The following is a 67,813-nucleotide window of genomic DNA, read 5'->3' on the forward strand; positions in this document are numbered from 1 at the left end:
TGCTCATATAATACTGTCATGAAATGAATCCTGTTTGGCACTTGTATTTTATTGACACCAGTTTATATCTTGCATTCTTGCAATGAGATGGACAACAAGACACTGTTTTATCTTGTCGGTGTCAGACACACAGATGGATGGAAATATCGTTATTAAATAACCTGAACATGTCCTATTCATATATTATTTATTTATGTTTGTGTCGGTAATGTGATCGTTAAGATTCGCGCATGTATACATATGATATTCATAAGTCATCCACACACATTTTTCTAGTAGTTATGTATGCTCTCGATATTCACATATACATATAAATTGATTTATAATAAATTAGTTATCTTCAGATTGAGTAAATATAAAGGAAGATACATATCATGCGTATATTAAATTAAGTACCTTTATAAATTATATTTCAAGTAGTTTATGTTTTATATATACATATTTCATTTTTAAAAGAAAAAAAACTTATTTTCTTAAATAACAAGAATGATTTCTATACTTTTTAACTATGTTAAACTTAAAACAAACGTATCAATTGTACAAGATTGCTTGACCCCACTTGTCCCCTTCTTTTTTTTACATTTTTTTTAACCCTAGTATCCTAATATCCAAGTGAGTCTTTCTGAGACGGGATTTCAATGCTGATTTTGATGCTTCAGGCTTGACTGACTTAGCAAGGACGAAACTTGTACTGTGGGAAAACTCTATTGAGTCAGGTTTCGAAAGTAAAACTTCAAGAATCTCAGGCATTAACTACCATCCCATGTTATTGAACCCGAAAGCCAATTGCTCACTTCTCCCATTCTAAATGTTACGAAGGCCTTTTCTTTTCCTACTTTTGTGAAACTCTCTGTTTTGGAACTTTACAACATTTCAAATTTATCGGTAATAGAGAAACACTTTATAGAAAACTAAAATACTTCTTTATAAAACTAAAATACTTATCTTTATTTAAAGATCATAATCAATCTTATATATTTTGTTGTGGGTGTGTAAAAAAAGAAAATATAATAAAATAAGTGTTTATAACTAAGATAAAGGGTTGATAAAAGAGTTATGAAAAGTAAACAAAATTTAAATAAAATGTGTTTTTTTTTTTTAATTAATTATGTAGCTAGAAATGGAAGTTCCAATGTGAATGCTATAACGCTTATTATTATTTTTCATTTTTTATACCAAAATTCGTGAAACCGAAATAAAAATTTACTTTTATAAACTAGGTATTTTAGAAAAAGAGTAAAAACTAGACTAGTTCAGTTGGTTATGATAAGGAAGATAAGAACTAGACTTTTTTGGGAAGTTGTCAGTTCGAATCCGAGTCAAAACGGGGGTTTTATTATGCACGCGTTACGCCAGAGAGTTTCAACTCTTGTGCCGGCATGCTGGTGTCAAGTGGTATCAGGGGAGAGGTTCCTCTGAGGACGCGGAAGGACACGGAAACCAAAGGCTATGTCCTTTGAGAGAAACTCTCTATGGGTTCTAGACCGATGTCGGGACGGCCTGCAACCGCCCAGTCATGCCGAAAATTTTCGCCGTTTTAAAATAATAATAATAATATAATTAATAATAATAGCCTCCTCTCCTCGTTGGCAAGTGCCTTTTAGTACACGGGTGTGAATAATGTGGTGAGGTCATATCACAGTACAATCATGAATGCATAAGGTACTACCCTCGTGTCATATCCTATATACTATACCTATTCATTCAACCTGTCACTTGCCTCCTTCACTTGACAGTTGACACTCTCACAGTCCAGCATTCATCCATCTGCTATCAAACCCTTCATTCTTTATCGGTAATCATTCAAGCCCATTTCATTTTCCCCTTATTTCATCCATTCAACTGGTTAAAAATGCAATCTTTATGTTTAATTATCACTGCACGAATCGAGGTTGAACGAATTTGCAGACTGTTACGCCAATTTTGCGTTGTTGGTTTTTAATTTGGAATAAAAAGGTTGCTTTTTTTAATTTGATTGTTATACAATGGTTAATGATGATTATAGTGTGTGCATTTCCACTAATGACTGCTTAATATTTTGTATTTCATTATCAGTTACACTCCTAGGGTTTTATATTATTATTATTATATCAACCTTTTGTTTTCTTTTAGGGCTTTTAAGTTTTTGTCTTATAATGATTTCAAAAATCTTTTTAAAAGTTTATGTGGTTGGGTTCTTTTGTGTAATCATATTTACTTGATTAAAGTATGTTTGAACATTTTCAATTTTTAGGTTCTTGAGCTTGCTACATTATCGTTAACGGTTTATTTGACTAACCGAAGATTCTTCCTAATTAATCAGGTAAGATTTTCTGATTAAAAATGTTGATTTATCAACAATTTGTTCTGAAATTATGGTGTTCATGATTGTGCTTTTTTTTTTTTTTTTTTCATATTTGGCTTGAAAAACACAAATTGTTGATAATTTACAGTTTCTGTTTTGTATTAATGAGAGGAATGAATGTATTCAAGTTACAACTTACAAGGCAAAACTGATGTCGATATTCAGCTATGTTTTATTAAAATAAGACTAGCATAAACCTCCTAGTAGTGTTTACTTTGTGCGGGTCCATTGATGAAACGTTAGTTCTTTGGCTGTCTATTCTTGCTTAGATCTTTGCTAAGACGTATAAAAACCACGGGTGTTCATGGTTGTTTTATCGAAAATTATGGGCTAAAATGCTAACTAAGGTTTCGAAAACGGTTCGATTTGGCGGTTTTAAATTTCAAGTTTGATAGTTTGCATTATCCTTCTAAAAATGTTAGATATGGATCTTGAAAATTATGTATACGCATAAATGCATATTCCGAAAAAGAAAAATAATAAATAATAAAGATATGGCTATTTCAAGATGATTGTTGGAAGATTTGCAACTACTGCATATGTTTCTGCTTTTTATTTTATTTTATTTAATGTACTGCTGCCCTCATTCCAAATTTCCAATTGATCAACAGTATGCCTGCGGAAGACCGTGAAAACAAAACCGGGTCTCCAAAAGTGGAGGTTGGAGAGATTGATACTAGGTCACCATTCCAATCTGTCAAGGATGCTGTAAATCTTTTTGGTGAAGGTGCTTTTTCAGGTGAAAAAAGTCCCATCAAGAAAATAAAGCCTCATTTTGCTGAGGTAAGTATATTTATATAGTTATTATTTTTGTTATCTTTTTTTGGTGATAAGACGTGTTGATTTTTGTAACAAATTTTGTTTATGAATGTAGAGGGCGTTGGTGAAGGAAACGAAGCTCCATTTGGCAGAAAGAGAGCTTTATAAATTAAAGGAACAGTTAAAAGTGCTGAAATTACAAAAACCGGTGCACTAACCGAGCTCGAACAGGCTAAAACTTCAGTGGATGATCTGACCAAAAAGCTCACGATTGCTAACGAGGCAAAAGAGGTGGGAATCAAGATGACAAAGAATCAAGCAAATCAATTTGAAAGTAAAGAAACAAACCCTGATGGAAAACGAGTTCAAAAATTGGCACATAAAGCAGCACTAGAAGAATCTGCCAAGAAACTACTTGCTTTACGGGAACAGGTTGATGCGGAAAAGTCAAAAGATCTTGAAATTCAGTTTGCAGAAACGACATCCGAGGTTACAAGGTTACAAATGGAATGGAAAATGCTCGGATTTCGGATCTTGATTCTGTAAAGACTGTGACTTTAGAGCTTGACGGTGCTAAAGATTCATTACTGAAGTTTGTTGAAGAAGAAAGATCATTAAAGAAGTTGTTGGAATCTTTAAAGATTGAGCTCGAGAACATAAAGAAAGAACACAAAGAATTGAAACAGAAAGAAACGGAAACAGAATTTATTGATTTCGCGGTTGTTTCTGATGACATGATGTTGACTTTTCAACAGTTGGTTTTAGAGAATGAAAATGCAAAACGGATTCAGAAGAAATGAAGAAGAAAGCTGAAGAAATGAAGAAAGAAGCGGAAGCCATGCAAGTTGCTTTAAAAGAAGCTGAAAGCAAACTTAATATTGTTTGAAAGGAAGCCGACGAAGCAAAAAAAAGCCGAATCAGGATTAAAAATCACAATATCCCGTGAAGAGTTTGAGGCGCTGCGTAGGAAAGTGGTGGAATCCGAGAAACTAGAAGCAGCACAAAAGGAGATTGATGATTTGAGGGCGGCAGCAGAGGCGGCATTAAAGCACGCAGAGGTGGCAGAGACGGGCAAGAAGGCGGCGGAGGGCGAGCTGAGAAAGTGGAGAGAGAGGGAACAGAAGAAGTTGGCATTGATACTTCAAGAAACACAAATGCAGCAATCACCATCCCCAAATCACAAGCAGAGTCCACCACACAAACAAAAGACAAAGAAGGTGTTCACTACAGTCTTAGTGGCATGTTTCATAGGAAGAAATCGCAGGTTGACGCCGGCTTGTCCCCTTCATATTTGCCTGGCGAGAAGCCTATGTAAATCATAGTATTCGCATTTCTTTCATTCGCGTTATATTGGTTGCTGTGTATATGTTCAACCAATTTTGAAGCTAAAAGCTCTTGTTTTTGTTAATAACCAGAAAACGACACCCGAGTCAGTAAAACGTTTGTAACTCGGGTAGTCAGGATCATTAGATTATGCATTACATTATTACAATAAGTTTATTCGACAAGTATTATGATATCAAATCTTTTAGTTTTGTTTCGTTTTTAAGAATCTTTATCGTGTATAAACGGACACAAACGAATAACGACAATTGTCAACGCAATCGTGTAACTAAATTCGTGTAGATATCATTCAAAAAAAGCTTTAGGGTAACAATTCATTGAAGTTTTTTTTATCTTTTTTTAAACTGCCACCCAACACTTTATTATCTTTATTTTATTAGCAAACTATTGTTACAAGTAAGACACTAGCAACGACAACAAAACATTAAACCACCAAGAATTATACAGCGGGTATGCCAAAACTAAAAGAACATACACCACCCCATCACCCAATTACAACATAAAGTTAAACCTCCACTACATTTCCCATATTAGGCTCACATTTCCTCCCTGGTTTTTTACTCACAAGAAGCTTGGCGCGTTAATATCTCCAACCACGTTGTTACAATTTTATCGGCTTCCCCTCAAATACTAGTGCATTTTGTGCTTGCCAAAGACACCCGATCGTGGTCAAACAAACCGCATTAAATGTTTTCGCTTTCCGCTTTGGCAAAGAGGAGAACCCAATGCAATTCCAATAGATCTTTAACCGTGAAGGCGCAAATAGACGGAACCATACACCACAAAGAGACGGCACTCCAAACTGTTTGATCGAATTGACACGATATCATCTTTATGTTCCGCCGACTCCACCTCTTCTTCACAAATCGAGCACACCACCACCAACACCGAAATGCGTTCCATCTCAACTCTCCAAACACGAATACCAAATCGTCTGGAACAAAAATATATTTATATTTTACATAAAACCTAGTAAAAAATATGTGTGACAGCGAAGTAGCATATATGATATAACTATTAAGTGTACACAGACAATAAGTAGAAGTCATTTTCTTTGGGGCATTTGGTCGAACATATTGATGGCAAGTAACAGAGACGAGCCACTGACATTCCTCACGCCTCAACGTCATCTTCCTTAGGCGTCTCAGACGGCGGCGACAGTTCTCAGTTCGGCAGCGCTTCCGGCAGCTTCCAAAACGATGCGTTTCTCAGCAGCTTCTACGGCGGCGACGAGGACTTACGGATTCTCTCGATCGGACTTCAAGCAGTCTCCTCTCGTAGGCACCGTCAAGTACTACGAACGCCACGTGTTCTTGTGCTACAAGAAGCCGCAGGTGTGGCCGCCGCGTATCGAAGCCGCGGAGTTTGATCGGCTGCCGCGGCTGTTATCGGCTGTGCTGTCGTCCAGGAAGAGTGAGTTGAGGAAGCAGGTAGGGTTTTTGTGTTGCTGTATTTGTGTGTGTTAGGGTTTGTGTGTGAGTTTGACTGATTGTTTGGTCAATGGTGTTTGACTAGACTCGGTTGACTATTTGTGAGGGATATGATGGCACTGAGACTTCAAATGGAGATGTCTTAATATTTCCGGACATGATCAGATACAGGTAATCAATCATGTAAATTATGTAATTCTGTTGGGGTGTTCAGCGTTCCGTTCGGTTCGGTTATTAGCCTCAACCGAAACTGAAGTCATCGGTTAATCTATTTTATTAACCAGTCGGTTTTCGCTTAATCGGTTAGTTTGTCGGTTTTCTGTTCAGTTCGGTCAATCTAACAGAACCTAATTTAATTTTGCTTTGAATTACATGAAATGGAGGTATAAAAAGATTAAATGGAGTTAAAAACTGTAAATATATGAAAGTATGAATGCTTCGGTTTGGTTCGGTTAACTGAAGGTACAAATAAACAGCTACCGATTTTTAGTTAATGCAGTTTTTGGTTAATCGCTTTTGGTTAACAGTTCGGTTATTGCTCACCACTAACCTATGCAGTTTAAGCGGTCCAAAATCAAATAGCGGTCAAGGGCCGCTATTTGAGATATAGTTTATCGCGGTGGGATAGCAGTCTTTAATATCATGCACAATTTATATATAAATATATTATATTCTGTATAAAACGTAAAACGTATATAATATTAATAGTAATATCAAAAGTCAAAAAACGAAAGTGTCAATGTTTGAAACATGATCTTAAATCATTAGCAATGAAATCTTCCTCCGAGGCCACATCAATCAAGGAATCCAATTGTTCATCAAGGTAGTGGTCAGTAGCGCCGATATAGCGGTTCTGCTGTTCCAGACCACTATTTGACACCGCTATTTTGCAAGAGACCACTATCCCACCGCTATTGACTGCATAGCCCCAAACTGTCATTATGCATGATTAATGATTGATTTCAACAATGGAATGGTATACAGGAGATTGACTCATTTTGATGTTGACACATTTGTGGAAGAAGTTCTTGTAAAAGATGGTGAATGGCTGCCTGGAAGTCCCGAACCGCTTAGAGGATCGTACATTTTTGTGTGTTCTCCACGGTGCAACGGGACAAACGATGTGGCGTTTGTGGGCCCGCGCTCGTTACAAGATTTAAAGATGAGATAGAATCGCGTGGTTATGATAGTAAAGTATCTGTTCGTTCTTGCTCGCATATTGGAGGCCATAAGTATGCTGAAATGTGATAATATTCGGGTCAAACAACCATCGGAAAGTCACGGGTCATTGGTAATAAGAACGCCTATTTGTTTATACATCTTTACTCAGTTTTAAATGTATAATCTTTTACAGGTATGGATATGTTATGCCTGATGATGTGCCCGTGTTGCTTGACCAGCACATTGAGAAAGGTGAAATTGTAGACCGGCTTTGGAGGTAATTATGTTTTGTTTACTATTATATTATTACTTATTGTACAATAAAAAATGAAAAGAAAATTGATGACATGTGAAGCTTGACATATCTGGCTTGCTGTTTATATACTTTCTATAGTTATGCTAACAAAAGTGTTAAAAGTGACAGATTGATAGTTATCAATCGTTTCAATGATTAAAATATAATTATCTCACTATCTCACCTAAACTACCAATTTTGCTAATTTCAAAAGGTGGAAAATTGATGAAATAATTGTCAAAAGATAGTTTTTTTTTCAGGGGACAAATGGGGTTATCAGAAGACGACCAAATGAAAGCTCAAGAACAAAGGCTTATAGCAAATGGTGATGAAACAAAGAAAGAAGCATGGAAGACGGATCACAGGCGGCGGATGCTAGTTGTTGTCAGGCAAATGGTGGGTTCAGCCTGTTGTCCGGGTTTCAAATCCATCTGAAAATGCAGTGAACTTCAACCTTGAAACGAAGGTTAACGGTGAGAAGAAAAAAGGTGTCAAGAATCAAATTTCTATCAATATTGGTAACAAAGATACGCCGACACCACACAAGGTTTGCACCATGCCAACATGGCTCGAGACATGGGAGAAGGAAGACGTGTATGCAGCCCTGGCTCTTATTGGTGCTGCTGTTCAGTTGCAGTTGCCTATAACTGCTACAGACAGTTGGGCTAGTTGATTTTGTATTTCATTTTTAAGAGTGCTATCAGGGATCACGTGTTATGCTCATGATTTCTTTGCTTGTTTGTGCCATTTGCAATTTGAATACCACTGTTTGATTTCAAGTGTAATTTGAGCTTCAGTTTGAATCATAAACGAGAAAAGCATATAAACATGTGAATAACTATATATATTCCAAAAGTAGCAATAGAGATGGTAAAAGTTGATGCTTATTGCTTCATTATTCAAACTTTTGAGGTCAAAACGTCTATTCTCCTGTCCAGACGGGACAAGGTTTATAAAATTCGAATCGATATTACAATATATATGATTAATAATGGTATATGTAACGTCCACAACTGCTTCTATGCATTCACTTCCTTTTGGTGTCCCTTTGTTCCTCAGTAAGCTGATTCTGGATCTCAAGTTTATGGAACTCGGTTTTCTATGGTTTGTGCAATTTTACAGCCGGTAAGTTGGGTTCAGGGAAACGACATGAAATGATGCTTGTTTGATCGGGGCTCGAGGGTTTACACTGCAGCTTGCTGGTTATGTAATTATAGAGCCTGCTGGTGAAACGCGTGGTCGAATGAGAAACAACAATCTTCACCCGTTGAGCCTTTTAGAATATTTTGATGATCCAGACCCTTGTCTTCTACAAAAATGGGGTAGAGATTCATAATCCATTATCTGTACAGCACAAGTAAATGTAGATCTTGTTAGGACTCTATACCCTCAAATCGAAATTACACAAAACGCCTTTATTATTACCTTCAACAAGTCATCTTTTCCACAACCTGAAGCACCTGAATCTTTTTCTTGTTCTTTCTTGCAGTAGAGGTTTCACAACCTGCAAAGATTTGAAATTTAAAGATGTATAACAAAGACTCTAAATCTTGTATCAATGGTGAAGGGAAAATCGGTAACCTTCCAACATGCTGAAAAAACATACGGTGCGTTGACGATATAGTAAGTATCTGTTTTCTCTGGGTAGTTCAAATCATCAATACCAGATATAACTGTCAATAACTGCAAACTATTTTACAGCAAAATATGCATCACTTCATAACAGTTGCTTCACTTAGCGGTTCAGTAGACTACAAATATCTAACCTTAATTGATTGAGATGTGTGAGTTTGAGGCCGGTCATATCAAGAACTTTGACACATGTGCTTATGTCCCGCTCGTACTTTTTTGTTGCAGATGGCTAGATTTAAACTTGAGAGTTTAGCTACCATAGATTTATGCAGTCGAAACAATTATCATTATTTGGACTTACCAATATTACACGGTCTCGGTATTCATTTATCTGAATGTGGGATTGAACATAGTAATGAATCTAAAATAGGAAAAACACCAAGAAGTACCATGATCAATTTAATAAACACACACCAAGTAATTATTTTGAAGTTTTCTTTATGTTAACTTGTTAATGACTTACCCAAATTTAACTATTTTGACCCCATATAATCAAAATAGTAATCACTTTATCAAAAAAAAAAATCAAGAATCTAGCACACATCTTTTTGTGAACTTTGAACTAAAACCAAGTATAAACAGCATAATTGAGAGAAAAGAAGGGCATGATATCCTTACAGATGCTTTATCATACGTGCTGAGCCCTACACCGACAGCAATAACAGGTCGCCCCTAAATAGTTTCAAAACAAACCAAATGAAATCAGTTGTGAATTGAGATCATAATGAACTCTTTAAATCTAGCAAATCACAAAATGGATCCAAACACACAGTAATAGTTGCAGGCATACATCTTTTGTGTAACCTGACATCCCTATAAGTTGTGAGTCCCTCACGGATCTATAAAACTCTGCAGGAATTATCGGTTTCTGCACATAAAAGCATAAAGTTAGCCATGCTAATACCATCAAAACAAGTAAAATCATGTGAACATAACTCACCGATAATATTTTGTCGATCCCGTTTTCAGTTCTCCAATTAAGACAATCAACAAGCTGAAAAGGCAAGATTCATCAGAACATCTAATGTGATAATGGTTTCAAGTTTCAACTTGAATGAGTTTGGTATAACCATGCTATGAGCTTTGGAGATGTTCCCGTCTCGTGCTTTAAGAAACCGGATCATCGTCTCGGACGGACATCCTTGATGCAAATTCTGCACATCAATTCAATTTAAAATCAAAATCAAATCAAGCTGCAATTAGCAGACAGCAATCATGTGTATTAACGGTATAAAGCATCAAGTCGAACACCTGGTGTGCGAATGACACCCGAAACAATTTGACTTTAATTTAATGAAAATTAAATAAATTTAAAAGCGGATCGAACCTCGAATGTGATCTTGAGTTGCTCATCACCTGCAACAATAAAATTGAACATAAATTATTAAAAAAAGTATTAAATCAAATACAAAAATTAGGGTTTTTTCGGAAAAAGAAACACCAACATGGTTCCATTAGATTGTGGAGTTGCTGGATCATATCCTGTGTTATGATCACCATTGTTCTGATCTTAAAAATCTAAATTTGGTTACTAAAACTATAAAAATTTAATTAATTCATTAAGCATTGAAGCAGCCTGCAAGAGAGAGATGAAGATGTGGGTTTGACAATGAAGAGTTGAGTAGTTGACATGCATTTGCACTTATACTTAATGGCGGAAAATTGAACCTTTTTAAAAAAAATAATAAATAAATTATTATAGTATGTGTATAAGATATATTCTAATTCTAACTTCGAAGATAAGATATATATGTAAATAAAAACGGAATGATTATAAATTATGGTAATCGAATTTTTGACTTTTAATTATCCATCAAAATTTAAAATTTACCAAATATGTTATACCGAGTGTATGTAACATTCTAGAAAGATTTTATGTTCATAAGGGACATGGGATATGTATTTAAATCGAGAATATTCTATATTAATAGAGAATCGTATTAGTTATTTATTTTCAAAAATATATAACATATTTATTCCATAAATATTTGGTGATTTGGTGTAAGATATTTTTCAATTTGAAAATAAAATGTGTCATATTTTAGGACCGTTGTCAAGCATTTGTTAATTCAAGTTGGTTATTTAGATGAGTTTAAGATCGTGTTTTGGATTATGAGTATCTCAACAACTAACTTTTAACCATCAGTAGGTATATCCGACACTCGTAGGTATACTTGTAAACCCGATAGATAACAAGTAATAGGTGCGTGATAGATACGACTATATGAGACCGAAAATGACACTCACACATAATTAATGTATGTTTCATACTCTGCCCATTCTCATCCATGATACCAACAAAAGAGTAAAGAACAATGCATTAATATATGCATTGATTGGTGGGGGTGGAAAGGATTATTCCTTACGTTGACGCAATACATGCCGGTCTCATTGTATTCGAAAGATGGTGATGGCCCATTAAAATATCACTAATAGTACATTGAAAAATATTATTTGTCCATTTGAAAATATAATATTTTTAATAATTAAACAAGGATGTTTGCACTTATGAATTGTATATTGCAAAATAATAACATGATTTAGATCTAAAGATCAACTTATTAGGTGGATAAAGCATTAGAACCTAGATACATCCAAAGATCTATACACTTGGACCCAAACATGGTTACACCTATTTACCCAACTAAAAAGTATTAAAGGTAAGATTAGCTTATCACATACATTTTCGTCAAAGAATATTAATAGTGTACAAGCGGGTTGTGTAACTGGTCAAATTAAAACAAAAATTATATTCTCACCTCATCATCTTCCTTTCTTAATATCGAATCCACTAATGTTATAATGCATAAATTCCTAGATGCCTAACTATACATATAAGATTTTAAGAGATTCCTAATATTTTGAAAATCATTTTGATTGTAATTTAAGAATTGATTTTTTCGAAAAGAAAGTTGATTGACTTGATAAGATCTTTATTCTTGTTCGATGGACACTTGATCCGTACGAATTCAATGCCACGAGTTTTAATCTTGATTTGTGTCATTCTCAATTGACGTTTTATGGGTTTTTAACTTTAAACAGAAAAGAAAACGAGGGAATATGACTTAATCAAAAATCGCATATCATTATGATATCATGGAAATTGGAGAATCTTGTGCAACCACTTAAAAATTTCGGGAACACATGCTTCATGTCGGACTCAAGCACAAATGCTTTTTTTCCACTATAAGTATGTTTTCAAGTTAGCATCTTAGAAAAGTATTGAACTTTCATTGTCCTTAAATATCAATGTGTGTGAACCTCAAATATGTAATTCATGCAGCACATGGGGAAAACTAGAGTCGGGTTGAGGGGTCCCATCGACCCTCCAGCCAGTTAAATTTTCTATTAGAAGAGGTATCCAAACATTTCAACGACGTTATTTTAAAAACCGAGTATGATGCACCTTCAGACAATCATTTGAAGATTGAAACAGAACATGTTCCTTTTTTGGTGGGAAATTATCACCACAAATTGCGTTTATGAATGCAGAAAAGGACCACAAATTATGAATTATTGACCACAGGAAGTTGTTGTATGTATTATGGGTGGTGCCACTAAAACCACAAACGTTGCAACTTTCGAACATTATAATTTATATGCAACAATTTGGACCATTTGGTTTCTTATCCCAAGTCCCCAACCAATCCTTTCTTTTTACTCTTATTTTACTTTTCTTTTTTTGCAAAACTTTCAATTTCACCCCTTATACTTTAAGCAATATACACCTTTAACCTATTCAATTTTTAATAATATTTCATTTATGATTTATATTTTTTTTTCTGCTAACTTTCTAACTTTTTCATGAAACTATCAACACACAAACATATTTCCAATATAAATTTATTGAAAACGGGGTTGTAAAGACAGGGTTGTATTTAAAATAAAGCAGTTTTGGTATCGTAATTGACTTTCACACATCTATAATAGATCAGATTATAGATATACATGTACAAAATTCTCGCCATATCGCACAAGACAACTCTAACTAGTTTTCAAAAATTTGTCTTATAAAACGTATAAACGAACACAATGAAAAATTACAAATCATTCCCAAAATCGATCAAATTCAAGATCATACCAAGAACCCAGAAATTCCTTGGATTGAAACAGTCTACTCATTTCGGGTGGGCTCGAACAACATTATATAGCAAGTTATCACCTTTAAAGAACCGATGTTTGGTCTAAGTGGCTCTGATTATGCACCTCCAATCTGTGGTTCTTTTGCTAGCAGGTCTATCATCAGATCCTGGCTCGCGCGCAACCAAAAACAGAGGTTTAAAACTTTAAATGACCAGAAATTATGATCTTAGAAAAAAAAACAGAACAAGAAGCATACCTCATGAGCAGAATTCCAATACCAAACAACACAATTTTGTCCCAAATAAGCAGGCAACCCAAGAGCACACCCACTTCAAGAATCTGATAAAACTTGTAATAAATGCTACATTGATGTTACTCGGCCCTGATCAAGGTCAGAAGTGCCAATTGCGTGCCCTTTTGATGCAGGTAACACGGTTTGCAGCTTCTTAATCATCAAGTTAAGCTTCCTTAATTTATCGTCATCATTACTTTCTATTAAATACTTTTCTAAAACACAAAAACTATTGTTACTTAAATGCCTCCCTTTTTGAAGTATTTGTACACAGCACCCGTAAGCTTGTTCTACCCGTCCATCGGAGCACAAACTTCTTAATAAAATATCCATAGCATGACTATGCGGACAATATCCATTCTCGATTAAATAATTCCAAAAACCAAACGCCTTGTCTAACTTACGCTTCTTACAAAAGAAACTCATTAGCATTCCTACCGTTGGTGTTTTGGGGACAAACTTTCTATCAGTCATCTTGTGATAAAGCTCAAGAACACCATCGGTTCCACTTGATTTCATCAAACCCGAGAACATTGTATAATATGTAACATTATCATGAACAAGATTATTACCTTCCATTTCATCCATTCGTCTGGCTGCAGACTTCACGTCCCCTGATCTGATGTAAGCAGTTATTAACGCGTTGTATGCACCAGAATCTGCGATTAATTTTCTCTTCGGAATTTCATCGAACAGTTGGCGTGCTTTGTTCGTGTTGTGAGCAATGCCGGCTCCATGGATCAAAGTGGTTATTGTCTTTAATGTCGGAAAGCAGTTAACTTGTTCCATTTCTTCTAGAAGCCTTAACCCGTCTAAAAAACGACCTCGCTTGCAGTAAGAGTCAATTCTAATGTTATAAGTTACAATGTCGGGCTTAAAATCTCTTCGAATCATTTCATGGTAAAACAGTTCTACAGAAGTAACATCACCGGATTCTTTAAATCCCAGAAGCAAAATATTCATTGTTTTGGTAGTCGGTGAGAATCGAGAATATAATTTATTGAAAACTGATTTAGCTTCCTTCATTTGCCTCTGTGTGCAGTACGCTCGAAGCAGAAGATTAAACTCATCAGTACCGAATTGCTTGCCATCAGATAACTTATCCTCCAACTTTTCAAACGCTTCAAGGGTTTCGTCAAAAGACTGAAACTTTGCAATTCTTGACAGCATTATGCTCAATGATTTGAGGCTGATCAAAGACGGGTGTGTGTTATGAATTTCATTTATTAAATCCCACGCCTTGTTAAAATGGCGCATTCGTGTTAATATATGAAGTGTCTTTTCGAATGCGTCCGGAGTGGGGGTAAATTGGGGAAACTGGAGGGAGAATTTGAAGAACTCGTATGCTTTAAGGCCGTTAGAGTGAGTTGCAAAAAGACGACCGAGAATGTTTTCTACAAAAGTAGTTGAAATGCTACTCGAAGGGATAATTTGGGAAAGTGTAGGGTGAATCGTTGGTCAGGAAAAGGATGGTCATTGATGATCTTGGTGATTTTCTTGACTTCAAACTCCAAATCCGATGAATAAAACCGGAAACGGCGTTGACTAATAATGTAAGTTGTTGAGGAGGAGCTTGAAGAAGTTGATTACATCTTCCTAAGAAGAGCATAATCTTAAAATGAAAAAAATAAAATATTATAAGTTACAAGTTGAAAACCAGCTAAATTAAGACAAACTAGGCAAAATGATAGGTGAAAACACTAACCTGCAATCCGGTAAAACCCTAACAGAATGATAAATAAGCTAAAAAAAGACGAATTAGGACAAAATTAAAAGCCCAATCGCTACACTGATATTGGGGTTAGGGTTTACAAATAAACATGCAGAATGTACGAACTTACCACAGGAAAGGAAACCGAGAAGATAGTGAAGTTGAAGCTGGTGCATTGACGAGTGAATGGAAGATAGGATGGTGAGTTTGGCAAATTGAGGAGGTAGTGAGCCGAACTGAAATGTGGGTTGCTTTGCTCATACTGGTTTGATTTGAAAGCACCCAGAATCGAGCGAGTTGAATTTAAAAAACGAGCAATATTTTTGTGCTTGAACCTAGTTTGCTTTGAACCGAGCGGTTTGGTTTTGCTTGTTTTCGTACAAGTTTTCAATTTTAAAATTTTAGAACTTCAAAATAACATTAATTCAAGACTTTCGACTCTAAAAAGTCTAAACTTCCAGCTTTAAAACGTCTAAAACTCAAAGTTAAAAAGAAAACATATATAAAACGAGTGGCTCGGGTTTAAATTTAAACTTTGCAGTTAACGTAAAAGATGGAAATTTAAAAACCTTTAAAAAAATAGAAAACTTCTATAAATATACATAAAATTTATATATAGAACTAATAAATAAAAAATAATTTGAGCAAAACGAACTGAACCTAGCAAGGCTTTGCTCGTGCTTGGCTTGTTTTTAAAACGAACCAAGTCGAACGGCTCATTCCAAATCGAGCCGAAATCGAACGAGAACTTTTCAACCAATTTCGAACGAGTGGCGAGCAACCCTAATTTTGAGTGTCAAGTGAAGCGCCAAATAACTACGGAAGGGTGAAATCTTGTCACGAGTAAACTCGAAAAATAGTTGTTGAAAAATAGTTTTGATAAGTATGCTCTTGTTTTATTTAAAACTAGTGTTTTACCCGGCGCGTTGCGCTGGGGCATGTTGGTAAAACTCAGACGGTGGTGAACCAAGCGTCGTTGGTCCTAAGCGTTGAGGCGATAAGTTGACGCAAATTCAGTCGGTTTTGTTACGTGCGTTATGATACCAGAACTAAAACCAAATATAAAACAAAAAAATTCTAAAATTTTAGGTGGACTAATGAGGTGGAGTCGGTTGGTAAAACTTGAGCGTTGAGGCAGTGAGTCTACTCAAATTCGATCAGTTTCCTTCAGGTTCGTTACGGCACTAGAGCAAAACGGCATTCGGTCGGTTTTGGTTACGATCATTACAGCATTTGAGCTAAAACAAAACGCGGTGACTCTACACGAATTTGATCGGTTTCGTCACATTCGTTAAGGACCTGAACAAAATCATAACAAAAAAATGTCTTTGGCCAAGTGGCCCAATGAGGTACTATGACACAAAAACTCTTATTTATATTAACATATTTAAATAAAAAACACAAATAAAATATAAAAAATAAAATAATAAGAAGAGTCCAAAGGAAAAAAAATATATTTAGAAATCGAGAGGAGGGATGGTATTTACCGATTTACATGGTTGCGGTACGAATGGTATTTTCATTCATTACATTACATGTTCTTTTGGAATTTGATAAAGCGAAGGAGTTTAGAAATCGAACAAAAAGAGAAGGAATCGTTTGGTTTGTGTAAAAAAGAAACAGAGGAGTCCGCAAACATGAAATTTCCCGAGCAGAGAGGAGGCCCAATGCCAATTGTCAAGCGAATTTGATGGTTGTGGATACAATTGAATTTGGAACCTTGATTGGGGCGGAGGTAGGAAATCACAAAGAGATTGTCAGTGAGGTAATAATTGAACAAGATATTGAAATTGTTTCCAAATGAATTTTCTTTCTATTAATATTAAGGGAATGGGGGCTATTGAGAAAGCAAGATGGATCAGAAAAATTAAAAAAGAAGAAAGTATTTCTTTTTAGTTATACAAGAATCATTGAAGGAAGAAGTCAAGGTTGAGGAGGTGGGCAAATTTTGTTGGGATTTTGTAGGTTCTTCAGGCAGGTCAGGGGGGATTGTAAGTATTTAAGACCCTAGTATATTTGCGGTATCTACGGTCACTAAGAGCAAATCTTTCTTATTGACCAAAGGGTACATAAAAGGCGTTGGCACTTCGATTTGCATTGTCAACATTTACACCCCTCAAGGGGCTGGCGATAAAAGGGGTTAAAGGACTCGTCAGAAGGGTTGTGGATTTTTCTAGGAGACTTTAACGTTGTCAGGAGTCGAGAGGAAAGACGAAACTCGGGTTTCAATGTGGTGACCGCAAGGGAATTTAATTCCTTTATTTTTGAAGCTGGTCTGGATGACCATGAAAAGAGGAAAGTTTACTTTCTCTATAGGTAATAAATTGAGTAAAATTGATAGAATGTTGGTATGCTCTGATTTTCTTGGTAAATGGCCAGAAGCTTATTGTAAGGTCCTACCAAAATTTCTTTCGGATCACCATCCTATTAGTCTTTTGTGTAAAGATTCCAACTTTGGTTACAAGCCTTTTCGTTTCTTTAATTCATGGCTAGAAAGGAAAGGTTTAGAGGAGGTGGTTAGGGCTACTTGTTCCAGCTATTCTTTTAATGGGCCACCTGATATGGTACTTTCAAACAAATTTAAAAAACTCAGGGAAGAGATTAGGAAGTGGTGGAGAGAAACGAAAAACAAGGAGGAAGAAGAAATGAATATTTTAAAAGAGGACCTAGGTAATCTTAATGAAAAGCTGGAATTTAGAGATCTAAATGAAGAAGAAGAGTGGGTTAGAGCTGAATGCACCAAAATGATTTCCGATTTGGAATATTGGAAAAGCATGGATCTTAAACAGAGATCTAGAGTAAAATGGGCCTCCTTTGGTGATGACAATTCGGCATACTTCCACGCGGTAATCAACAGTAATAAGTCATCAAATGCAATCCCGGGGCTGATGATTAATGATAGTTGGTGTGAAAATCCAAAGAAAGTAAAGGAAGAAATTTTTGGCTTCTATAGAGACAAATTCAGGGAAGAGGCTCAAACCCGCCCTAAACTTTGTTGCCCAGGGGTTAAAAAACTGTCCAACTCAGACGCGGAATCCTTAGTATTACCTTTTTCTAAAGAAGAGATTAGAGAAGCAGTTTTTGGATGTGGTAGCGACAAGGCACCGGGACCGGATGGTTTTAATTTCCGTTTCATAAAAAGGTTTTGGGATTTATTTGAGGGTGATTTCTACAACATTTTGTCACAGTTCTATTTTAAAGGGAAATAAGTGTGGGTTGTAGTTCATCCTTCATAACCTTGGTTCTGAAAGTAAAAGACCCAGCTTCACTGAACGAGTATCGTCCAATAAACCTGATTGGGGCAGTTAGCAAGGTGATCTCAAAGGTTCTGGCAAATAGAATAAAGAAGGTGATTTCAACGATAATTTCGGACACCCAACCAAAGGCAAAGTAATTCTGGATGGTCGTTTAATGGTTAATGAAATCTTGGCTTGGTCGAGAAAGAAAGATCTCAAGTCGTTCTTTTAAAACTCGATTTTGAGAAGGCTTATGATAACGTCCATTGGGAGTTTTTAAATTCTACGCTCACTCAAATGGGTTTCCCGGATAGGTGGTGTTTGTGGATCAAAGGAGTTCTTATCTCGGCGAGATCTTCAGTTCTGGTGAATGGGTCTCCCGCCTTTGAATTCCAATGTTCAAAAAGCATTAGACAATGTGACCCGCTATCCCCTTTTCTTTTTCTTGTAGTTACGGAGGCTCTCTCTTGTATGATGAAAAAGGCTGGAGAGTTAGGCACTATAGATGGGATTAGAATCCCTCATGGGGAAGTGGTTATTACTAACCTCCTTTATGCCGATGATGCGATGGTTATGGGTGAGTGGTCCCAAAGAAACATAAATAATGTGGCTAGAATTTTAAGATGTTTCCGATTATGCTCCGGATTGAAGATCAATTTCCACAAATCCAAGCTTTATGGGTGTGAAGTGAGTAACCTGGAAATATCCCGCATGGCAGAAGTTCTTGGGTGTAAAGCATTCGTTTTTCTTGGAATTAAGGTGGGGAGCCAACATGAATAGGAAAATGTGATTAGAATGTTTGAGGAAAGACTCTCTCTTTGCCTTATCCATTGGAGAAAGGGTTATCCTAATTAAATCTGTTTTAGAAAGCCTTCCGGTTTACTATTTCTCCCTTTTTAAAGTCCCAACAAAGGTGATCGAGAATCTAGAAGGTATCATGAAGAAATTCTTATGGGGTGGTTCAAATCATATAAAAAAATCCATTGGGTGGCGTGGGATAGGGTGGCACTTCCTAAGAAGTTAGGGGGTCTTGGTCTTTGTAAACTTGAGACAACAAATAAAGCCCTCCTAACCAAATGGGTGTGGAGATACAAGACGGAAAAGGAGGGCTTATGGAAAAAAGTAATTGACGATATTCACTGGTCTAGAGGAGGTAGTGGTGTAGTTCCAATAAATAATAACTTGACGGGTACTTGGAAGGCGAGTGTTAGGAGTTTGTTAAAGATGAAGATGGATGGGGTGGAGCTTTCTTATTGTTTCAAAGGTACAGTGGGGAATGGCAAGTGTATTAAATTCTGGTCGGATTTTTGGGTGGGCGATACGGTGCTTAAAGATCGGTTCCCTAACCTTTTTCGATCGGAAAAAATAAAAAACTGCAAGATAAAGGATAGAGTTTGGTGGTATAACAACCAAATTGGGTGGCAATGGAACTGGTGGAGTGAACCGACTAGTTCTATCGAAAGATTGGAATGGGAGAACTTATTCAAAGTGATATCTTCTATTAGTTGGAACAAAGGGGAGGATGATTGGAGATGGATGGGTGATTCTTCTGGTGAATTCTCGATGCATTCGGTCAAAAAGGCAATGATCGCTAATTCGACAGACATGGAAACTTATGTTTTTAATTGGTGCAAATGGGTTCCACTCAAATGTAACATATTTGCATGACGAGCTGCTCTGAACAGGTTACCTACTTTCGAAGCGTTACTGAAAAGAAATATAGAAGTATCAACTTTGAACTGCATACTTTGCAACTATGGAGCTGATTCTGTTGAGCACATTCTTACCGGATGTTTAGTGTCAGCGGCGGTTTGGCAGCACATCGGAGTGTGGTGTAAGATTCCCCCGATTTTCCCTTTCTCTCCGAAGGATGTTTTCAACTTACATGAATCAGTGAAGCTAGGGGAAAAGGAGAAGTCGATTTTACATGGTATTTTGATAATAGCAAGTTGGAGGATATGGAAAGCTAGAAACGAGAAGTTATACGAGGAAAAGGAGGTTAAGATAGAGTCTATTATTGGAGACATTAAGTCATTGAGTTTCCTATGGATTAAAAATAGGTCAAAGTTATTTGAGAGGAGTTGGAAGGATTGGTGTAAATTTGCCTTTATGTAATTTTTTGTGTTTGGCTGTGACGCCGCTGAGCTCTGTGGAGGTGCCCTGCTGCTTTGATGCTTTCTATTGTATGGCTGGTTTTTTTAATGAAGTTCACATTTCAAAAAAAAAAAATCTATTTGAAGGAGTCTCCATCCACTTAATAAAAATGAAATATTAAAAGTTGCTCTGTATGGGTCTTGAATTTGAGTAGTTTATCATTGCCAAGCACTAAAACACTTAATATCAACAAACACACCAAGATGTTACAATTGATTAATCATCAAATGATTTACATAAAAACAAAACATAACTAATAAAATATTCTAAAAAAACTTTTGTATCACCAAACTTCTAAATTATACTAGATATATAATAAGAGTTAATTACTAGAATGGTGTTCACTAATGCTTAAATTTTGGTCTTGTTTCTAGGTTTGAAATAATAGAGGTTTGAATCAATAGTTTGTAGGTGTGCAAATGTAACATTTTAATTCCTAATATGATCAAATTCGGTAATTTTGGGTTGGCATGGTGTACTAAGTCGGGACACCATAGGTCAAACATCACAAGTTTCGAGCGGCATGCACCTCATGGATTGGCGGCACAATTGGATGCTTTGCAGGGAAGTATATACATCTAATCACGAGGGTGGTTGGTGGTGGTCTTCGATGGTGGCTGACGGTTGGGGGAGTCAGCATGAAGGAGATAGGAGGTCGCCATGTTGGGTAGCTGGCCAATGAAGAATGACAAGGAGAAGAGGTTATGATCCTCGTGGTAACGTGACCAGCCTATGATGTCATAGATTGTAAAAGATATATGAATGAATGTATGTTATGGTAACTTGTATGAGTGACCCACGCCCATACGAGCTCACATGTCAAAAAATAATATGTAGTAGTTGTATGAAAATGGTATGTTTGTTTCATTTGATGCTAAAATGGGTAATTCTTTTTTTTTTTTTAATGTTCTATACTTCATCATCTAGACATTATGATATTTGATTCAATACACATATATTATGAATTATAATATAATTATAATTAGTGCTAAAAGTTGGTGTTTGTATTTTTAATTGTTGAGTAATTTTAGTATTAAGCTCGCACTATATTAATTAATCACCATTAGCTAACGGTAATGGTTGTTAAACTAAATCAACTAACATGAGAAGTACGTCGAAGACTTAAAATATTTTAATGAAATAAGTTTAGTTTCAAAATCTATCAATTATACTTCATAACAAATGTATTTGGCAGGAAGATTATTGTTTTCATTTTTAATTGGTGTGAGCATAAGTTGTGCATTTTACGTCTTCACTAACCTTGTACATTACCTTTGATTTGTTGTCAAATTTCGTTATCATTATTCGTATTTTAGTATTGATTTATTTTATGGGAAAATCCTTGAAATAGTCATGCTAACCTTCTCATTTTATAACTTTAGCTATCAATTAGTCAAAATCCTCAAAATAGCCAGAATGTTTTTTAACGAGTTCTATTGGATCCGACGATTCTTTTAACGAGTTCCATCAAATCCTCAAAATAGCCATAAAAATGTTCTTTAACGAGTTACGTTGGATCCGACGGTTCTATAACGAGTTCTGTCGGATCCGACAGTTCTTAATGGCTATTTTAAGAATTTTGACTAATGGCTAAAATTAAAAGTGAGAAAGTTAACATGGCTATTTTGTAGATCTTTTCTATATTTATTGTCTAATTTCATTATTTTAATTAGATATTATCATATTGTCTATTTACTAATTATTATGTTCTTTGTGTATAATAGATTTTGAGGTTTTTCTAATGGGCAGTGAAAAGAACAAAGTATAGATTTATGCATTCGAGTTCTTATAATTTATTCATGGATGTACTTATAAATCTACCGTCTCGGTCTCATGAGTTTTATTCGTGTTTTTTAGGAGTTTTCTTGCTAAAAGAACAACGTTCTTTGTGTGCTCAATTACCTTTGTATTTATGTTTTGGCCTTTGACATGTCGGAGTAGTGGAAATAGCTTGTTACATAAATGTAGGGTAAAGATGTGTGCATAAGGTCTAGAGCATTCTCATCCCACCCCCTATTTCTAAATCAAAAATTACATTAAAACTCACTACATTTTTTCTATATATTTCAATTAAATAATACTTTTTATACCTTTTATCATTACCTTTTCTCTTTCCTTCCCTCACAACCAATTTCAATTTCAAATATACAGAAAAATCACTATTTTTTCTAAAATATAAAAACTCTTCACTTACAACACCTTGAATCACTCTCTAAATTTTAAAAACACCCCTCATATTAAATGAGGGGTTGGATGAGAATGCTCTAAGGTCCAGGTCAACCAGACACTCATTGAACCTGCACACGCGAGAGTGCACGAGTTTGTCCTTTTGTTCACATCCCAATCGGTTCACACTTCACACACTAAGCAAAATTTTTACCAAACGAATTTTAGTTCCATCAATGAAAGAAGAATGCGGTTGTTAGCAATCAATCATCCCTAAAACATAATGCTTTAGACATTTTACAACGTTATATGAATCATCCAATTAAATTACAAACCGAATCAAATTGCAATTCAGATTTTAGCAAGCTTCCACCTTTTAATCATGGGCCTGAGCAAGTTTGGCAAATTGTTAAATGATTTGCCAGCATTACTCATATTGTGGTTTGCATTGCTATTAGTTCTATGAAAGCTGTGACATCTGCCCCGATCCGACCCGACCCAGGTACCCGTTTCTCTGACCCGATCTCTTTCTTTTATGATTTAATATTTATTTATTCTTATACTTTATTTTTAATAATAATAATATATTTTCCTTCCCGCCTCTATCTCTCTCTTTCTTTCCGCCGTCCCGTCCCTCTCCTTCTCTCTTTCCGCCTTCTTTTCCCTCTTGTCGCCGTCCCGCCCTTACGCCTTGTTTCCCTCTTTTTCTTCTCTTTGCTTGTCCTTTGTTCCTTCCCGCCTAAGGTTGTCTGCGCAGCTCCACGCGCCAGACCCCTTACAAGGAATCCTGCGTGAAGACCACCTGTTTCAGCGATACGCGAGACGAACTCTTCTCGCAGCGCGCTAAGAATTGTAATTCTTCTCGCAGCGCGCTAAGAACGGTAGTTCTTCCCGCGACGCGCTAAGGATTGTAGTTCTTCTCGCAGCGCGCTAAGAATCGTAGTTCATCCCTCGACGCGCGAAGAATTATAGTTCTTCCCGCGGCGCGCTAGGAATTTTAGTTCCTCCCGCGGCGCGCTAAGAAATGTGATTCTTCCCGCGGCGCGCTTAGAAATGTAGTTCTTTCCGCGACGCGTTAAGGTTGTTTCTGTCTGCCTTCGCGCTCGCGCTCTCTTGACCTTCTGTGTCTGCCTTCGCGCTCGAGCCTTCTCGCGCTAAACCCTTTGAGTTTTCTTCTGTTTAAATCTAGCCGTTTGCTTTTGTGTTGTCTTATCTTTTGAGCTGTTGACCTAATCTGCTTTATGTCTGAAAAGTTACTTTCGGCGCAGCATGCGCACCAACCACATTGGTTGACAGATAAAGTGACTGACATTATCTTTTGAGATCTGCTTTTGCCATGCTTGACCTGTACCTTTATCTGACCCGCCCATGCTTTTTACTGTTCCCTGTCAGCTTTATCTTGCCCCCTGCAGCTGCCATATCTTTTGATATCTTTTACTTGCTTTTTGATATCTTTTGCTTGATCCTGTTAAAGATCCTTTCCCCTTTTCTAGGGATTATGTCTCCTAAGGTTTCTCTATAAATAATAGTATTATTTTTCCTAACACTACACACACAAAACACTTAATCTCTCCTGTTCTCTTGCCCCTTGCTCTCTCTGCCGTCTTCCTCTCTGCCTCCGTCTTCCTCCCTGTTCTGCCCTGCTTTTTCGGTAATATATATATATTATATATAATAATTTACTTATTAATTATGCTAACTCATAATCAAGACTTAAAACCAATCATTAAAACAATAATCTTATTTATAGGTTAACTTGTGCTTGTTTAAAGTTGGTTCTTGCTTTATCTTACACCGCATCGTTTATCAAGTGAGTAATCTCGTACCTAATCCCTTTTTGCTTTTAAATGTTTTGGGATGTTCATGTGTTCATACAAACTTAGAGTCTTAAACTTGTTTATGAACTTTAGTCGCGCAGTATCCCATGTGTTGAGGACGTTTACTTGGCTGTTTATTTGTATGTGTGTATCATTAACCGCTTTGTTCGGCCTATTCCGAAGTTTTCATGGATCCATTAGATGAACACGGGAGACCTATCGTTTACGGTTTTCTTTGTTTACACTTGCACAGATGTTTTCTCGTTTTTGTGCTCAATTGGGAGCACGGATTGAACTATGAACTATGAGCTATGATCTATCTAGGCTTGATCACAATCTGATTGCACCCTTGTTAAACACCAGACATACACGTGTTGCGCGCAGATTTATTGTTATCTATGTACTGTATTAAACTTGATTTCTCACCAACACGCAAGTGTTTGACGTTTATTTTAACACATGTTCAGGTTTGCAGTAGCTGTTTTGGAGCTTGTGGACACATAGGAAGTTTCTTTATTTTGGACCTAGATTAAAATGTATCAAGACAAGTTTTTGCTGTTCGAATATTATAATTTATAATATATTGATTTATGATGTTTTATGTTATCTTGTGTTTACCCTGCGCGTGCGCGAATGAATGTATTTATTAAATATTGACACCCAATAGTGTCACGAGTAATGAAACAATATGTGGCGCCCCGATGTATAATCCGCCTTTGGTCGGGGTGTTACAGATTGGTATCAGAGCCCGTTGACTTTAGGATAGGTGGTTAGACGTAACGGCCTAGAATACCTAAGAGTCCCTTCTCGCGCATGAGAGAAATCTCATGTTTGCGCGCTTATTGTTAATTACTCGTTATTTATGAGTATGCTCGCGCTTGCGCAGTATATGATTTTATGTTTTATTTTGCGATATTTCGATTTTTGCTAAATTTCGATTTTTATTGATTTTTCTTACATATTCGTTTGTTGGATTTGAAAGTCCGAAAAGTCATGGTGATGCATGAATAGCTGATTTTCAATTTCCATTTACGATTATGTTCTGAGGTTGGAGACTTGAAAAGTCATGGTGATACATGAATTGTCAACCTCCAATACTCATTTTCTTGTATGTTTTATATTGAAGATTGAAAAGTCATGGTGATACATGAATCGTCAATCTCCAATACTCGTTTGCTCGTATATTTTAAATTGGGAATTCGGAAAGTCATGGTGATACATGAATTGTCGATTCTTGATTCGAATTTGTTACCTTTATTAAGTCTGCATTTTGGGTCGTTTATTTTACTTTAACTTTTGACAGTAACTGACTCCGTGAAACCAAGCTTTATAAGATTAAAACTTTGCGCTAAAACCAAGATATTAACTAAAATTAAAATTTTTATAGAATGCCTCCGCTATCTCGCCGATTTCAGAGAAGAGAAGCCTCGCGCATGCGTAGACAGCAACGTTCCCAGGAAATGGCCGCCGTGATAGCCCAAGCCTTGAGCCAAAACAATACCTCCAGTTACAACATTAAGTCCTTTAACGCGGGTAACCCTCCAAAGTTCACAGGTCTTGAAGGAGCCACCGTGATGCTCCAGTGGCTTGAGAAAATAGAAAACACTTTCCTCCACACCCAATGCCCCTCAGACAGACGAACCCTATATGCTTTCAGTGTCCTGGAATCCAGAGCGCTTACATAGTGGAATGGAGTAGCTCATGCGCGTGGCGCAGAGGCTGCTTCTAGCATGACATGGGAGGAATTCAAGGAAATTCTTACGCGAGAATTCTGCCCTCCCAACGAAGTTAAGCGCCTGGAGGAAGAATTCTGGAACTTGAAGCAATACAGCGGAGAAGCGCGCGAGTACGCGACGCGCTTCCACGAGCTAAGCTTACTGGTCCCTCACCTTGTTACCCCTTCCCGCCGAGCCATAGAGAAATTCCTTGGGGGTCTCCCCATGGAAATTCAAGATTCTGTATGGGCCAGAAACCCAGTTACCCTCTCTGACGCCATTGAGTTGGCCGCTGTGCTCAGCGACAACCATGTCAGAGCAGGAACCCTGTTCCTGCGGGGAGCTGAGAAAACCAAACCCACCAAGACTGTCCCTGAACCAACAGAAACCAAACCAGAACCCTCAAACCGTAACAACCTCAAGCGCAGGCGCAAGGCCTATGCGCTTACCAACCCGCCCATTGTCCAGCAACCCATCTACCAACCCCCAGTTTATGCGCCTAACCCTCTGTCAGCCTACCCAACACCTCCTGTAGTCCATAACTACGCCTTAACCAATCCAGCACTCCCTGCCCCGCCTCCTAAGAAACCTTACACAGGAAATCAACCCTTTTGCCCAACCTGTAGACTTCACCACCCAACCCAAACCCCGTGTCGACAATGTAACCGATGTGGCCGCGTTGGTCACTCTGCCGAATACTGTAGAGTCCCTCTCGCCAACCCAATTGCGCCAACACCACCAGTCTACCCGCAGAATCCACAACCAACCTACCAAAACCCACGACCCAGATCATGCTTTAACTGCGGTGATCCCAGTCATTTCCGGAACGCGTGCCCAAGGCTACAAGTTCAGATTACGCAAGCGAATCCGGTGAACCAGATTTCAAACCAAGTGACGCGTGGACGAGCTTTTAACATAACCGCGCACCAAGCGCAAGCGAATAATGACGTAGTTAATGGTACATTTTTGCTTAACGGATTTTATGCTTCTGTACTTTTTGATACTGGCGCCGATCGAAGTTTTATCTCTCACGCCTTCGAGCAGAAGCTTGCGCGACCACGCAACGATTTAAAAGAAGATTTTTCAGTTGAATTGGCTAATGGTGAAACTGTTTTAATAAACTCAGTGATTAAAGATTGCACGCTTAACCTTAACGAAAACGATTTTCTGATTGACCTCATCCCCATGCCTCTTGGAAGCTTTGATGTTATCATTGGTATGGACTGGCTCTCGAAGAATCGCGCCGAAGTTATTTGCGCCAAGAAGTTGATTCGCATTCCTCGAGAAAATGGTGATCTTCATATCTACGGCGAGAAACCCTCCCGCGGTCTTAAACTTATGTCTTGCGCCGAAGCCCGAAGGCTCATGCGGAAGAAGTGTATTGCATTTCTAGCCCATGTGGTTAAACCTGCTGAAGAAAAGAAGCTTCGCGATATCCCTGTTGTGCGTGATTTCCCTGAAGTTTTTCCTGATGATCTTCCTGGTATCCCTCCCGCTCGTGAAGTCGAGTTTCGTGTTGATCTTGTCCCTGGTGCTTCCCCCGTAGCTAAATCTCCTTACCGTCTTGCACCCGCTGAGATGCAAGAATTGGCCAGCCAACTTCAAGAGTTGACTGCTAAAGGATTCATCCGCCCTAGCTCTTCGCCCTGGGGTGCTCCGGTGTTGTTCGTTAAAAAGAAAGATGGATCGTTTCGCATGTGTATTGATTACCGCGAGTTGAACAAACTCACCATTAAAAACCGGTATCCCTTACCGCGTATTGACGACCTCTTTGATCAACTCCAAGGTGCCTCTTGTTTCTCGAAGATTGATCTCCGCTCTGGCTATCACCAGTTGCGCATCCGCGATGAAGATGTTCCGAAGACTGCTTTTCGAACTCGCTATGGCCATTTTGAATTCTTGGTCATGTCCTTCGGTCTAACCAACGCACCCGCCGTTTTCATGGATCTAATGAATCGGGTGTGTAGGCCCTTCCTGGATAAATTCGTGATCGTGTTTATCGATGATGTTCTGGTGTATTCTAAGACCAAGGCCGAGCATGAGCAACATCTCCGATTGGTGTTGCAAAAGCTTAGAGCCGAGCAGCTCTTTGCCAAGCTTTCCAAGTGTGAATTCTGGTCTGATGAAGTACAGTTTCTTGGTCATGTTGTAAACAAGATGGGTATTCATGTCGACCCATCCAAGATTGAAGCAATCAAGAACTGGATTACGCCGGCCACTCCTTCTGAGATCCGTTCCTTTCTGGGCTTAGCTGGTTATTACCGGCGCTTCATTTCGAACTTCTCGAAGATCGCTTTGCCTTTAACAGCTTTAACGCACAAAGGTAAACCGTATATTTGGGGCTCGAAGCAAGAAGAAGCCTTTCTAACGCTCAAGCGTTTGTTGTGTGAAGCTCCTGTCCTTGCGTTACCTGAGGGTAATGAAGATTTTGTCGTGTACTGCGATGCCTCCAACCAAGGTCTCGGTTGTGTTCTTATGCAACGAGGCAAGGTTATCGCTTACGCATCAAGGCAACTTAAGGTTCATGAAAAGAATTATACAACTCACGACCTCGAACTTGGTGCAGTTGTTTTTGCCTTGAAGATCTGGAGACACTACCTTTATGGTACTAAGTGTATCCTTTACACAGACCATAAAAGCCTTCAGCATATCTTTGATCAGAAGGAACTTAACATGAGGCAACGCCGATGGAACGAACTCATCAGCGATTACGATTGTGAGATCCGGTATCATCCTGGTAAGGCTAATGTGGTAGCCGATGCGCTCAGCCGAAAACCCTGCCAGCTTAACTGTATCTTGCCGCGCACCCAGCTTCACTTCGCGCCGATTCAAAGCAACCTTGAATCGCGTATTCGTGACGCGCAGCGCGCATCCATCAGTAATGGTAACCTTCGCGCCGAGTTAGCGTGTGGCGCGGAAGCACTCTTTGTCCCTAATCTGAGTGGAATTCTCTGCTATCTCAATCGCATCTGGATTCCCTTTGATGAGAATCTTCGCGCTGATATCCTGAGTGAAGCGCACAAATCTCGGTATTCTATTCATCCTGGCGCTGATAAGATGTACAAGGATTTGCGCATAACTTATTGGTGGCCCGGTATGAAGAAGGATATTGCTGTGTTCGTAGCTAAATGTCTGACTTGTTCTAAAGTGAAAGCTGAACACCAACGCCCATCTGGTTTGCTCGAACAACCAGAAATTCCTACGTGGAAATGGGAATGTGTAGCGATGGACTTTATTACCAAGTTACCTTTGACAGCAAGCAAACATGATAGCATTTGGGTAATAGTGGATCGATTGACTAAGTCTGCTCACTTCCTGCCCATTCGTGAAAACTACCGTGTTGAGCAACTCGCGCAGCTTTATGTCAAGGAAATTGTCTGCCGCCATGGTACTCCTTTGAGCATCATATCCGATCGCGATGGCCGTTTTATATCCCGCTTTTGGAAATCTCTCCAATCTGCACTAGGAACTCGCTTGGACATGAGTACGGCATATCATCCTCAGACTGACGGTCAGTCTGAGCGAACTATTCAAACTCTTGAGGATATGCTCCGATCTTGTGTTCTTGATTTTGGAGGTAATTGGGATTCGCACCTGCCTTTGATCGAGTTCTCTTATAATAACAGCTATCATTCCAGTATCGGTATGGCCCCATTTGAAGCACTTTACGGTCGTAAGTGCCGCTCTCCGATTTGTTGGAGCGAAGTGGGTGAAACTCAAATCACAGGACCCGAACTTGTTCAAGAGACAACCGATAAAATCGCCAAGATCCGTGATCATCTGCTGACTGCCAGAAGCCGACAGAAGAGTTACGCAGATCGTAGGCGAAAGCCTCTCGAATTTCAAGTTGGTGATCTTGTTCTCCTCAAAGTGTCGCCTTGGAAAGGTGTTGTCCGCTTTGGGAAGAAGGGTAAGCTTGCTCCTCGTTATGTTGGTCCATTCAAGATTCTCGCGCGAGTGGGAAAAGTTGCCTACAGACTTGACCTGCCGCCCGCGCTCGGTAATGTGCATCCAACGTTCCATGTATCCAATCTCAAGAAGTGTTTAACTAACGAGAACCTTCACATTCCACTTGATGAAGTTCAAGTTGATGAATCTATGCATTTCGTTGAGAAGCCTGTTGAGATTATGGATCGCGAGGTAAAGCAAACCAAGCGCAGTCGCATCCCTATCGTGAAAGTTCGCTGGGAGTCCAAGCGCGGAGCCGAGTTTACATGGGAAAGGGAAGATCAAATGAAGATCAAGTACCCGCACCTGTTCTCTGCGCAAACTGCTTCGAGATAAATTTCGGGACGAAATTTCTTAAAGTAGGGGAGACTGTGACATCTGCCCCGATCCGACCCGACCCAGGTACCCGTTTCTCTGACCCGATCTCTTTCTTTTATGATTTAATATTTATTTATTCTTATACTTTATTTTTAATAATAATAATATATTTTCCTTCCCGCCTCTATCTCTCTCTTTCTTTCCGCCGTCCCGTCCCTCTCCTTCTCTCTTTCCGCCTTCTTTTCCCTCTTGTCGTCGTCCCGCCCTTACGCCTTGTTTCCCTCTTTTTCTTCTCTTTGCTTGTCATTTGTTCCTTCCCGCCTAAGGTTGTCTGCGCAGCTCCACGCGCCAGACCCCTTACAAGGAATCCTGCGTGAAGACCACCTGTTTCAGCGATACGCGAGACGAACTCTTCTCGCAGCGCGCTAAGAATTGTAATTCTTCTCGCAGCGCGCTAAGAACGGTAGTTCTTCCCGCGACGCGCTAAGGATTGTAGTTCTTCTCGCAGCGCGCTAAGAATCGTAGTTCATCCCTCGACGCGCGAAGAATTATAGTTCTTCCCGCGGCGCGCTAGGAATTTTAGTTCCTCCCGCGGCGCGCTAAGAAATGTGATTCTTCCCGCGGCGCGCTTAGAAATGTAGTTCTTTCCGCGACGCGTTAAGGTTGTTTCTGTCTGCCTTCGCGCTCGCGCTCTCTTGACCTTCTGTGTCTGCCTTCGCGCTCGAGCCTTCTCGCGCTAAACCCTTTGAGTTTTCTTCTGTTTAAATCTAGCCGTTTGCTTTTGTGTTGTCTTATCTTTTGAGCTGTTGACCTAATCTGCTTTATGTCTGAAAAGTTACTTTCGGCGCAGCATGCGCACCAACCACATTGGTTGACAGATAAAGTGACTGACATTATCTTTTGAGATCTGCTTTTGTCATGCTTGACCTGTACCTTTATCTGACCCGCCCATGCTTTTTACTGTTCCCTGTCAGCTTTATCTTGCCCCCTGCAGCTGCCATATCTTTTGATATCTTTTACTTGCTTTTTGATATCTTTTGCTTGATCCTGTTAAAGATCCTTTCCCCTTTTCTAGGGATTATGTCTCCTAAGGTTTCTCTATAAATAATAGTATTATTTTTCCTAACACTACACACACAAAACACTTAATCTCTCCTGTTCTCTTGCCCCTTGCTCTCTCTGCCGTCTTCCTCTCTGCCTCCGTCTTCCTCCCTGTTCTGCCCTGCTTTTTCGGTAATATATATATATTATATATAATAATTTACTTATTAATTATGCTAACTCATAATCAAGACTTAAAACCAATCATTAAAACAATAATCTTATTTATAGGTTAACTTGTGCTTGTTTAAAGTTGGTTCTTGCTTTATCTTACACCGCATCGTTTATCAAGTGAGTAATCTCGTACCTAATCCCTTTTTGCTTTTAAATGTTTTGGGATGTTCATGTGTTCATACAAACTTAGAGTCTTAAACTTGTTTATGAACTTTAGTCGCGCAGTATCCCATGTGTTGAGGACGTTTACTTGGCTGTTTATTTGTATGTGTGTATCATTAACCGCTTTGTTCGGCCTATTCCGAAGTTTTCATGGATCCATTAGATGAACACGGGAGACCTATCGTTTACGGTTTTCTTTGTTTACACTTGCACAGATGTTTTCTCGTTTTTGTGCTCAATTGGGAGCACGGATTGAACTATGAACTATGAGCTATGATCTATCTAGGCTTGATCACAATCTGATTGCACCCTTGTTAAACACCAGACATACACGTGTTGCGCGCAGATTTATTGTTATCTATGTACTGTATTAAACTTGATTTCTCACCAACACGCAAGTGTTTGACGTTTATTTTAACACATGTTCAGGTTTGAAGTAGCTGTTTTGGAGCTTGTGGACACATAGGAAGTTTCTTTATTTTGGACCTAGATTAAAATGTATCAAGACAAGTTTTTGCTGTTCGAATATTATAATTTATAATATATTGATTTATGATGTTTTATGTTATCTTGTGTTTACCCTGCGCGTGCGCGAATGAATGTATTTATTAAATATTGACACCCAATAGTGTCACGAGTAATGAAACAATATGTGGCGCCCCGATGTATAATCCGCCTTTGGTCGGGGTGTTACAAAAGCGGCACCTAAAAGACCCCGTGTGGGTAGTCGGGGAGCAAAGGCAATTGAGCTTTGCGTCGGAAGAGACCCTGTTCATGCCGCCACCCTCTTTAATGTCCAAATGCGATAGTTTGAAAAATCCGACACTATAGCGTGGCGATTGCGGATCAAGATGTGTAGATATCTTGCTTTGTTCCATTGTTGGTCGAACTTTGGTCGTTCTTGTTGTGCTTCCATCTTATCCACTATATGTTTGATTGTCACAACGTTAGTGGGCTCTTATAATGTAACCATATGCAAATAATATGTGCATTTACATGTCGAAAGGTGAAAAATTTGTTATTTGAATTGTCAAGCATTTCATCAAACATGTTTGAAACAATTGATTTGTTAGATTCTTTTGTTTTTTCATAAGAAATTACCTGAAATGAAAAATTTATCGTGACGAATGCCTGTGAATTTGGAGCCTTGTATGTAAGTTATAATGAGAGAAAGAGGGAGAGAGTTGAATTTTTTGTTGAATGATTGTAGAAGGCAAAGAAGATAGATATATTGCTAAGAATACCAAGACATACTAAATTTGTCATGGAATTTAATGGTCAATACTAATATACATTTTGGAGTTAATTACATGAATTTTCGGAGTTTGATACTTTTTTCCTCGAATATTACATATCCAGTGCTCATTGTTCGCCAGTCAATTTCACGTTTGGTATTTTTTTTTCCTACTTATAGAAAAGTTATTACTAAAGATAAACATTTTATGCATACTTGATAGCGGATCCGTTAACAAACATCCTAACTATTAAAAATCTTTGGGGTGGCTGGGCCAGGGTTACTATGTTTAGTTCTTTTAGTGAAAAGAAGATTCATTTGTTAGGGTGATCTATGATGGTTGAGCCTTTGTTCTTCAAAAAGAAGATAATAATATGTATATTTTATATTTTTCAAAAAAATATAATATAATACAAATTTGATTTTAATAATGTAAACTATGACTAACTGGTTGGCAATATAACATACACAGACAATGTGATCACTAGGGATGAGCTTGAGACGACACCGGTTACAACAGGTAGCGTTTTTGAAAATCTAAATCCTAAAATTTGAAAATATTTGATACCGATACCAGTACCAAAATATTTTATTCAATACCGGTATTTCGTGCGAAGTGAAGAAAAGTTCAATTTGCACAAGTAATTATAAAAAAAATATAAAGGTGAAAAGTTATTAAAATTAGAAAATTGGCACATGATATCCTCAAGCAATGGGCAACATCTTCTAGCTCTAGCAGCCTCTTGTCTGTGAGTCGTTCAATTCGCCAATCCTACGTGGACGAGGGTTTCCATCTCTTCGCTGGTCGGCGGCGTCCGGAAAGTTATTAAATAGTTTCAATTCAAGTAAAGGTGCAATCTTTCTTTCTTTCTTTCTTCATTTAGGGTTTCAATTTCAAATTATCCATCTTTATTTATTCAAATACAATGCCTTCTGACAATATAAGAACTCAGATTGGACAAGGGCCGGCTATTCATATCTTACTTGTCAATTTAGGGTTATAAAACAAGGCCTTGTTTATGTTCGTATATCGGACAGGCGAACGAAGTTTCTTGTTTAAAGAACGAACGCAAATGAAAACAAATAATGGGTTTAATTTGATTTTACTAACCGTGATTCGTCAGTGTCAATGGTTCGGCCGGCTACCAAGTTTGTGACTTTGTGTTGGTGTTTTTTCTTAGCATTCATATTCATATGTTAATCACATAATACTTGTGCGTGTATTTGTTTTATAGCTTAAATCTATATGATAAGATCAGAAAAGTCATTAAAAATGTTAAAACTTTAATGAACAAATATTAACAAACATAAACGGACGTAAACAAACACATTATCGAGCATTCATAAACGCAATGGTAATAGCATGGCTTTTGCTCGTGTTCATTCAATTATTAAAGGAACGAATATATAGAACTTCCCGCTGAACAGTTCACAGTTTGGTTCATTTACAGCCCTACGTGTCGTTGTTGTTACCGAATTAGTCTGCAGTTCGTAGGAAAGAAGGTTTTTGTACATATATGGGCATGAAACTGGTCAATTTGTGGAGAATTGGAAACCTAAAACTAGAGGATTAGAAGTATGTTTTCACAGATTTTATGTAACTTAATCCCTTTTTAGTTTAATTAGCCTGTTCATGTGTCTTTGGTTCTACAAAATTTGTATGAGTTCCGTAAGATTCTGGAGTTTGTGCAATTGTGCGCTAATGTGAAGAACATTTCAGGTCAGTATCTCAAGATGTTCTCACTGAGTGCAAGTGTGGTTCCAAGCTCCACCTCCCAACTAGGTTTGAAAATTATTCTGCTAAATTATTTTAAAATATTGATGTTTCATATTTGATGTTAGATGGTTTTGAAATGACTTGACTTTTGGGTTGTGCAATGTTGAATTTTTGTTAACAGCGAGGTCGGAAGTACCAAAAGTTGGGCAAATCAAGTCTACTGGTCTTTGTTCATTGCCACTTAGACCACTTTCCACACAACCTGCAACATTTGGAGGACAGGTTCAAGTTTCGAAGATGAAGTCTGCTGCTTTTATCTGTGCTGCGGCTTTGGTTAGTTCAGTTTCATCATCTGTCTGTCACCTGTGCATATTGTGTTTCTGTAGAAAGTTTTAAAGAATAGTGTCTTTGTGTACTAAACTATGATCAATGCTATCAGGAATCTAATAATATATTATATAAGACAATTTATGAAATTCCTGCATTTTATTCTATGTAGAATGCTAGGATGGGTGCAGAGCAGACTCAAACGGTCACACGTCAGTCATCAACCATCACCATTGCTCCTGTCCAAGGTAATATTCTTTTCTCTTTTTACCAAAAATTTATAAAACAAGATTTGAGAATTTAGGTTGTGTACGTAAAGAAACCATGTTTATATAACAATTAACTGGAAAACAGGGAAGGAGAAGTCTCCGGACCTTGATGATGGAGGTCCTGGACTACCGCTTTCCACACAACCTGCAACATTTGGAGGACAGGTTCAAGTTTCGAAGATGAAGTCTGCTGCTTTTATCTGTGCTGCGGCTTTGGTTAGTTCAGTTTCATCATCTGTCTGTCACCTGTGCATATTGTGTTTCTGTAGAAAGTTTTAAAGAATAGTGTCTTTGTGTACTAAACTATGATCAATGCTATCAGGAATCTAATAATATATTATATAAGACAATTTATGAAATTCCTGCATTTTATTCTATGTAGAATGCTATTTGGAGGACAATTTATAACAATTTATGAATCTAATAATATATTATATAACAATTTATGAAATTCATTGCCACTTAGACCACTTTCCACACAACCTGCAACATTTGGAGGACAGGTTCAAGTTTCGAAGATGAAGTCTGCTGCTTTTATCTGTGCTGCGGCTTTGGTTAGTTCAGTTTCATCATCTGTCTGTCACCTGTGCATATTGTGTTTCTGTAGAAAGTTTTAAAGAATAGTGTCTTTGTGTACTAAACTATGATCAATGCTATCAGGAATCTAATAATATATTATATAAGACAATTTATGAAATTCCTGCATTTTATTCTATGTAGAATGCTAGGATGGGTGCAGAGCAGACTCAAACGGTCACACGTCAGTCATCAACCATCACCATTGCTCCTGTCCAAGGTAATATTCTTTTCTCTTTTTACCAAAAATTTATAAAACAAGATTTGAGAATTTAGGTTGTGTACGTAAAGAAACCATGTTTATATAACAATTAACTGGAAAACAGGGAAGGAGAAGTCTCCGGACCTTGATGATGGAGGTCCTGGACTACCGCCACGTGATGACGATGGGGGTGGTGGTGGTGGAGGCGGTGGAGGTGGGTGGTCAAGAGGTGGGTTCTTCTTTTTCGGGTTTCTTGCGTTTCTAGGGTTCCTGAAGGATCAAGAAAAAGAGGGGACTTACAGGGATTAGAGGTTAAAACCGGTGTCATTCTATTATGAATGACCTGGTGATAAATTTGAATATCTTACTCTCTTTGCAGTTTGCATTGCCATTGGTTTAATTGTGTTTGGGTTGATTGTAATAATAACTAAATATGAAACATAGTGGAGTCTTTTAAGAAAAAGTTATTTGGTTGCTTTTACCGTATTGTTATTTGCTGTGTTTGTTTTGTTGATTGGGTGGTATCTGGAACCAACCAAAGCTAAATCGGCCAGACCAAATGACCAGAACTGACCAAGGCTAAACTGGTCACGGGTCAAGTCAATTTGGATACCAAGAATTTGATATGATTCATGATTTTGATCGTCTTTTGGCAACTAGATCAAGATTCAGGGTAGGCTAGTGGTTCAAGGGCTAGTGTGTGAAATGAAAATAGCTTAAAACAACATTCCTTGGTTTTGTCTATCACAATTCACAAATGAGAATAGGTACAGTAAGAGGTTTTATATGCATGTTTGCAGCCATGATTGAGGCTGAGCTAAGGCTACGCCAGCCAGTAGATGAGCGGGTTTGTAGCATGTATTTTTTTAGTCTGATACTCTAAACGGTGTTCCAAAAAGTTTGATAAATTACATTGTAGAGACGAATCAAAGAAATATTGAAAAATGCAGAGATCAACTGTAGCGAGGTATAGAGCGAGGATCTGGTTCTATTTTAGACGCACTGCAAACAATCCAACTTCTATTATGGTTTGGACAGAGACCAGACTACCGATCATATTGTGCTTCAGAATATATTTTTGGTGTAAGCTATTTTATTCCAAATTATATTATGAAAAAAGAAAAACTTAATAGCATTTGGAGTTAGATAGCTTATATGTCTCATCAAATTTTATATCTTAACTTCTGGAAGTTTAAAAGCATAGCCAGCTCAAGCTTTTTCAAGATCAAAATGTCTCGTAATTTATTTATTCATTTTTTTTTGTTTATGAACCTATGATTCATATATTAATATTATCATGTGTATGTGTATATAAAAATCACACTCCAAAGCCCAAATTACTTGCATACATATTTTTTTGGGGTCCTATAAAAAGCAAGGACATTGTGGTAACAAGACTTTGTTTTGGAAGGAAGTTTGGCTAGGTAACTTCAGTACTTAAGGAGTTCTCAAGATTGTATGAACCAGAAACATTCAAAAAGTGCCTCATTTCACAAAAGTGAATATATTGCAACAAATTGGGGTTGAAGGAAAAAGAGCTTGTCCGAGAAGGTTGACCGTTGCGGATCTTGTAAGTTAGCTTTAACTCTAGTTCCAGGGATATCATAATCAGAGATGGGCGAGAGATGAGTCAGGATGGTTCTCTGTGGCATGGTTAATCAGATTCCCCATCATAGTGGGACTTTTTGCTCAGCTTGTTCAAGACAAGATCCCTGTTTCAAACCTAGAACCTAGCATGTTCTAAAATGAGTTAGAAAGTTATGGATATTTATCAACACAAATTGACATAAGTAAAAGTAGCGTTCGAACGTTTGGGCCTATTGGGTTGGTTTTGCAGTCGGTTGTTTAATAGGCTTTGTATGTAGTGCTTGTATTATTGTTTGACTATTTATGGTCAGCTTCCTGCAGGCATTATTTTTAATAAATTGCTTCCCGTTTGGCAGTTGAAAAAACAAAACAATCCTGGTAAGTCAATGAAGAATGCCACATAGATGATTCATCATATTAAACTCTTGACATGAAAACTGCCACCAAACTACTGTCTTAATGAAAACATCCCAAAATTAAACCAAAAAAAAGAAAAAGTAAAAACGTTTCAAAATCAAGCACACCACCAACTCCATGACTAAAATTAAAAAACTTAGTCGACTTCCTCCATCTTGCTCTCAGCATCGTCTCCAGCTTCCTCAAGAGCAGGCACATCAGCATCCTCATCAGCGTCCTCATCAATGCTCAATCCAAGCTTCAACATCCTGTGAATCCTGTTGCCAAAGGTATTCGGCTCATCAAGGCTAAACCCAGATGTCAACAAAGCAGTCTCGAACAGCAACAGCACCAAGTCCTTAACAGACTTGTCATTCTTGTCAGCATCCGCCCTCTTCCTCAACTCCTCCATGATCGCATTCTCAGGGTTGATCTCCATAGTCTTCTTGCTTGACATGTAACCAGCCATGCTTGAATCCCTCAAAGCCTGTGCCTTCATGATCCTTTCCATGTTAGCGGTCCACCCATACTCACCAGTAACCAAACAGCAAGGGGAATCCACCACACGGTCTGAAACAACCACCTTCTCAACCTTGTCACCCAACACATCCTTTATCACCTTGCATAGACCCTCAAACTTCTCCTTCAAAGCTTCCTGCTTTTGCTTCTCGTCTTCGGTTTCCTCAAGCTTCAAACCCTCCTTGGTTGCAGAAACCAACTTCTTACCCTCAAATTCCTTCAACTGACCAACTGCATACTCATCAATGGCATCAACCATGTACAACACCTCATAACCCTTCTTCTTTAACTTCTCCAAGAACGGAGAGTTCTCAACAGCCTTCTTGCTTTCACCAGTGATGTAGTAGATATCACTTTGACCCTCTTTCATTCTGGTCACATAGTCCTTCAAGCTGGTCTGCTCATCACCACTCTTGGTAGAATGGTATCTTAGCAATTCAGCTAGTTTGGTTTTGTTTTGAGAATCCTCATGGATACCCAACTTGAGATTCTTGGAGAAAGCTTCATAAAACTTAGCATAATCTTCCTTGTTCTCAGCAATCTCCTGGAACAGTTCAATGCACTTCTTCACCAAATTCTTGCGGATCACCTTCAAAATCTTGTTTTGCTGCAACATCTCACGAGAGATGTTAAGCGGAAGATCTTCAGAATCCACAATACCCTTCACAAAGCTCAAGTACTCTGGAATGAGTTCTTCACAGTTGTCCATGATAAAGACACGTCGGACATAAAGCTTGATGTTGTTCTGCTTCTTCTTTGTGTCAAACAAGTCAAATGGGGCCCGTTTGGGAACAAAAAGAATGGCCTTAAATTCGAGTTGACCTTCAACTGAGAAGTGCTTCACGTTCAAGTGCTCTTCCCAGTCATTGGTGAGACTCTTGTAGAAAGCAGCATATTCTTCTTTGGTGATTTCTTCAGGTTTCCTCATCCAAATGGGCTTTTGTTTGTTTACCAAGTCCCATTCGTGTGACACTTCCTTAATCTTCTTCTTTTTCTTCTCTTCCTTCTCCTTATCTTCATCAACTTCCTCAACTTCTCCATCCTCTTCTTTCTTCTTCTCTTCATCATCTTCATCATCAGAAATTTCTTTTTCTGTGGTTTTCTCAACCCAGAGAGAGATCGGGTAGCTGATGAACTCAGAGTGTTTCTTGACCAAATCTTTAAGCCTGCGCTCTTCAAGGTACTCTAGCTGATCCTCCTTGAGATGAAGGGTCATTTTGGTACCTCTGCCAAGGGATTCACCAGATGTATCTCTGGTAACTGTGAAAGACCCACCAGCTTGTGACTCCCAGACATACTGTTCATCATCATTGTGCTTGGTTGTCACCACAACCTTATCAGCAACCAAATAAGCAGAGTAGAAACCAACACCAAATTGCCCAATCATGCTGACATCAGCACCAGCAGTAATGGCTTCCATGAACTCTTTGGTGCCAGATCGGGCAATGGTACCCAAATTGTTCACCAAATCTGTAGTTATTGAAATAAAGGCATCATTAGAACACATAATCCATACAATTTTAAAATTTTAAAAATAAATAAAGGTGTATGGTTGTTACCAGCTTTGGTCATTCCAACTCCGCTATCAATGATGGTCAAGGTGTTGCTAGCTTTATCAGGGATAATATGAATGAAAAGTTCAGGCTGTCCATCTAGCTTACTCTTGTCAGTCAAGCTCTCAAAACGGATCTTGTCCAAAGCCTATGAATAAGTAAAAAGATCAATGCCAGTAATATTTCAAACATCAACCAAATTGTACAACTAGTGCTTTCAAAGTCCAAAACAGAGCATCATAACATATCACATAACCTTATATACAGACACACAAAAACATACAAGAAGATCCAAGTAGTTAATAATGTGCAAACTACTTGCACAACTAAACTTCATTGTAAAGTTTTATCCAAGAAATCCAGTCAAAACCTCTAGCATACAACAATCATAAGTATAAATGTACATATAATGAAACTCAATTAGTTGCATATGTATAACTGAATAAATTAACTCCAATTGACATCTTTCTAAGCGCATATAACTATAGTAAGTCTAATTGTAGATATAGTGTAAATTGTATACAATATCATGAAACTCAATTAGTTACATATGTATACAATATGTATAAATGTATAATCGTACATATTAACCTCTTTCTAGTGCTTATGTGTGCAACTGTAAGCACATATAGCGTAGTTATATACAACATAATAAAATTTCAAACAGCTACATGTAAAATTGTACAAATTAACTCTAATTGGCCTGTCTCTAGTATTTATGAGCGCAATGTAAGCAAATACACAAACAGACGATTCAAAATCATCATATAGCTACAATAATAACCTAGAAACTCGTGTACACCTAATTAAATACAAGATCGCAACCTAAAACATCCATCGACAAAACCCTAGCATATCAAAATCGAAACAGAGACATCCTACACGGACGATCTAGTGCTTTAATCGACGACCAAAGGCTAAAAGTAGACTTACATCAGACGAGTTACTGATGAGCTCACGGAGAAAGATCTCCTTGTTGCTGTAGAAGGTGTTGATGATGAGACTCAGCAGCTGGTTGATCTCCGCTTGGAAAGCAAACGTCTCACTGTCCGCCATTGTTAATGAAAGCTTGCTTGACGAAGAAGAATTAGTGTTTGGATTTGAAGAAGATGGTGTGGATTGATAAAAGAGGCGAATTGCGTTTATATAATATCGAGTGGGGTTAGGGTTTGTTATTCTAGATCCTTCTATTCACAAACAACACCTAAGACTTTTCAATTTTAAATTTATTATTATTGTTCATTTACATAAACACCCTTGAAATTGTTTATATTTTGCATATAGACCTTCAAAGTATCAAGTGGTTTCACTTACGCCACATTCTTTTTTATGCTCTGTCTTTCTTTATTTTTCTTAGGGTTGGTGGTGTGCTTGCCCTACCCACAGTTGTTATGCGAACTGTATAAACAGCGGGAAAATGTCTTGCATGATGTATGGTTCTTTTGTTAGTGGTGTGTATTGTCAGTCTGGAAGGATATGACCCGTATGATTTGTAAGAACACCAACTAATATGTTTCGGATAAATATTATGATATGTGTGGTTAGACGTTATAATATTTGTACGACTAGGATAACCCCGTATGATATTTTAGTGGCTGTGTAGTTGGTATATTAGTAGTGTATATATAGTGTGACGGTTTATTAGCTTTTTTTTATCAAGTTAACCATCTAGAAAGAACGGATATTTGCTATCATGTATTTCTTCTATATGAAATATGGTGGGTACGTTGTCACGAAAAATAAGGTGAGAGAAGATAACGAATTTTCATTATTTTTTAATTTTTAATATTTAAGTTATTCTCATTTTAATTTTTAAACTATAGTTATTTTGGTATCTTAAATCCACTTCCTATACCATCCATGTTATATTTAAGCAAAAAAAATTATATTATATTTGCAATTAATGAAATTTAAGAACCAAAATCATAAAATTATGATTAAACATGGACCTTATATGTATTAATTAAAAATCTATGTAATTAACTTAACAAATCATAACTAATCAGTGGCCCACAATAGCCCTTGGTGACATTTATGTATATATTGTTTTTTTGGCTTTTCCTCTTTTTCTTTTTTCTTTTTTCTTTTTTTACTTTTAAATAAGAGTAAAATAATTGATGCAAAGTATATGCATATAAATAAGGGTAAAATATACATATCTTAACCCAAAAAAAATTACATGTGATTAGGTGAAAGTCGTATTTTAAACATATAAAATTACATGTTTTTTTCTTTTTATTTATCATCGGTTGTAAGTTATGTATTTGATATATAATTCATAACTTTTATATAGATTTGATCATGATAACATGTTTGCGTTTATCAGTGGTTCATTGCTTGATGATTTATAGGTCCATACAAATCTACTCTTTTACCATTTATCTTAAGGGAAAAAAATAAACACAAGAACCTAACAATAGTAACTTTTAATTTACGGGTTATTCGATGATGTATTCGGGCGCAACGAAAACCCAACTAAATTCATTACGGTTCATACCGAATCAAACTCAAACATTGAGGTTCTATTTCTCACTATATAAAAGGCCACATTGCGGATGTTTCCAATACAATTTTTCATTAATGTTGGGACTAAATTACCGAGATCTAAGAAAAATTTGGAAGATGACGAATTCATGAGATGTGTCATAAGGGACTAAGGATGAGTAAGAACATTCATATGTTTGTATGAAGAAATCTGCAAAGGTGGCTTCGATGATGGGATGTTGGTGAGTGAATTGTGTCGGTATTAAAAAAAGGTGGTGCATACATTACAAAGGTAAGAAAGAAGTGTATCAAGAAGATCTTTCTTCTTGGTCTTTTAAAGATTAACAGAAAAGAGAGCAAATTATCATGTCATTAAACAATAGAACATTATGCTGGAGCGTAAGAGCTGGCAAATCATGTCTTATCATATTTAACATATTAGAGACGAACAACGCATTAATACAATCATCAAACATGAAAATGACTCTTTAACACTTACGTTGATAATTTAATTTTTTGTTTATATGTCTAAACAGGTACCCAATTTACCAACCCTATACAAGATAAGAATCATCAAAAAGAATTTAAATTCAAATTACAAACTATCTACTTAGTTGTTTCAAAATATCTGGTTTATCTTTTGTCTATTGAGTTATCTTTTCTTCATATTTATAGAGGAAGTTAACAAAATGATGGAATCATGCTTTATACGTTTTGCACGCTTCTTATATGGGGCCAATGGGATACCTTCCTCTTCCAATAATTTGTTAAAAGTTATTTTCATCCCAAGCCCTTGTACTATAAACACTTCACAAATATGACATCCAAGTTGAAGAAAACTGTCATAACAGAACTAATTATTTGATCAACAATAACATCAACAAAAGGTTATATGGTTGTTCATAAAACTTCAACTCCTAACTGCAACAAAATAACTCCAAACATAATTCTTCCAACTTAAAACCTAATCAACTTCCTCCATCTTGCTCTCTGCATCACCTTCTTCAAGAGCAGGCATGTCAATGTCGCCATCACCGCCATCCTCATCGATGCTCAATCCAAGCTTCAACATTCTATGAATCCTGTTACCGAAAGTGTTCGGGTCATCCAAACTAAAACCAGAAGTCAGCAATGATGTCTCAAACAGCAGCATCACCAAATCCTTAACCGACTTATCATTCTTGTCGGCATCAGCCCGCTTCCTCAACTCCTCCATTATCGGATTCTCAGGGTTGATCTCCATTGTCTTCTTGCTTGACATGTAGCCAGCCATGCTTGAGTCCCTTAAAGCCTGTGCTTTCATGATTCTTTCCATGTTAGCGGTCCACCCGTACTCACCAGTAACCAAACAGCAAGGCGAATCCACCACGCGGTCCGAAACAATCACCTTTTCTACCGTGTCACCCAACACATTCTTCATCACTTTGCATAGACCTTCAAATTTCTCCTTCAAAGCTTCTTTTTTCTTCTTTTCATCTTCACTTTCATCGAGTTTCAAACCTACTTTGGTTGCAGAAACCAGCTTCTTTCCTTCGAATTCTTTCAACTGACCGACTGCATACTCATCGATCGCGTCCACCATGTACAACACTTCATACCCCTTCTTCTTCAGTTTCTCTAAAAAGGGTGAGTTCTCAACCGCCTTCTTGCTTTCACCAGTGATGTAGTAAATATCACTCTGACCCTCTTTCATTCTGGTCACATAGTCTTTCAAGCTGGTCATCTCATCACCGCTTTTCGTTGAATGGTACCTTAGCAATTCGGCTAGTTTCGTTTTGTTTTGGGTATCTTCATGGATTCCTAACTTAAGGTTTTTAGAGAAAGCTTCATAGAATTTGTTGTAATCCTCTTTGTTCTCAGCAATCTCCTGGAACAACTCGATGCACTTCTTCACCAAATTCTTGCGAATCACCTTCAGAATCTTGTTTTGTTGCAACATCTCACGAGAGATGTTAAGTGGAAGATCTTCAGAATCGACAATACCCTTAACGAAACTCAAATACTCGGGAATGAGTTCTTCACAATTGTCCATGATAAAGACTCTTCGGACATAAAGCTTGATATTGTTTGGTTTCTTCTTTGTGTCAAAGAGGTCGAATGGAGCCCGTTTGGGGACAAAGAGAATGGCTTTGAACTCCAACTGACCTTCAACCGAAAAATGTTTTACATTCAAATGATCCTCCCAGTCGTTCGTTAAACTCTTGTAAAACGCAGCGTATTCTTCCTTGGTGATCTCTTCGGGTTTCCTCATCCAAATGGGCTTTTGTTTGTTTACCAAATCCCATTCGTGTGACACTTCCTTGATCTTCTTCTTTTTCTTCTCTTCCTTCTCTTTCTCTTCATCAACTTCCTCCACTTTCCCTTCTTCCTCTTTCTTATCTTCCTCGTCTTCATCATCAGAAACTTCTTTTTCGGTGGTTTTCTCAACCCATAAAGAGATAGGATAGCTGATGAATTCAGAGTGTTTCTTGATCAAATCTTTGACCCTGCGTTCTTCAAGGTATTCTAGTTGGTCTTCTTTTAGGTACAGTGTCATTTTGGTCCCTCTGCCAAGAGTTTCACCAGATGTGTCTGTAGTAACAGAGAAAGATCCGCCAGCTTGCGACTCCCAAACATACCGTTCGTCATCATTGTGTTTGGTTGTTACCACAACTTTATCAGCAACCAAATAAGCAGAGTAGAAACCAACACCAAACTGTCCAATCATGCTAACATCAGCACCAGCCGCTATTGCTTCCATGAACTCTTTGGTGCCAGATCTTGCAATGGTACCAAGATTGTTCACCAAATCTGTAAAAAGTTTAATATATATTAATTAATATATAGTTATAAGTCATCTAACAAAGGTTAAATACTATATTAGATTTATTTCTCACCAGCTTTGGTCATTCCAACTCCACTGTCAATGATGGTCAATGTGTTGTTGGTCTTGTCAGGGATAATGTGAATGAAAAGCTCTGGTTGTCCATCTAGCTTGCTCTTGTCGGTCAAGCTTTCAAAACGTATTTTATCCAGAGCCTAAAATGGCATACAAATTATTCTGCTTAGCAATATAATATAACAGATGAATGGTTCTTGAAGTTTAAAGAACCAAATGGCATAGTTATTTTGTAAGCTAAAAATCCAGTTATATTAAACGGACGGCAAATTGGAAATAAATAATCCCAAACTTTTGTGTATTGGCAGATAATAATCCAACTTTAAAAATCACTACCAACGGTCCTAACTTTCAACTATTTTTGTCTCAATGGACCTTCGCTAAAAACCACTTAATGCCATTAAGTTTTTTCCCGAGTTTCAAACCGATATTTTAGAGCTTTTGATCGGAAGAACAATACGATTCAACTGATTTAAAACTTATCTCGAAACGGTGATTCAAATGACTTGTTTTTTGTTAATTGGAAATTCAAACACCCGAATTGAAACATTGTTTCGTCGCTTGGATAACCGTTTCGAGATAAGTTTTACATCGATCGACTCGTATCGTTCTTTCGATCAAAAGCCCTAAAAAATCGGTTTGAAACTTGGGAAAAAACTTAACGGCGTTAAGTGTTTTTTTAACAGAGGTTCATTAAGACAAAAAATAGTTGAAAATTGGGACCGCTGGTAGTGATTTTTAAAGTTGGGATTATTTTCGACCAATACACAAAAGTTGAGATTATTTATTTCCAATTAGACCATATAGGGGTGCGGAGCTTTTGAGCTTGAGCCAAGCCCTATCCTCAAATAAAGCTCATTTGATTATCGAGTCCGAGCCTTGTATGAGAAGGTCGTTGAGTTTGAAAAGCTTGATCTGTAATAAAAGCAAAAGGAGATAGATATATATACTCACATCGGATGAGTTGCTAATAAGCTCACGGAGAAAGATCTCCTTGTTGCTGTAGAAGGTGTTGATGATGAGACTCAGCAGCTGGTTGATCTCCGCTTGGAACGCAAACGTCTCGGTGTCGGCCATTGTTACACAAAAGGAGAGCTAGCTTAGAAATGAGGGGATGAATGAATGAATGGTGAATGCATGTGAGTATAAAAGAGTAAGCGTAGGGTTTGTAGATCCTTGTATGGAGGAGGAGGAGGAGGAGGAGGAGGAGGAATTAATATCGATTTTGACTGTTTAAATTTGTACACTTCTTTAGGACCCGTTTATGGTGAACGTGCGGTTGATACGTAAAATTTGTGATTTACATATTAGTTACACAGACAGACATTTGGCATTATTCTAACTTTTGTTATTAAGTTTTAGAAATTGCATATTTAAACTAACTAGGTTAAATACCCATGTATACACGGGTTGGGTAAACTATATTAACAAAATATCAAAACAATGTGATTTACTTATACTAATTTGGTATTAGATGAATGAATATGAATATGTATTACAACGTGGAATACAATAAATTCTTAATAAAATAAAAAAAGAAAAAGAAAATTAGATGGTAAATTTTTATTAATTTTTTAAAAAAAATTTATATTCAACATTTGTAGTTACTCTCTTATTGAATATTAAAAGATTGACTCTATCTCCAATTTTAATCTAGAAAGTGCGACGTAGATCTCTAAAAACTTTACTTGTGTATAATGCTTAAAATTTATTTAATTAACATTTCTTATTAATAATACACGATTATTATTAAAAACATAAATCATTTAGTACTAATATTAATTTGATATAATTATTTATATTTTTAAGAATAAAAGTGTTTAAAAAAAGATTAATACAACTCATACAAATACTTAAATAAACAATACACAAAGTTTAAATAAATATTATATTATAAAGTAATATAATATAAATTAATATTTGTGTTTAACATTCAAAAAATATATATATATGCTAAAGACCAGATACTAAAAGTTTAAAACAGTGGTAGTCCACAAAAACCGAAAAAGTATTTTAATACATAAAAAAAACATTATCTTAAATATTAAAAAGAACTTCATTTTTTTCAAAACAATAAAACATTCCAAACAATATAAAACCATTATAGGTTTTAGATAGCAGCGACCGTTAGATATTTAGGTCATATTTACATGTATTTTTTCTGAAATGTATTTATCTAGATTTTTTGTATATGAGCATGTAACACTACATGACCGACAATAAAAATTACCGTTGTTAACATTTGTTTTATTTTTATGTGGAATAAACCAATTTTAATAAAAAACATAGGATAGTAATATTATATAAAAATTAGTTTCTAAGCTTTTGAACATGTTATTGCTGCTACTACTACTACTATTATTTTTGGAATATAATAAAAGTTATAATTATAGTCGGAAAGTGAAAGATTTTAAAAATCATGAATAGTTTTAAAAATTAAAGTGTTAAGTGTAGCTTATAGTTTAAATTAAAAACAAGATTAAGTATAAAATTTAAAACATTCACTTTTTAATTTGAAATGATTAAGACTATTATTTTGTATAAATCATTAAATTGTAAGCAATAATGAAATATTAAATTAAAATTTTAAAACAAGTATTATAAAAGAATATAATTAAGAAATATGTCTTTTTGTTAAAAATAAATATTATGAGAAAAATGTTAGAATTTTGGTGCTTTGAAGTGGTAAGTTATGGAAGGTTTTAAATAATTTATTTTAATAAAACAATTAAGAAGTAAAGATGAAAATATAGAGGTGACACTTGGCAAAACATTAAACCAATTAAGGAATATGTAGTTGAACCATCATTTTTGTTTATTAAAATAGTAGACTGTTTACACAAACCACGTAACATCATTCATCCCTAAGATTGATATATAGTAACTTTAGTTGATATGATTGTTCGATACATTTGAGATTGTGGTTTGTTTTATAAAATGGAAATTACATATTCTCATTTTATTGTAATTTAATGGTGATTAAGTTTCTACATGTCGGTAATATGCTGATTTTATCAAAGGTTTTTGTTGTATTTTGTTTAGTTAATGTTGTAGTGTGTACAGACCTACAAAATCTTGTAAACCAATTTGAAATTAACAAGTTTCACTAGGCCTATTGTATAGTCTGTAGGCCCAATGCAGCCCAGTTATAGACCCAAGCACATAACCCGATTATCGTTTACAACAAAATACCGATTAACCCTAACATATTTATGTTGCCCGCTTAGAACCAAAACTTTGTTTTTAGTAGGATTGAGTTTGCTGTTGAAAAGTGGGTTACGACGCAGCTTGTTGCCCGCTTACCTGCCACTTCGTTGTAAATCGTTTGGTTGGTTTTTGAAATAAATTTTAGTATCATATTTATGTTAATGTTGTAAAACATGACTAATAGCAAGAAATATAAGAAGAGATATAAGAAGAAAAATAAATGTTTATATTATGAATTGATGTGTTACAACTGATGAAGTGGTTGGGTTGATGGGTGGCTAGCTTGAACCTTTGTCCTGATGTTTTTCGTTTTGAGAATCTGGGTTTTTTGTGTGCCCCTTCATTTTAACGAAATATATTTGGTGTAAAAACAGGATATTAAAGATGGGAAATGTGAGAGGCGTAGAAAATATGTAATATAGAACGCTCCAACCATAATAAATCTGTTGCCTACGATCGAATTCCATTTACTCCTCTTTGAGTTCCACAACCTGGTCCCCTTGCTCGTTAGTTCTACTCGTGTACTTGGACATAACACATTACAAACGGAACCACACGTTAAGATATTCGTATAAGGATGCTCGATCCTTATATTTATTGTCTGTTACGCTAAAAATGGCTGAATATATTGTCTGTTGCACGCTTACCTGCCACTTCATTGTAAATCGTTTGGTTGGTTTTATCAGATGAGATTAATCAAAAAAAAATTACTCTCTCTTTTAATCGATCTTAAACCAGTTAGCATAATATAATTGATTTCTTATCTTTGGCCTACACTAAATGAAGTCCACACGATCAACTTGTCTCTTATTTGTCTCATGCTATATAAATTCCACATAATCTAGACATACACCATCAATGATACATGAAAAGGGGTTATTAACCCGACAATAAGTACGTTTGGTTTTCAAACTAGGGCCTCAAATAGAACATCCAACAAGATAATCACATCAACGTTGTTTTAGGTATTCTACTTTAGAATACTAAAATCTTATAAGCATCAGCTTCGATAGTAACTTATGAAACCCATGTTTTAGAAACTATCTTTACAATATTATTCGTTTCCGTTAAAAAGTGCATAAAGCAATGCGAACACGACATGTGTCACACGTGGGTTTATGGGCAGGTGTATTTGCGTCCATTTACGACCATAGTTTTTGACAGTTGACGCCTATATCACCACTGTGTAGAATGACATAATAACAACCTACTTTTTGTAATCAAAAATACCTTTTCAGACCTGAGAACATGACAAGAATGTGTAATTTCATTAATCTCATAACTGCATCGTTTAAGATAAGATAATATCATTGTGTTAAATGACATAACAACACAATTATATTGCATAGTGTGTTACATTTTGTTTAAATGACAAGTCTTAAGACACACATACAAAAAAAAAGAAAAAAAAAGCTCTACAGTAGTATACTCATATTAAAGAGGATAAAATTATCTATAAAAGCTTTAAGTACTCGTCTTAGCAAGAAGATTTATAATTCACAATTATGACAACGAAAAAACGATGACGACTAAAAAGTCAACTAAACCTGATTAGCGTGGTTCTTTGGACACAATCCAATACTAACTTACATCATTAAACTCGCTAGTTCAATTAATCATTTCAAGTCGAGACAATCATATTAAAGTATTAAACAATCAAGTAAATTGGCATTTCGAGTCATTTTACATAATTCGTCAATTACATAATTCTCCACTTTTGCAATCAAACTTTTGATTTTGATTACACATAGCCCACCATTTTCAGATATCCACCGACTTCCATCATTTAGTATTTTAGAGATGGATAATCAGCTGGCAACCTTCTGGCTTCTTCAAGCATCTTTTTAACCCAAAGCCTCCCCCTTTTAAATTAAAGTACCTTGGTGTCTCAATTCAACCACGAGCTATGGTTCGTTAACATGGAAATTATAACTGAGCACAATTTATTGTTTAGTTAGGGAAACTATAACTAAACTCATATAAACCGGTTAATTGCCTTAAAATATCTAACGTGAACCACATGAAATATGGTTCATTCTCATGTAATTCATGAAACAAACTTTGAATTTGTTTTCACTATGAAGGGCCTACCTATGAGACGGGCCTCACAAGTAGGCTCTGACCCAACAAGATAACAAGAGCCCAACACAGAAGGCCCAACAAGGAGGACATTCTAGAAAGCCATTTGGAGGGAAATGGATTTGGAGGCAAACTGCCTCCTGTGCGACTGACCCGGTTGGTAGCCTAAGACATATTGTCTCAAGACAAGAAGCATGATCCGGGGGATAAAAAGCCAAGGAGTAATCGGACAGAAGGAAGAAAGGAAGAACTATAGGACATGTATAATATCAATACCCATTGTACATGTTGTATAACCTTTCCCCCCTATGTAAGGGAAAGGAAGACCACTTATCATTCAACTAATACAAGATATAAGAAACATATTATTCATACTATCATACTATCACTACTTTCACAATCACACACTTGATCACCATTCTCACGAGTGTTGTTAGAAACGTTACCCCAATCGGGAATAGGTTTCAACATTGGCGCCATCCGTGGGACCTCTTGATCACGGGTCTCATTTAAACCTCTAAAGGAATGGTCGATCAAATCCGCCGCCGCCACCACCGTTGTCTCACCGGCAAAATGTTTTCGTTTGCCCGTCCACTGTTTTGGTAAACAAGCACCAATCTAGTTCAGGGTCTCCGGCGTTATTTACGTCACCGGAATCTTTTTCCCGACTCTTTGGAATATTCTGTGAAATCAAGGATCTGGAAATATCCTCTGGCAGGTCTTGAAAAGTCGGACATGACGACAGCTTTCAGCCAACAGGGCACATGCTCGTTTTCTTGTACTAATTCCAACCACTCCGGCAGCATGCCACCGCAACCACCACCCCCGGTTCCGTCGGAACCAGCAGCGTCACTAAGTCCAAAGTGCCCACAAGTGCACATCCATACCGGGAAGATATAAAGAACACCAGTGGACCATTTTGTTCATAAATGAAGACGATATGGAGGTTGAAGCCATGACGGCCGAAAGGCCCAAGATAACCTCGGAGTTCATACAAACTCACAGAGACGCTTAGCATGCATCGAAGAGCAAAAGCGGGAAGAAAATTGCAAATGTCTACACCTTATTTAGGTATACACATGGTTCAGTAAAATGGGGGAGCGAAGCAGCTCAGTTTTGTGCCCCTTCTGATCAATTCTGAGCCCTTTCAACTTAGTCTGGAGTCCCTTCTGCTCTCTGATTCGAGCCCTTTCATCTTAGTTTTCATCTTAGTTTTGAGCCTCTTCCGTTCATGTTCGAGCCTATTAGCTCAGGACAACTAGTCTTATAGTGGGACCCATCCAAAGAAACAACAAATGTTGCCGATATGTCTGAAGATTTTTTTATTACGGTTGACTCCGGACACATCTCGCCGGATGCTCCAATCCTAACAAAAATAATTGGCAGTCCACTTCATCAAGTTAGCATTACTTTAGCACACCATATAAGTTGTAAGAATTGTTTTATATCACCATTGAAGCTTGAAGTTCCATCAAAACATCAAAGTATGAATTTCTATCTAAAACCAAGAATATATAAAAAAACAACAAAAAACAAAAGGCAAAAGAAAAAATATATATATATATGCAAACACCATTCCCTCTCTCTTTGGTGGAAGAGAAAAGAAAAATGATGAGGACGGTAGGGGTAAAAGTTTTACACATTGAGAACTCAAACACATTAATTGGCCACTTTGACCTCTACAAGGGGTTAGTCTAACACATAGACAAAGCTATTAAGAATAAAAATAAACAAAAAGGTCTTTTCAAATAAGTTATGATAGGTCATCCAAAGTTTTTCATAAAAATCTAGACATGTGTCATATTATGAGAATGACTAATGCTCTATAGTGCTTATAAAAAGAAAACAAAACTATGGTCAAAACCTACAACTACTTACCTTTGTTATATAATCATAAATTCATAATTTTTTATATGTGTATGCAAAAAAAATGATAAAAAAGAACTTTGGGAAACATTAATTCAATATTCACATGTCACAAAAAGGTGAGACATGGTCACATGAGAGTTGAAAAGTAAGTACAGTTCGAAAGCATGCGTATTTGTCCTTTTCTAAACAAAAAGTTCACGTTTTACAAGAAATGTACCAAGGTAAATATCTTTTTTAAATGTCAATTTCTCAACCGCTCTCCTACATCAATGTTGGGATGATGTTTACCTTTACCATGATGACAATCTTTTAAAGCTATAAGAAATCTTTTTTATTTTATTTATTATTACTGTTTGTTGGATAATACTTTGGTTTGATCAACATATAAAGACTTTGGTTTAAAAGTGGCACATATTTCTGAAGAAACGTGGATCGACTCACTGGTAGACGATCTACTTTCCATGGGTGTGATTATGCAATTTCAACGATGGTTTCTCTTGGATCTCGGTTCTTCCACCTACAAAATGAACAGCACCGTCAACTTACCCCTCAGAAAGGGACAGAGGGGTCCTCTTTGGGGTAACCCTCCGGTGTGAAAATAAGTATTTGTGGAGAAGATAGTAATATCCCAATAAGGAAATCTGGAGAGTATTGCTTAGTAGCTGAATACTCTATATGATTGTGTTACTTGCTGTAACTGTCTGTGAGTGAATATAATTGAATATGATTGAATGTGAATGAATGTGTGTTACTGGCTGTAACTGTCGATGATTGAGTGTCTCTCCTTGTGGAGTTGATGCTGTATTTATAGTGCTAGGGTTTCCACTGATTGGGCTCAGCCTTGTTGGCCTCCTCCAATTGCTCTGCGCCACGTGTCCTCTGGGACACCTGGTGCTTTCTCATTGGTTGTAATCACGTGGTAGCACATGTGTCATGCTGAGTTGTCCACCTTTCATTTGGCTTCTGTCAACATCAGCATATTCTTATTCCTTAGAAAGATACCTTCTGGAAGGTTGTCTGACGTGCACAATCAGGGTTGCCCTAATCCTGATTTGGATAAGGATGAGGTTGATTATGTGCATGTGTAATACGCGCCAATCCTGAGGATGCGCGAGGTCTTCTCTTTATTCTCACGCGCAGATGTTTCATGCGCAGATGTGATATGCGCCGCGCGCATATGTGATGCCTGGGCATATGATGCCTGAGCATATGTGGTGCCTGGGCATATGATGCCTGAGCATGTGTGGTGCCTGGGCATATGATGCCTGAGCATGTTTTGTATGCGCCATGCGCATAGGTTTTGGCTTTGTGCCTTCGTAATGTCTTGGTTTCAAGCCTGTTATCTATATCTTGTGGTTGACCCCGCCTTGCTCCGTGTTGAGGCGGGTACATACCTCTTCAAGCCCCCCCAGTCTAATGTGTGTCTTGTCTCGCGCGAGCGAGGTAAGATAGATGTTAGACTAAATAGTTTGCTCTTTTAATAGGTGTTTTGTCTTTTTCTTCTTATTATTCACCGTTGCGCGAAATTCTATCCTCTTGGGTGCAAACGAATCGTCCCTGGACGTGGCTGGTTGTTGCTGACGTGGGTCAGTGATGGAGACGTGTCAGACCTTTTCGTGTGCTCGAGGTGCTACAGTTGCCTTTCGTGTCCCTTCACATGCTGTCAGGGACACGTGTCGCGCTTACGTTGGTCCGTTCCTGCGAGTGGTGGCGCGTGGACTCTGGCAGCAGCCGTCTAGCTTCCTTTCATGTCCCCTCACACAGTGTCAGTGACACGTGTCGCGATCGCATTGGCCAAGACCTGCGAGTGGGGGCGCGTGAGGTCCGTTCAGCACCAAAATTTCTCTCTCCTGGGCCTATAAAAGCCAGCCCTTAGAGTTTTTTATCCTTCATCTTCTTGTTTATTCTTCTGAGCTTTTCTTTCTTTTGTCTTCTGGTTATCTTCGTTCTGCTTCCAAAAGTCTGTTGTTCAGAGGCATCATTTGTTCTTTGTCACCGTTGTATGTCTGATAGTTCAGACAACACGATCACCCCCATACCTTGCCGTAGAAAATCGTTAGTAATGTCTACATTGAAGAAGACCGGCAAGGGGAAGAAAGCTGCTGAGGGCTCATCGGAGGAGGTAGGGAGGACCAAGGCGGTGAAGAGGTGGAATGAAATCCCCTGCAAATTGAGGCAGTCTGATCTTGACCGCCTTATCACCTCTCAGGGTTTTCCCACCCTGTTTGGCTGCATGTTGCCTGGTGCCGGGCAAACGGCGGCGGACCCGCCTACCGGCTATATATCCCTATATAGCCATTTTTTCACCCACTGCAACCTTCGTCTCCCGATGACAAGGTTTGTGGGTGCACTGCTTCAGTTTTATGGGATTCATATATCCCAAGTCCATCCGTTTGGACTCGTGCGCATGACTCACTTTGAGTTCATGTGCAAATCCCAGCGCGAGGAGCCCACCCCTCGGCGCTTTCAGTATTTTTACAAGCCCAAGATCCAAGACAATTGGTTCTCTTTTATTCCTCGCAGTCAGAAGGTGAAGTGCTCCACTGTTTCATTCAAGAGCCTTCATGACTGGTCTGAGAGGTTCTTTTACATAAGGGCTGGTGTGATCCCCATCCGCATGACCATGCGCGCGATTTCTTCTGCGCCTGCGGATGTGGGTGTCCTCAAGAACCCAACTGGCGCTTGGGTTAATAAGCTGACCGCTGATCCATCCCCCGCCAAGAACATTTGTGAGGAGGCGCTAGTGGGGGTTGGTATGAGCAAGAGGTGGGCGGACAGCGCGCTTGAGCCCGTTATCCAAGTCGACGGGTTATGTAAGTTTTATCTCATTGCTTTACTTCTGCGCGAATATAATTATTTTTGCTGAACTCATTTGACTTGTTTTGTGCAGTCACCAAGGAGTATATCCATGATGCCTATGATGAGCACATGGAGGGTGGCTCCGTCGCGCTTGGGGCTGGGGAGGTTGGTTTCCCGGATCGCTTTGATGACATGTTCATCCCTGTCGATCTGGGATTTGTCTTCGACAGCGATGCGCCTGGTAAGCCTTTGTACTTATTCATTTTCCTTTATAATACCAAATTTTGCTAACACTTGTGTTGCATGTATTGTAGATGCGCTGGAGAACTACGAGCTGGAGCTCGCGGAAGAGGAGGAGGAGGAGGAGGCGCCCCAGCTAAAGCGTAAAGCTAAGGGGAAAACTGGCGCAGGGGCCAGTAAGAAACAGAAGAAAGATGTTGCCCCTGTTGTTCAGGATCCTCCTACTCGGGCGGGAGGATTTGGGAAAACCCAGGAATTTACCACCAAGGTTTCCTTGTCTTCCCTGCCTCAAAAAGTGGGCAGACCTCCTGTCCATCTGAGGCATGGTGCCACTACCTCCTCCATTCGCGCCGCTGAAACGCCCGCGACAGGTAAACTTTGCTTATCCTTTATGTTTCTATGAGCGCGATCCTTATAGGATTACTAATGAATCTTGTCTTACTCAAATGTTTGTAGAGCCGGCGACAGCGCAACAATATGCCGAAGCTGCGCCGGAGGTCGCTTCGAAGTCCCCCGTTTTACCCTCAAAGAAGGGTAGAATGGACTTCATGGCGATGTTTGCTGCGCGAACGGAGTTGTGCCTAGGTACGTATTGCGCCCTTATTTTCTGACTTTTTAGATCAAGTCCTTAACCATTTCTTGTTGTTGATTTTCATAGAAGCCGTAGCTGGTGCACAAGCTTCTGGCGGAACTCCTGGCGCCGTTCCCAGCGCCGTTGGCCCTGCTCCTGCTCCTGCAAGCGATGAATCTCCCCTCATCGGAATTACTAAGGAGCAGGAGACCATTTTGCGCGCTGACTTGGCTGCGTCGAGACCTCCCTCACCTCCTCCTGCACACAGCCCTCCCCGCGAGACCGATTTTGATTCAAGGTCGCAGGAGAAGAGGCCTATTTCAGAGGAGGGTGAGGAGTTTGAAGTTGAAGACTCCGCGGGCGCCCGCGCCATCCCTGCTGCGCCACGAGGTTTCGCGGCGGAGCCTTCTCGTAGGGCTGGCGATGACTTTTCTGCTTCATCCCCGCAGGTATAGGTTATTTTTTGTTCCGCTGCGCGGACTTCCATCTTAGTTTTTTGATAACTTAGATAATTACTTTGCTTTTGCAGGAATCCGATCACATTTACCGCCCGAGATGGAATATAACTGAAGACAGCACCTTTCAGTCCATGGGTGTGTGTGCGGAATTCTGGGCTCATGCTGTGCCTCCAACTGAAAGGAGGTTCCAGGAGGTCCGCGCTCGCGACGACCTACTCAACGACCATATGTTTGCTGGGTCGGCCTTCTTTGCTGCCTCCCAAGAGCTTCGCTTTGATTACGTAAAAGTACGTGATGCTCTTGCGGAAGCCAAGCAAGAGGCTAAGGTGTCTGCTTGGCATCTTTCTGATGCTCGCGAGAGAGTTGAGAAGCTCTAAGCCGAGCTCAGCGAGAACAGAGCCAGTGCCAACAGCGCCTTCGTGAAGCGCGGTCATGAGCTTCAGGCTGCGCGGGAGAAGCTGCAGGCGGCGGAGGCGGACGCGACCAAGTACTCGCGCCGAGCGCGCGAGTTGGAGCTTGAGGCGGAGGCGCGTGACGAAGCTCTTGTCCAGTCCATAACTGAAAAATCATCACTGGAGAGTGAGGTTGCGCGCCTGAAGAGGGAGCTGGCGGCCGCGCAGGCCGACAAAGATGAAGCCCAGGCGACGGCAGCGTCTAGCCAGGAAGCACTTGATGCTGCGCTGGTAGAAAAAGAAGAAATCTTGGCGGCAGCAGCGTCCGATAAAGAGGAGCTAACCAAGACCAAAGAAACTGTTGAGTTTTTAAACTCTCAGGTTCCTGCCCTCGAGACGTCTGTTACTGGCCTCGCGCAGGATCGCCAATGGCTGATCTCACAGGGCATGACTCGTTGCGCTTACGCGATGAAATACTCAAACGAGTTTCAGGCCCTGGTGATGGATTGCAATGCTGCCGCGCGCGTTGTGGGCCGAGCTGAAGGGTTCACGGATGGTTATGAATATGGCATGTTGAAGAAGAACCCATCCGAGTACCCTTATCAGAGCAACGCTGCCTGCGCGGAAATGACCGCGAAGGGGGAGAAGTACATGAACACTCCCATTCCCATCCTTGCGCAGGTACTTTAACCTTAATAAGATTGCCTTGACTTATTTTCTAAGTCTTTTTATACTCATATTTTTGCTTATGATTTGCAGATATCCGCGCTTACTGACCAGCCCGATCTCGCCGCCCTAAAGAAATTACTTGATGAGTGCGAAGGGGCTGGCGGCGACAATGGCGCGGAGAATGCTGGCGCTGCTAGCGGGTCTGGCGTGGCCAAAGGATCCGCTCCTGATACTGTCATGGTAGAAGACTCCATTCAAGATGAAGAACTTGACTATGGTCAGTTTGGAGATGAAGAGGAGCAGGCTGCGCCAGATGCCGAGGGCGATGATGAGGATGATGAAGAGGCTAATGTCAACGTGGAGACTTGAGAAGCCCTTCATGTTTTTATTTTTATTTGTAATTTGTATCTCATCTTGTAAACTTGTAAATTTCAATGTTTTTGAATGAAATTCTGGTTTTCCCTTCTTCGCATCTTGCGCATTCCCATTCATCTCTTTATATCGCATGTTTGTTGAATATAAGATATGCTTGCACGTTGGAATAAGAACAAGGTTGTAAGGAATTTATTATACTTAATCCTTGTCATATTGTAAGTGATATTTCCATATCTTGATTATGTTGACACGCGCCTTGTCGTTTTCATTATTCCTCTTTTGCGCTTCTTTTTCACGCATGGAATTTTGAAATTTTTAGCCTTTACGTGCCAATATGTGTTACTCAGATATCCATTACATTTTCATGCGCGACCTCGACCTGAGACCTTAACACCTATGTTTTGGCATTTGCTTTGCCTTAGTTGTGTTAAGGTATTTTTATGGTCAGGGTGCGCAGTATGTAGGTTGGATGTTGTGAGTGATTTGAGCTAAGGCTCACATTATTGGGCTAAGGCCCTGACGTTTTAGAGTTAAGACTCTTTAAAGCGTTTGCGCATGTATGTTTTACTTCGTTTTATTTTGTTTTGATGTCAATACACTGTTGTCATATTGCTCAAAACTAATAAAGGGAAGTGTGAAACATGTATGCAAGAGGTAATAGAATCCATATTAAGAGAAGATAGCGCGTATCATTATTCATAATGGCTTAAAAGGCCTTTATTACAAACTTGATATTTTTTACATGAAACATTTTCTAAGCTGTGCTGCGTTCCATGCGCGCGGGATCTTCTTTCCATTCAAATCTTTTAAAGCATATGCGCCTTTCCCCAATTCTTCTGAGATTTGATAAGGTCCCTCCCAGTTGGGGGCCATTTTCCCCGGGGGTATCGCGCGGCTAGCTTCATTATTTCGAAGGACAAAATCATTTTTCTTAAAGTGGCATTCTTTCACACGCTGGTTGTAATATTTTTCCAGTTTTTTTCTTGTACTTGGCTTCACTGATAATAGCTGCCTCTCTGCGCCCTTCAAGTAAGTTGAGATCCAATCTTCTTTCGCGCTCGTTATCAATTTTGCTCATCATGAGCACTCTATGGGATGGGCATCCAATTTCCGCTGGAATCATTGCCTCTGTTCCATAGGTTAGGCTGAACGGGGATTCGCCATTGCTGGTTTTGCTTAATGTCCTGTGTGCCCACAGGACATTAGGTAGCTCTTCGACCCAAGAATGGGATTCTCCCTCCAACCTTTTCTTCAGCCCATTTAACAAGCTTTGGTTCGCGCGTTCCACTTGTCCATTCCCCTGAGGGTGATAAACTGAAGTGAAAATTTGGTTGATGCGCAATTCCTTGAGCCAGCTGGAAATCTTCTTATCAGTGAATTGTTTGCCATTATCGCTCACAATTTCCATGGGCAAGCCAAAACGGCATATGATGTGGCTCCAGATAAACTGCTTCATCGCTTCGGCTGTTATTTTTGCTAGTGGCTTCGCTTCAACCCATTTTGTGAAATAGTCTACTGCCACTACCAAAAATTTTACTCGCCCAGGCGCTTGCGGTAGGGGACCCACAATGTCGATTGCCCATTTGTGGAAAGGCCATGCAGAGGTCACCGGAATCAAGTTGTTTTTTGGTCGCATGGTGTTTGGCGCATAGCTCTGACATGCTTTGCATTTTTGGATCTCTTTTAGAGCGTCCAAGTACATGCCAGGCCAATAGTAACCTGCGCTCATTGCCTTGGCAACCACCATGCGCGGGCCAGCATGTATTCCACAGATTCCTTCATGTATCTCTCTGATCACATAGCTTGCTTCCTCAGCATCTAGGCATTTCATGAGCGGCCCAAGATAAGAGCGTCGATATAATGTACTATCAAGCACTTCATAGTTCTGTGCCTTGTGTCTTATCTTCCTCGCTTGTGCGCGATCATCTGGTACCTTTCCCTCCTTCAAGAATTCCATTATTGGAGTTATCCATGATGAAGGGGTTGTATGAGTTACCAGGACAGACTTCGCTACCACCGACGGGGTGCTCATTACTTCTACCCTGACATCTTTGCCAAAGTGATCAAAACTGGTTGATGCCATCTTACTCAGCGCGTCTGCAGATTTGTTTTCACTGCGCGGAATATGAATGATTCTGAAGCAGTCAAATTGCTCGATGAGCTTTTTCGCCTGCTCTAGATATAGAGGCATTGTATTCTCCTTGGCATCATAAAGGCCATTGACCTGTGCTGCTACCAAGTACGAATCAACATGGGCCTCTAGCTTTTTAACCCCGAATTTGTGCGCGATGCGCAGGCCAGCCAGCAGGGCATCATACTCAGCCTCATTGTTGGTGCTTTTGAAGTCCAACCTGATGGCGTAAGTATATTCTTGATTCTCTGGATCCACCAGTTTTAGGCCTGCGCCGGACCCTTCGTTGTTTGAAGCTCCGTCAGTGAACAATCTCCAAACATTTTCTTCATCACTGGCTCGCGGAGGTTCTACCTCGCGCTGAGCCTCTTTGATTTTTCCTTCGGGGACCTCGGCAATGAAATCAGCCAAGATTTGTCCCTTTATTGCTGGACGGGGCTTATAGGCGATCGTGTGCTCGCCTAATTCCAGCGCCCACTTTGTCAGCCTTCCTGAGAGCGCAGGACGGCGCAAGACTTGTTGGATGTTGTATCCAGTCAGAACTTCAATGGGATGACCATTGAAATATCTATGAAGCTTGCGCGACGCGTGTGTTAGTGATAAAACTAACTTTTCCATGATGGAGTAGCGCGTCTCAGGATCCATCAGCACCCGACTCACATAGTATATTGGCGTTTGGATTCCCTTGCGATCCACCAATAATACTGCGCCGATGGCGCGCTCTCCTGCTGATAGATATAATGTCAATGTTTCACCAGGAAGTGGAGCTGTGAGCGCGGGTAGATTTATCAAACATTCTTTAATCTCACTGAAAGCTTGCTCGGCCTCAGGAGTCCATTTGAACTGACTTTTCTTTAAGCAGTTTCTCAATGTATTGACAAATGGGGTAGACTTGGTTGCATGGTTCGCTAGGAACCTGTTGATTGATACCAATCTACCATTCAGCTTCTGAACTTCTTTCATGGTGGATGGCGAGGGCATGTCAAGGATGGCCTCCACCTTCTCAGGGTTCACCTTAAAACCATCCTTGGTGACCATTACACCTAGAAATTTTCCCTCTTGCACCCCGAAAGCGCATTTGCTCGGATTGAGCTTCATGTTGACTTCCGTTACGCGCCCAAGGGTTTCTTCGATGTCTTTGAGCATTTGTTTTTCCTCCCTACTTTTGATCACCAAATCATCCACATAGACTTCTAGGTTTCTTCCGATTTGCTCGCTGAAAACGGCATCCATAAGTCTTTGGTAGGTGGCGCCCGCATTCTTCAAACCAAAAGGCATTTTTGTGTAGCAAAAAAACACCCTTGTCGGTTCTGAAGGCGGTCTTGTCCTCATCTTGTGGTGCTATTTGAATCTAGTGATAGCCTTTGTAGGCATCCAGAAAACATTTTAGCTTGAATGGCGCCACGGAGTCCACCTTTGCGTCGATGTTTGGGAGGGGGTAACAATCCTTTGGGCACGCTTTGTTGAGGTCTTTGAAGTCAATGCACATCCTCCACGACCCGCTACTTTTCTTTACCATCACAGGATTGGCTACCCACGTCTGGTATCGTATCGGGCGGATGATGTTTGCGCGCAGTAAATCCTCAACCTGCTCATTCATGGCCCTCGCCTTTTCATCCCCCATGACTCTCTTCTTTTGAGCAATTGGCTCTACAGACTTGAAGGTGTTGAGAGAATGTTGTGCCAGGTCTCGCGGAACCCCAGTCATATCAGAGTGTTGCCACGCGAAGACCGACATATATGCCGTGAGCAATCTTTTCATTCTCACCCTCGTGTCATCTGATATCGTTGCGCCAATTGTGATCTTCTGCTCCGGGAATTTTGGGTTGAGAATCCATTCCTCTGGTGCGTTTTCTGCCATTGGAGTTTTCATTCTCCCCTCCCGCGGAGTACTTGTCACTGCGCACAAATGATCCCGGTATACAAAAGTTACACCCGTTGGTGTTGGGAACCCCAATGCGCCGTGCGCTGGCGACGGTATGGCGTTGAATTGGGCAATCGTTTCCCTACCCAAGATCATATTGTGGCATGAAGTGGTGGGCAAGACCAAGAAGTTGACAACTTCGGCTCGCTTGTGTTTTTCATCCCCCATAGTTAGCTCAAATTGTATTTGACCTAGGGGATGAATGATTTCATTGGAAACACCAGATATCGGCGCATTCACAATTTCAAGCCTCGCTTGGTCTGCCGGATCCAGTTTCCTGAAACATTGCTCATACATGATGTCTGACTCGCTGCCAGTGTCCACCAGGACTTTTGACACTTCGTAATGAGCAATGTGTGTAGTGATGACGAGAGGACTGCTGATGGAAGGGCCTCCCCTGATTCTTGGGAAGATGACTTGTTGCTCGCGCCAATCTCCTTGGATTTGCGCGCTTCTCTTTCTTGATGTCTGCCCTTGCCTTCCTCCCTCGGCTACACAAATTCTTTTGTACTTTTTGCTGGCTGAGCCTCCTGATTGTTCATCGTCAGGTCTTGAGTTTTTCACCAGGTGAGCCAGCTTGCCTGATTTCACGTCCTTTTCGATTGCATCCTTCAAGTGGTGGCATGCATCAGTGTTGTGCCCTGTGGACTTGTGAAATTCACAGTACTTGCCACTGTCTGATGGTCCCTTGTAGTGTAGTGGCTTAGGGCTTTTGAATTGGACATTCTCACTGCTTAACACCTGTGAAGGCGTTTTAGTGAGGGGAGTCCATATTCTTGGCAGAGGTCTGCTCGGATCTCTGCCGCCCTCCCTCTTGTCACCCTCCCCGCGATTACGAACATCTTTTTGGGGCTGGGGTGAGCTTGGTTGCGCCTGCTTTTCCGCGGAGGAAAAATTGGTTGGTTGCAACCTGGACCATACAGAGTTCTGCCTGCCCCTCTTTTCTTTGCTGCGCGGTGACTCAGCTTGATGCGCTCTTTCTCTTGCCCTATCTTGGGCAATTTGTTTTTCGTTCCTCGCGAAAACTCGCGATGCTTCCATTAACTTGGCCCACATAGTGGGCATGCCATCTTTGCTTACTAGAGCCCGGCGGAGTTGATCACTGCGCGCGCCTTGTATAAAGGCCACGCGTAGGAGTTGCTCAGTTATACCTCCGATTGCCAGAGACTCCTGATTGAAACGAGTGATGTAGTCTTCAATCGTTTCATCATTCTTGCGCACGCAGTGCATGATGTCATCCGGATCGCGCGTGTGTCTGCGCTGCTGTACGAAGTGGGCTTGGAACTTTTCCAATAGTTCCTCGAACCCATCGATTTGCCCAGTCGGCAAGCTCTCGAACCAGACACGCGCCGCGCCCGTGAGACAGCGAGCAAACATGTGACACCATGTTGGCATCGTCCAGCTCTCTAGGTTTCCCGTGTTGTAAAAACCTTGCAAGAAATCGTCTGGATCTGTTGTGCCGTCATATTTACCCAAACCACTTGGCATCTTGGTTTTGTGCTGGATGGGAGCCTGCGCGATGCGCGCAGTGAACTTTGAATGTTTCACCAAGATGGCTGGTCTATACGGTGTGGTTACGTCCACTTGCCCTCTAACTGGTGGGCTGTACGGCATGTGCAGATCCATATCGGCTCTGGCTCCAGGCGCCATGTTCACAGGCGCGCAGAGCTGTGAGCCTCCTGCATGAGTGTCTCGTGTCTTCCTCATGCTGTGCACTTCGTCATCACTGAACTCAGTGTGTGCAGTGTGAACAGAATGCCCTTCTTCTGGCGCGCGCGGCCTTTTTGTTCCATGAACAGTTTGCTTATCAAGCGCTTGCCTTTGTGTTAAGTCGGCTAGCTTTTTCTGCTTGACCATCTCATTATACTTGTCCATTAGACGCCGCTGCTCGTTTATGAGCCATTCTTTAGGATCATTTGCTTCCTCTTCTGGACCCATTGGTCCCTTTTGCTTCACGCCGGCAAGATTTTGTAACGTAAGATCGTCTGGAGGAGTTTCAGTCTGGCCGTGAGGAGTTGTGATGAAGGGACGGTTACTGGTGGCGCGCGTAGAATCACGCTGTGCCCTCAGAAACTGTTGTCCCTCATTAACGTCCTCACGTTCAATATCCTCCAGAGCTTGATCAACGTTATGAACGCCAGAAACCATGGTGATTTTTTTATTTTTTTTTTATATATAGATCTGATGAGATCTGATTGCCGTTGTAACAGTGGATGGCGCCAATGAAGAAACGTGGATCGACTCACTGGTAGACGATCTACTTTCCACGGGTGTGATTATGCAATTTCAACGATGGTTTCTCTTGGATCTCGATTCTTCCACCTACAAAATGAACAGCACCGTCAACTTACCCCTCAGAAAGGGACAGAGGGGTCCTCTTTGGGGTAACCCTCCGGTGTGAGAATAAGTATTTGTGGAGAAGATAGTAATATCCCAATAAGGAAATCTGGAGAGTATTGCTTAGTAGCTGAATACTCTATATGATTGTGTTACTTGCTGTAACTGTCTGTGAGTGAATATAATTGAATATGATTGAATGTGAATGAATGTGTGTTACTGGCTGTAACTGTCGATAATTGAGTGTCTCTCCTTGTGGAGTTGATGCTGTATTTATAGTGCTAGGGTTTCCACTGATTGGGCTCAGCCTTGTTGGCCTCCTCCAATTGCTCTGCGCCACGTGTCCTCTGGGACACCTGGTGCTTTCTCATTGGTTGTAATCACGTGGTAGCACATGTGTCATGCTGAGTTGTCCACCTTTCATTTGGCTTCTGTCAACATCAGCATATTCTTATTCCTTAGAAAGATACCTTCTGGAAGGTTGTCTGACGTGCACAATCAGGGTTGCCCTAATCCTGATTTGGATAAGGATGAGGTTGATTATGTGCATGTGTAATACGCGCCAATCCTGAGGATGCGCGAGGTCTTCTCTTTATTCTCACGCGCAGATGTTTCATGCGCAGATGTGATATGCGCCGCGCGCATATGTGATGCTTGGGCATATGATGCCTGAGCATATGTGGTGCCTGGGCATATGATGCCTGAGCATATGTGGTGCCTGGGCATATGATGCCTGAGCATGTGTGGTGCCTGGGCATATGATGCCTGAGCATGTGTGGTGCCTGGGCATATGATGCCTGAGCATGTTTTGTATGCGCCATGCGCATAGGTTTTGACTTTGTGCCTTCGTAATGTCTTGGTTTCAAGCCTGTTGTCTATATCTTGTGGGTTGACCCGCCTTGCTCCGTGTTGAGGCGGGTACATACCTCTTCAATTTCCTTACAAAGCATAGATATATGTGGTTGACTTTTTACAAGGAAAAGATATGACAAACACATGGGAACCAATAAATCTCGATTATCACAAAGCTTGTCTATCATTTATGGAACATATATATGACAACATGAGAACTAATAATTCATTCAAAACTAAGCCCGTTACAAGGAAGCCATTTCATAAGTTAACCGCTTCCAAGACAACCCCTTCAGAATGACACCCCCTACAAAACACTTCATTCATAATGAAGCCCCTTACTAAATAATCAGAAGAAAGTCTTTTACTAAACAATCTATTTAGAATGAAGTCCCTTACTAAACAATATCTCCAGAACAAACCCCCTTACAAAATAATTTCTTCAGGACAAGGCCACTTACTGAAAATTCTCTTCAGAATGAAGTCCCTTACTAAACAATTCTTCATGGGACCGAGTACAAAGATGTTTCAGTCCTGTCATGCAAAACGGCCGTATCTTTTTTCTTTTCATGTACTCTACACGAATTTTGAAACTACACATGTTCAGGTTCCGAATCTTTTAACTCTCTTTAGCATAAGCAATAAGCATGTTTGTTACAGTAGATTTACCTTATTTTAGTACACTATACAAGTGAAAAAGATCTATTCCGATCGCCATTGAAGCTTTAAGCTTCATTAATCTTAATTTTCACTTAAAGAAAGAAAATAAGTCAAAAGAAAATTAGGAGGAAATGCAGTTAAACCCTTGTTTCTTTATCTAAGAACAAATCAATAGATAAATAAATAAAAAGTTGACTTTAATGGAAGATTAGTACAACACATGGCATATAAAATGTTGAAAACTATAATGTTTTCTAATATAATCCCCATATATTATCCAAGTTCATTATGTGTTGCTTTTTCAACTATGAATGAGAAAAAGGTAAAGGTACTAAAACATTTACAATATAAGAAGAAAATGGATAACTTTGTGGATGAAAAAGACATTTTGACAAAAGATAGCACATGAGTGCTTATCACGTGCTATACAAAGAGCACCAAGTATTCCACATATAATTTATATGTTTATATTATTAATTCCCATCAATAGCCCACTGCTTAAAAAAAATAATTAAAAAAAGAGAGCAAACAATGAAGTCAATTATGATAGGTAAAACATTTTCATATTAGCTTTTGTTTATGTCAAGGTCAATAGTCAAAAATCCTTTTTGAAAGTGAAAGCCCTTTGAAAGTTTCAAAACCCACAAATTACTTTCTAAAATTATTAAGTTATGTTACCATGAGTTTTGAAAGACAGACAAGAATATTTTATAGGAAAGCAGTTATGATTCGAAATGTTTTATGCATATAGCTACACATTTATATTAAAACTTATAGTGCATACTTAGATCTCCCGTATGGGAGACAACTCTTGAGTTTGCTATGCAGGAAATCTTGAAACGTTAATGAACAAATTGTTACATATTTGAAAGTGTTTCTCAAGAAGAAAGAATCTCTTCTGGGGTATTGCAAGATTTCCCCTCAAGAGGGGACAATACCCTCCCAAGGAATCGGGAATTCGAAAAGTTCCTTCAAGAAGAGGGAAGCCATATCATTATCCACCGTCAAAGGTGCACCACCAACTTTAATTAAGCAAGACCGGCTACAACATGCAACCTTGATATAAGTAATGAAGAAAGTTTCGGATATGGAAAGTAACTTCAAGAAGTGTTAATTTGTTAGTACCGTAACCACAAGGTCTCAAAGAAATAAAGACCACATCGAAACAAAGCTTCACGAACATCACAACGTCTTGCACCTCTGGTGCTCTCCCAAGAAGAAGAGCCTCCTTCCATGAGATAGGGTGAATGAAAAAGTTCCTTCCACAAAGAAGGGACCCCTTCCTACAACAACATTCCACCTTCCAAGAGTTTCCTTTAAAGAAGAAGAATTCCCTTTCAAGGGAGGACGTGTTTAAAAAGGTCCCTTCCATAAAGAAGGAACCTTATTCCTACTGCAATGTTCCATATTATAAGAATTCTCTCCAAAAGAATCCCCTTCCATGAGAGGGCATGCTTAAAAGTTCCTTCCATAAAGGAGGAATCCCCTTCTCATAACATTGTTTCATATTACAAGATTTTTCACTAAAGAAGAGTAACCCCATTCCAAGGAATGGCTATTCGAAAAATTCTATCGATAAAGAAACGAAAAGCCTTCGGCAGCAACACTTAACATTTCAAAAGTTTCTGATGATGAATAAACCTTTATATCCATATTATATTAATGG

General features: G+C 39.0%; 6 protein-coding genes and 3 pseudogenes across 9 annotated transcripts; 5 read left to right on the top strand and 4 right to left on the bottom strand.

Moving 5' to 3' along the window:
- The first annotated feature begins 1,752 nt into the window (after positions 1–1,752).
- LOC143589411 (WEB family protein At5g55860-like) lies at positions 1,753–4,533 on the top strand (annotated as a pseudogene). The gene is made up of 4 exons (XR_013145282.1): positions 1,753–1,795; positions 2,234–2,302; positions 2,956–3,127; positions 3,219–4,533. The product of XR_013145282.1 is annotated as a WEB family protein At5g55860-like (transcript).
- A 963-nt stretch (positions 4,534–5,496) lies between these two features.
- Positions 5,497–8,006, top strand: LOC143589410 (altered inheritance of mitochondria protein 32-like; annotated as a pseudogene). The gene is made up of 6 exons (XR_013145281.1): positions 5,497–5,877; positions 5,963–6,048; positions 6,862–7,168; positions 7,232–7,315; positions 7,594–7,729; positions 7,800–8,006. The product of XR_013145281.1 is annotated as an altered inheritance of mitochondria protein 32-like (transcript).
- Positions 8,007–9,490: 1,484 nt separating this feature from the next.
- Positions 9,491–10,466, bottom strand: LOC143589422 (uncharacterized). The gene is made up of 6 exons (XM_077070183.1): positions 10,411–10,466; positions 10,293–10,321; positions 10,036–10,119; positions 9,906–9,959; positions 9,756–9,833; positions 9,491–9,637 (listed from the first exon to the last, which is right to left on the bottom strand). Exons 1-6 carry the CDS (start codon positions 10,463–10,465, stop codon positions 9,491–9,493), a joined length of 447 nt encoding a protein of 148 aa, XP_076926298.1. The 5' UTR covers position 10,466.
- A 2,592-nt stretch (positions 10,467–13,058) lies between these two features.
- Positions 13,059–14,949, bottom strand: LOC143589412 (pentatricopeptide repeat-containing protein At3g61360-like; annotated as a pseudogene). The gene is made up of 2 exons (XR_013145283.1): positions 13,305–14,949; positions 13,059–13,214 (listed from the first exon to the last, which is right to left on the bottom strand). The product of XR_013145283.1 is annotated as a pentatricopeptide repeat-containing protein At3g61360-like (transcript).
- A 3,635-nt stretch (positions 14,950–18,584) lies between these two features.
- On the top strand, positions 18,585–19,067 carry LOC143589423 (putative mitochondrial protein AtMg01250). Its single transcript, XM_077070184.1, has one exon. It carries the CDS (start codon positions 18,585–18,587, stop codon positions 19,065–19,067), a length of 483 nt encoding a protein of 160 aa, XP_076926299.1.
- Positions 19,068–34,795: 15,728 nt separating this feature from the next.
- LOC143589424 (uncharacterized) lies at positions 34,796–35,771 on the top strand. Its single transcript, XM_077070185.1, has 5 exons — positions 34,796–34,859; positions 34,975–35,126; positions 35,293–35,368; positions 35,475–35,605; positions 35,712–35,771. The coding sequence occupies exons 1-5, from the start codon at positions 34,811–34,813 to the stop codon at positions 35,769–35,771; spliced, it is 468 nt and encodes a 155-aa protein (XP_076926300.1). The 5' UTR covers positions 34,796–34,810.
- A 75-nt stretch (positions 35,772–35,846) lies between these two features.
- On the top strand, positions 35,847–36,585 carry LOC143589413 (uncharacterized). Its single transcript, XM_077070176.1, has 3 exons — positions 35,847–35,943; positions 36,110–36,185; positions 36,292–36,585. Exons 1-3 carry the CDS (start codon positions 35,908–35,910, stop codon positions 36,474–36,476), a joined length of 297 nt encoding a protein of 98 aa, XP_076926291.1. The 5' UTR covers positions 35,847–35,907; the 3' UTR covers positions 36,477–36,585.
- Positions 36,586–38,276: 1,691 nt separating this feature from the next.
- LOC143589408 (heat shock cognate protein 80-like) lies at positions 38,277–41,300 on the bottom strand. The gene is made up of 3 exons (XM_077070173.1): positions 41,156–41,300; positions 40,229–40,370; positions 38,277–40,139 (listed from the first exon to the last, which is right to left on the bottom strand). The coding sequence occupies exons 1-3, from the start codon at positions 41,276–41,278 to the stop codon at positions 38,308–38,310; spliced, it is 2,097 nt and encodes a 698-aa protein (XP_076926288.1). The 5' UTR covers positions 41,279–41,300; the 3' UTR covers positions 38,277–38,307.
- Positions 41,301–43,566: 2,266 nt separating this feature from the next.
- Positions 43,567–46,661, bottom strand: LOC143589414 (heat shock cognate protein 80-like). The gene is made up of 3 exons (XM_077070177.1): positions 46,539–46,661; positions 45,583–45,724; positions 43,567–45,496 (listed from the first exon to the last, which is right to left on the bottom strand). The coding sequence occupies exons 1-3, from the start codon at positions 46,659–46,661 to the stop codon at positions 43,671–43,673; spliced, it is 2,091 nt and encodes a 696-aa protein (XP_076926292.1). The 3' UTR covers positions 43,567–43,670.
- Between the last annotated feature and the right edge of the window lie 21,152 nt (positions 46,662–67,813).

The sequence above is a fragment of the Bidens hawaiensis genome, unplaced genomic scaffold (genome assembly GCF_021521415.1).
Source record: "Bidens hawaiensis isolate Kalapana, Puna unplaced genomic scaffold, B.hawaiensis_p1.1 tig00037558_1, whole genome shotgun sequence".
In the NCBI taxonomy this organism is placed as follows: Eukaryota; Viridiplantae; Streptophyta; class Magnoliopsida; order Asterales; family Asteraceae; genus Bidens; species Bidens hawaiensis.

Bases quoted from the DNA above. Each gene is read 5' to 3' on its own strand.
- LOC143589422 (XM_077070183.1), bottom strand. From the start codon at position 10,465: ATGGTGATCATAACACAGGATATGATCCAGCAACTCCACAATCTAATG. The intron at 10,322-10,410 runs GTTGGTGTTTCT...TTATTGTTGCAG, and splicing joins CCACAATCTAATGGAACCAT to GTGATGAGCAACTCAAGATC. The intron at 10,120-10,292 runs GTTCGATCCGCT...ATTGATGTGCAG, and splicing joins AACTCAAGATCACATTCGAG to AATTTGCATCAAGGATGTCC.
- LOC143589423 (XM_077070184.1), top strand. From the start codon at position 18,585: ATGGGTTTCCCGGATAGGTGGTGTTTGTGGATCAAAGGAGTTCTTATC.
- LOC143589424 (XM_077070185.1), top strand. From the start codon at position 34,811: ATGTTCTCACTGAGTGCAAGTGTGGTTCCAAGCTCCACCTCCCAACTA. The intron at 34,860-34,974 runs GTTTGAAAATTA...TTTTGTTAACAG, and splicing joins AAGCTCCACCTCCCAACTAG to CGAGGTCGGAAGTACCAAAA. The intron at 35,127-35,292 runs GTTAGTTCAGTT...TATTCTATGTAG, and splicing joins TTATCTGTGCTGCGGCTTTG to AATGCTAGGATGGGTGCAGA.
- LOC143589413 (XM_077070176.1), top strand. From the start codon at position 35,908: ATGAAGTCTGCTGCTTTTATCTGTGCTGCGGCTTTG. The intron at 35,944-36,109 runs GTTAGTTCAGTT...TATTCTATGTAG, and splicing joins TTATCTGTGCTGCGGCTTTG to AATGCTAGGATGGGTGCAGA. The intron at 36,186-36,291 runs GTAATATTCTTT...ACTGGAAAACAG, and splicing joins CACCATTGCTCCTGTCCAAG to GGAAGGAGAAGTCTCCGGAC.
- LOC143589408 (XM_077070173.1), bottom strand. From the start codon at position 41,278: ATGGCGGACAGTGAGACGTTTGCTTTCCAAGCGGAGATCAACCAGCTG. The intron at 40,371-41,155 runs GTAAGTCTACTT...ACTTATTCATAG, and splicing joins TCATCAGTAACTCGTCTGAT to GCTTTGGACAAGATCCGTTT. The intron at 40,140-40,228 runs GTAACAACCATA...CAATAACTACAG, and splicing joins AGTTGGAATGACCAAAGCTG to ATTTGGTGAACAATTTGGGT.
- LOC143589414 (XM_077070177.1), bottom strand. From the start codon at position 46,661: ATGGCCGACACCGAGACGTTTGCGTTCCAAGCGGAGATCAACCAGCTG. The intron at 45,725-46,538 runs GTGAGTATATAT...ATGCCATTTTAG, and splicing joins TTATTAGCAACTCATCCGAT to GCTCTGGATAAAATACGTTT. The intron at 45,497-45,582 runs GTGAGAAATAAA...AACTTTTTACAG, and splicing joins AGTTGGAATGACCAAAGCTG to ATTTGGTGAACAATCTTGGT.